Source organism: Triticum urartu, chromosome 7 (genome assembly GCF_003073215.2).
Source record: "Triticum urartu cultivar G1812 chromosome 7, Tu2.1, whole genome shotgun sequence".
NCBI lineage: Eukaryota > Viridiplantae > Streptophyta > Magnoliopsida > Poales > Poaceae > Triticum > Triticum urartu.
The window spans coordinates 28,719,518-28,791,606 of NC_053028.1; the positions used below are offsets into that span (position 1 = coordinate 28,719,518).

General features: G+C 44.3%; 1 protein-coding gene across 1 annotated transcript in view; it reads right to left on the bottom strand.

Moving 5' to 3' along the window:
* Positions 1-1,356, bottom strand: part of LOC125520614 (nucleolar protein 10) — a 6,886-nt gene extending 5,530 nt beyond the window's left edge. The window contains exons 1-4 of the mRNA XM_048685574.1: positions 1,069-1,356; positions 848-946; positions 281-372; positions 33-133 (exon numbers count right to left, since the gene is read on the bottom strand). Coding sequence (XP_048541531.1) covers positions 33-133; positions 281-372; positions 848-946; positions 1,069-1,216 — 440 coding nt within the window. The 5' untranslated portion in view covers positions 1,217-1,356. The remainder of the gene's footprint in view (positions 1-32; positions 134-280; positions 373-847; positions 947-1,068) is intronic.
* Positions 1,357-72,089: the final 70,733 nt, after the last annotated feature.

The following is a 72,089-nucleotide window of genomic DNA, read 5'->3' on the forward strand; positions in this document are numbered from 1 at the left end:
TAAAGAAATATTAGATGACAGAACAAACTAACCTTGGAATTCTCACGCTATAATGGCTTCCGTACTTCGCATGCAAGCATACAGAACGATCAGCACACAGGAACGCAAGTTTTGAGTAGTCATCACCAAGGACCTAAAGAAAGATACAATCAAGTTTGTTACGTCGAAAACATTAAAGCAGCTAAATAACGCGTGACCTGTGTTTTCAAGAATAGAATATTAAAGAAGACTGCCCAGCAGTTGAGAAGACATATGTTTCACTATATTAAACTATAAGTACCTCGAAATCAATAATTTCTGAGATCATGTGCCTCTCAAACTTCATTGACAATTCCTTCAACTCAAAGACTTTCATTTGTGGGGGGTAAATACCTGGAAAATACAAGGCATGAGAATTACATATGGATAATTTTTAAAGCTATAAGTTACAAAGAGTGAACTACATATGGATAATTTCCTTACCACCTTATGACTAGCACGACTATCCAGAGCTGGAATCGCTTTGCGTTCTTAGAAGCAAACAAATTAAACTATTCCGACCCACACCAGCAAGTCTTATATTTCAAGCTCGGTTCGCTCTGCTGGGCTAACTCCTCCAGGTGAAGTGAGGACCAAATCTCAATTGCAGATGGTGGGTTGGGTGCTGAAGGCATGCCGCATAAAGACTACACCTTCACACAATCTATGTTGAGTTGAGTTGGCAAACTAATTCCTTCAACGTTTGTTAGGCTAACGTGGCACTCTATTTATCATCCTTCTGAATTACATTACTTAGCATTTTTTTTCTTCATATCACGGCAACATTGACACCGACTGGAAACAAGGAGTGCTTTGGTTGCGTGTATACCTGAGGCGATGACGTACTGGCCGTCGGGGGTGACCTTGATCCTGGTGGTGGCGGTCTCGAACCTGAGGTCATGGATCAGCTCCAGCCGGCGCTGGTACTCTGAGAGAAATCAAGCAAGCAAGCAGCAACGGCACCATGAGTGAATCGATAAAAAGCAGACAGACAGAGGAGCAAGCAAGGACCAAGGGGGGGATTTCTGAAGTCGGGGGGCGGTGGCTTGCCTGCGTCCTTGCGGAGGGAGCGCTTCTTCTTGGCGAGGACCCATGGGGCGACGTAGTTCTTGCCGGTGACGGAGTAGAGCTTGACGCCGTTGATGGAGGTCGACTTGAGCGTCCCCACCCCGCCGCCGCCGCCGCCCTTGGCGGCCATGCCCACCCTCGAGCGCGCGCGCCTGGCGCTGGCGGCAAGTGGGCGGGGTTTGGGGAGGCTTGGAGGGGGCGGGGGTGCTGGAGGAAGAAGACTGCGGCGACGGCGGGAGAGCGAGCTGTGGGGAGAAAAGGAGGAGGAGATGGGATGGGCTGGGCCTTAGGGTTTAGGTGCGGTTGCGGCGGCTGGGTTTCGCTGGCTCGGCTCGCTGGGCCTAGGGTTTCGACTCTGCTGTTTTTGTTTTTGTTTTTGTTTTTCTTCCGGGCAAGCTCGTGGCTAACAGGATCCTTGCTCACGCATCATAGCCTTCCCCTGAACCTTTCCTATCTCCTCTAACCAGAGTTTTTATCTCGAACACGGATTTGGTCTTTTTTGTCCATTTAGCTCAGCTGTAGGAGCGACTCGTCCGCCTTCGTCTGTGTTTTTACCCAAATTCTTCCATGTGCACGCGCATCATTTGGGCATCTATGTGTTAATTTTTGTGTCTTCTAATGTATGTGGCTGTTAGTATTAAATGCAAACACACTGATTACCCCATTTCAAAAAGAACAGATCCATACACATTTATTTTGGAGTTCTAAATTTTAAAAAGTCATATCTTTCAAACCGCTCGTCGAAATTTAAATCCGTTTTCACTGCTGGAACTCTTGCGACAAGATCTTTGAAAGTCGATCCCCCATGGGTACATTTCGACGAATTTTTTTCGATGTCAACTTTAATGCTATATGGTACAACTTTAGTACTACATCGTGCAACTTTTTCCAAAACTATTTTGTGGATCTGTATGATTCAACTTCCTATGAGATTGCAATCTAGCAACCACGATAACTTTGTTGTGCAACTAGTCTACTGTCCCGACCAACTACCTAGTAGTCGATGTGCAACCCTCGTTCGTTGGCTTGTAATGTAGTCTAATTGCACACACATATGCTCAGTTGGCTTGTAATGTAATCTAGTTGCACATACATTGATGTTTAGTGGCAGGGCTATTGGCACACGCATATGCTCAGTTGGCACGGCAATGTAGTCTAGTTACACACACATTGATGTTTAGTTGGCAGGGCTATTGGCACACGCATATGCTTAGTTGGCATGGCAATGTAGTCTAGTTGCACACACATTGATGTTTAGTTGGCAGGACTATTGGCACACACATATACTCAGTTGGCGCGGCAATGTACTCTAGTTGCACATATATTGATATTTAGTTGGCAGGAAGATTAGTTTGTCGAAACATCCACATGCGGGATCTACTTTTGAAGAGCACGTCGCGAAGGTTTCAACGGTGAAAACGAATCTGAATTCCGACACGCGGTTTAGAAGGTATATTTTTTATAATTTTGAAAACCAAAAATTAATACACGAAGGACAAACATGAGAAACATTAATGCAGCAACATATGGGCATTCATCACGTGAGAAAAGACCATATAAGGGTGATTAATTAGCAGTGTCTTTTTTAGCACTTTTGAATTACAGTAATTTTAGAATCAGGTTTCCTAATTGGGATGAAGGAACAGAAAGTCTTCTGAAAAGCAGGCCGCCCAGAAGCGCTAGTGGGTGCCCGCCGCTCGCTAGATGCGTCCGTGTTTTCATGGCTACTAGTAGTGCATCCAATCGGTCGATGCACCTGGTCCGTTTGGTCGGTTTTTGCCAATTTTTTACAATTTAGACAATCTATGCATATAAATACAAAAAATAAAAGGTCACATAGTTTTTACATCACAATAAATAGCTTACAACCACAACCAAATGAATTTCAAGCTGTCCAAAAATACATTGGAAGAAAAAGAGTCAACAGATCTATTGGTTGACTACGTGAGACCGCATATTGATGGAGTCATGGATCAGGAGGTACTCGGCATTTCGGTTACCGGTCCTTTGGGTTGGGCCAAGGTCTTAAGACTTGGCATGTATCCAAGGTTTTGAGATAATCTCCGTTATCTTTTGGAGTAGTTTGGATTGCTTATCACATGTGTCACATGGTATAGTCTTTATTATCTTTGATCCTAGATACAACCGACTTATTTGTAACCCTAGACATCACCGGTATCTATATAAACCGAGGTGCTAGGGTCGTAGAGGACGGATTCATTCACATACAATCTCGCGGTAGATCATTTGTACTTTGTACACCATGCAAATCACTGCAAACGAAGCAGGACGTAGCGTATTACCTCTTCGAGAGAGTCCAAACCTAGGTAAACACCGCGTCTACTGTTACTAGTAGAATGCCCGTCCGTTGCTATGGGCTAAGAATCATTAAGGTCGTCTCTAAGGTCGAAGCTCATTTCTCCCTCATACGTCCGGGCATGTATGGGTGTCCAGTGGGCTCCCCAAAATTCAACCATCTAGGCAGTTTGAGCTCCCCCAAACCCAGACCATATGTGATGGAGAAATATGGTTGTCCGAACTATCCTCCATGTCATCTCCAGCGTGGGGGCCCAACACAAAACCCCACCCCACGACGCACCCTTCTCTCTTCCTATCACCTTCTCCCTTTCCCGCCCAGTTCCTGACGTAGCGGGACATTTCTTGTTGGAGCGCTCTCCTTAACACTAGATGACTCACACCTAAACTTCACCATGGTGCCCTCTATCCTTCACACCATACTTCCCCACAGACCTCCAAGGACGAATCCCCCGCAACCGCCCCGCTCTGATCCCCTCCCCCAATATTAGTGTCGATCCACCACCGCTTTAAGGGGAGGCGTGCACCGGTTCCACCACCACAAGTGCAAAGGCCCATGTGTAACACCCACGATGCGGCTATATCTCCCACGTGTCGAAGCACGACTTAGAGGCATAACCGCATTGTAGGCATGTCGCAAGAGGGGTAATCTTTACACATCCCATGTACTGAATAAGAAAGAGATACAGAGTTGGCTTACAATCGCCACTTCACACAATACATAAGAATAGCATTACATCAACCAGATACAATCAAGGTCCGACTACGGAACCAAAATAAAAGAAGACTACCCCTAATGCAAAAGATCCCTGATCGCCCCGACTGGGCTCCACTACTGATCAACTGAAAACGAAACAACACAACGAACACGATCTTCATCGAGCTCCTCCTTGAGCTCGGTTGCATCACCTACACTGGTATCATCGGCACCTGCAACTGTTTTGGAAGTATCTGTGAGTCACGAGGACTCAGTAATCTCACACCCGCGAGATCAAGACTATTTAAGCTTATGGGTAGGAAAAGGTAGTGAGGTGGAGCTGCAGCAAGCACTAGCATATATGGTGGCTAACTTACACAAATGAGAGCGAGAAGAGAAGGCAAAGCACGTTCGAGAATCTATGATCAAGAAGTGATCCTAGACTACTTACGTTCAAGCATAACTCCAACACCATGTTCACTTCCCGGACTCCGCCGGAAAGAGACCATCACGGCTACACACGCGGTTGATGCATTTTAGTTAAGTTAAGTGTCAAGTTTTCTACAACCGGACATTAACAAATTCCCATCTGCCCATAACTGCGGGCATGACTTTCAAAAGTTCATAACCCTGCAAGGGTGTCCCAACTTAGCCCATCACAAGCTCTCACGGTCAACGAAGGATATTCCTTCTCCCAGGAAGACCCGATCAGGCTCGGAATCCCGGTTACAAGACATTTCGACAATGGTAAAACAAGACCAGCAAAGCCTCCCGATGCACCGACATCCTGATAGGAGCTGCACATATCTCGTTCTCAGGGCAACACCGGATAGGTCAACCTACGAGTAAAACCAACCCTCAAGTTTCCCCGAGGTGGCCCCGCAGGCTGCCCATTTCGGACCAACACTTAGAGAAGCACTGGCCCGGGGGGTTAAAATAAAGATGACCCTTGAGTCTGCAGAACCCAAGGGAAGGTGATAGGTTGTTAGTGCAAATGGTAAAACCAAGGTTGGGCCTTGCTGGAGGAGTTTTATTCAAAGCGAACTGTCAAGGGGTTCCCATTATAACCCAACCGCGTAAGGAACGCAAAATCAAGGAACATAACAGCGGTATGACGGAAACTAGGGCGGCAAGAGTGGAACAAAACACCAGGCATAAGGCCGAGCCTTCCATCCTTTACCAAGTATATAGATGCATTAATTAAATAAGAGATATTGTGATATCCCAACAAAATATCCATGTTCCAACATGGAACAAACTCCATCTTCACCTGCAACTAGCAACGCTATAAGAGGGGCTGAGCAAAGCGGTAACATAGCCAAACAACGGTTTGCTAGGACAAGGTGGGTTAGAGGTTTGACATGGCAATATGTGAGGCATGATATAGCAAGTGGTAGGTATCGCAGCATAGGCATAGCAATAGAGCGAGCAACTAGCAAGCAAAGATAGAAGTGATTTCGAGGGTATGGTCATCTTGCTTGAGATCCAGCAAGGAAGAAGAACGAGTCCATGAAGAAGACAAACGGACGTAGTCGAACGAATCCTCACAAACGCAACGTTATCGGAACCAACCCGAAAAAGCAACACCGGAAAGAAGCAAACAACATAGTAAACAACCATCACATAAACATGGCATGATGCACAACCAAGTATGATGCATGTACGGTTTAAATATGCATGGCATGGAAAAGTGCAACAAACAACACTACAAATTAAGTGAAGCTCAATATGCAACGAGTTGCATATTGACGAAGCACCACATTCGTTTATTTAGTTCGATCTCGTTTATGTACCCAACAATATTAAATGTTGATTAACATGGCAAGAGGTGAAGCAAAGTAAAACTACCTATCTAGGCAAGTTTAAATGAGGCCGGAACAATACGCAACAAGTCCGGAAAATACTCATGTGCATATTTATGGATTTGGTACTGTTCTGCCCTAAACCATATTTTAGAGTTATTAAACATGTAAACTAATGCCACCATGTTAAACTAGGAATTTTTCTACCCCATTTACATATAAAGTTTGTTTAAATCCGAGCTACGGTTGATTAGTTATGAATTAAATCATTTTAACATGACAAATAAGCAAAACTTAAACAAACAACATTTTTAACATTTTTAACATGCATGAAAGTGGCATATTATTAATCTACACAAAATTCTAAGCATTTTTCATATAAAGTTTGTTTTAAACTGATGCATGGTTGTGAAGTTAGGATATGCATGAAGTTTAGGGGCTATACTGTAAAACGGCATTCTCTGGAATATTAGGAAATTCACTGAAAGGAAAAAAACAACACTGGGCCGAATCTGGGACAAGCCCAACAGTGCACAGGGGCTGGAGGGGCCTGCTTACATCGGGCCACTGGGCCAGAAGCGGAGAAGCGGCTGGGCTTCGGGAGGCTGGGTCGGTTCGCTGGGTCTGGCTGGAGCGATGGGCCGGCCCACGCGCGGCCAACGGGCAGGTGCGGATCGGGGACCTCCCGATCGAGCGAGGCGGCGGCAACTCCAGTGCTCCGGCGAGCAGGTGGCGGCGGGGCCGAGCGAAGGGCGTCGGAGGACGACGGATCCGGAGGTGGCGGCTCCATTTCCGGGCAAAACCAGCGACGGGAGGCGAGGGCGGCGCCGAGAGAGCTTCGCTCCGGTGAACTCCCATGGCGGCGGTGGTTCCTGTAGGGCGGCGGCACTGGTGAGGAGCAGAGAGAGGGAGAAACGGAGGGAGAAGAAAGGAGAAGGGGCGCGGTGGCATTGGCCTGCTGGATCTGGCGCCGTCGGGCGACTCCGGTGGTGGGGCTGGACGGAGAGAGGAGCCAGGCCTCCTCCCGATGCTACAAGCACAGTGTTGCGGGCACTGCAGCAAAGCGACAGCGGCGCGGTGCGGGCGTCTCGGGCCCAGATCGGCCCGGGACGGGCCGTGGATGGGCTCCGGCGGGCCTGGCGCGGTGGGGGTGGCTGAAGGGCGACGTGGCCTCTCGTGAGTGGCTGCACGCGGTGGCGCAGGCGGCGGTTGGCGAGCGGGGCGGCGCCAAGTGGCCGAGATGGGTTCAGCCGGCGCTGAAAACGAGGAAGGAGAGGGGGGTTTCCAAAACTGGTGGTCTAGGCCTTCCTTATATAGCAGGGAGGCTAGGGTTTGGATCTAGGGGGTGATTTGGAGCCCTCCGATTGCGATCGGATGGTTCCAGACGCGCGGAGGATTAGGTTAGGCCTAGGTGGGGCTAGAGGGCTGTGCGGATGGGTTGGACTGAGAGGAAAGAGGATGAATGCAGCCCAGCGTCTATTTCCGGAGATCGAAAACGTCCGACGATAGACCGGCTATACTGCCGCTATAGTTTAACGGTTGGGCTATCAAACGAACTCCGAATGCGATGAAACTTGGCAGGCGACCTACTAACAACATAACAACACCGCACGCCAACTTTCATCCCATTCTGAGAACATTTTTCCGGCCACTTATAAAATAATATTTCGGAGGTGTCACGGGCGCGTGCAAGTGTGTCTGGGCTCAGAACGGACAGCGGAGAGAACGGGGGAACCCGGACGATGCAAGTTTCAAAAACATGATGATGCAATGCACATGATGCAATGACAAGATGCACACGCAAGCGAATGACATGGCAACGACGGCGAATAACTGGAAGACACCTGGCGCATCGGTCTCCGGGCGTCACAACACTCCACCACTACGAGAGGATCTCGTCCCGAGATCTAGGATGGCACCGGAGGGAAACAGAAGAGGAAGAGAAGAAGTAAAACTAAGTTGCTTCTTTGACAAATGAGTGAAACCAAAGAACCTTGAGAGGTTAAACAATTGAAAGACAGAATAGACCGAAGATGAACAAAGTTGAAAACCTCCGTTAGAAAAGAGGAACAAGGAACATTGCGAAAAACCTTGAGGTTGAAGGGCAAGATATATATTGAAACCGCTCCGGTTAAAACAAGATAGAGAAGGATTAAGAATGATATAATTTGGACAGCACTCCGGTTGAGAATGGAGGCAAAACTTAACAGAATGGGAAGAACTTGAGAAGAGGGTACAACACTCCGGTTAAAAGGATAAGCACGAGAAGAACATGGTCCTGACAATCCGAGATGACGAGTGAAGAGAGCAACATCACAATGCCTCCAAAACAAATGAATGGAAAACTAGATGGTTGGAAAGAAAAAGAACGGAGAAGACGAATGACAACTCTCGCAAATAAAATCAAAAGAGCATGCTTACGACGAAAAAGTTGAACGGAGTTGTTGGAAAATCAACAACGAAAAGAGTAAGCTTGTTGTGGGCTTATGGAAAACATCTCGAAAACTTGAGGTGAAATTCTGCCACTAACGGAAACAATAGATTGAATTGACATCAACAAGGAGATGAGAAGCTTATCTCACCAGAAGGATAAATGAAGAACTTGGGTCATTTATAAGTACCATAAATAGCAACGATCCTTAGGGAAAGCTTTAGGTGAAATATAACCCGAGATAACTCCAATGAAGAGATTGATGGGTTTAAATATCTCATTCCTGACAAATTTTTAATCATGAAACATGAAGGGAAATTGTCAAGAAAGACACAACACCATCTCAAAAGATAAGTTAGAAAGAATTGCACTTTGAAATGCAAGATAAAGAGTACTTGAGCTCCTCTGAAAAGAATCTCGATGAACACTTCGAGAAGGAATTAAATCCTTGATGAACCACCATGTTGAGTCTCCATGAAGAACTCCGGAAATAAAAGGATGATCAAAAGGAAGTGAATGATGAAAAGAATAAGATTTGAAGCCTTGCAATTATAGGATGGAGCTTTGCGATGAGATAAAGTGGAAACTTGGAACTCCGGAAGAAAAGATAAAGCATCTCGAACCGAGAATGTGATATGATGAACCACTCCGGAAAGCAGAAAATAGAATGCTTGGATGAAACAAGAATAAGAATTATGTTATGCGTATCCTTCACCAATTTAGATTGATGACAAGCAATGTATTTGGCATACTACTTATTCTCATAGAAAGGATTAAGATGGAAATAGCGCAAACTTGGGAAAATCTTCAACGAACCACCAGTAGGATTGGAAAGAACGAATGAATTGATATGATAACCATGGGAGAGAATCTTGAGCAAACCACCGGTAGGATTGAAACAACGAATAAATTGATATGAAAAAGAAGGAAGAAGAATCTTGAATAGCCACCATAAGAATTGAAAATGAAAGAAGTAAAGATAAAGAATCACCGGGAAGAATTAGAGAACAAATGAAAATACTTGAGAGAATTTAGATACATAAGAACGAAGAGATCACGAGCTGATTAGAGAATATTTGAATGAAGCACCGGTAAGATTTAGAGAATGAGAGCTGAAAGCTGGAATGAATAAATCTGAGATGATGGGCTCCGGAGAATCAAACTGAAAAGACTCTTGAATTGCTCCGGAAGGGTGAAAAGCATTCTCACAATCAAAAACAATTATGAGAGGATGGCATCAAGCTAGAATCACGAATCTTCGAGAGAATGGACAAGATTGAGAGAGAAATCTTCTTCGGGCTTCAAATCCGAGAATGACGACGATAAACACCACCACGAATTGTTGAGATACTCCGGGATGACGAATAGGAAGGTTGAGCCAACAGTGAAAAGAATTTGAAAGATCTTGGAGAAGGCATTTGACTGATGATAATTCATTCTTACGTCAAACTTGGAGAAGAATCTGTGAGTACCCCGGGAAAAATAGAAGAGTCAGGTAAGATCCTGGAAAAAGACCTGTGGGTTAGGGACCACTCAAGAGAAACACCGTTGAAATGATTTGAAGAGAGATTGCACCGGTTGAGTTAAATGGCTTGAATGAGATAACAACCTCGAAATAACTTGAACGGATCGGGAATGGAAACGTGAATCTTCCGAGATATCTTCGGCACTCCGGAACAATTGAATAGCAAGCGGGGAATGATTATGAGGTGCACCGGCATGGGAAAAGCATTAGAAACGAGGAGAAGGGATATGATCAACACCAAAAACTAGATTTGAATCTACCAGAGAAGATAAAAGAAACGAAGAATGATGAACTTGAAGCTCCGTTAGTATCTTCATGAGAATCACCGGATAAGAACATTGACGGAAAAGAATGGAGAGATCTTGCATCCATAAGATGGATACTTGATTAAGAAAGCCGAGTCCTAAAAAAAAAAGGGGGGGGGGGGGGGGAAAAACAAAGGCAGCTTGGGACGAATGAAACAAACACCGTTGAGAATACTTAGAGTTGATCTTGCGGATGTTGAAAAAGATCGGATCCACTTGAAGAGAAACATGCCGGTTGAAAAGGATTGACATGACAATCTCGATTATCATGAAGGATTGGTACTCCCATAGGAATACGAGAACACCACTTGGAAGAGGTATGGAATCAACATTTGACTTCGAAGCAACTTGAATACCACAACTCAAAACATAACAAAGGATTGGCTTGCAGAATAAGCCGGAACAAACATATGATAGAGATTTCGTCCGAAGTTTTCATGGTGGCGCCCACACGGGCTCGACCGTACAGCACCATCATGTACAAGGCAGTGCACATGACATACGAAGCGTCCCCGAGTCAGCATACCCAAGGACTCTTTAAGACACAGCGAGACCACTATAAAACCAACCGTGGATAGGCGGACCACTAGACGTCGAACCCCAATTTCATATCATACATCTGTCGGAAAGGTATCCTAAGAGCTACTTGAATTCCCACTTATAAACTCCCGAAACTTTCCAGTTATGCAATCAGGTGTTGGGGATACAGGGGAAGCATAATATCTCACCCAAAACTAGCAAATCCTACATCCAAATGTATCCATCCTTCAACACATAACCAAGAAACCTTCGGAAATCATTTACCTCAACCTTTGAAAAGCATCGGTTATACGAGTTATGGCGATGCTCCCGAACTCCCGCCCTAGTACTGGGTGGCGTCGAGGTTATCTCACCAACAACTGCATAAAGGAGATTTTCGATGTCGGCGAAACTCAGGTATTCCAGAACTGCAACGATAAAATTGTGACGACCACACCTCGGAGCTCAACTCCCCGGGACACTGCCACAACCCCTAAATGTCAGGAGGCACCAAGAACAATGTTCTCGTCACAAAACCATCAAAACGATTCCAAGATACCCGCGTGATCCTAAAAAAATTCGTGAAATTTGAGAATAGAAGAGTCAAAACTCTACGTCAGCATGCCTCACCAGAGCGACGAAGGGACTGGGAAGTAAAAATAATCCTACTCTCCGATATATATAATCCTATAAGACTCAAAACATTTTTCTAGACTCAACAACGCCAGCGATTCGATCAAGCAGGGGGCTCCTAAGTCGGGGAAGGCTCTAATACCAACTTGTAACACCCACGATGTGGCTATATCTCCCACGTGTCGGAGCACGACTTAGAGGCATAACCACATTGTAGGCATGTCGCAAGAGGGGTAATTTTTACACATCCCATGTACTGAATAAGAAAGAGATACATAGTTGGCTTACAATCGCCACTTCACACAATACATAAGAATAGCATTACATCAACCAGATACAATCAAGGTCAGACTACGGAACCAAAATAAAAGAAGACTACCCCTAATGCAAAAGATCCCTGATCGCCCCGACTGGGCTCCACTACTGATCAAATGGAAACGAAACAACACAACGAACACGATCTTCATCGAGCTCCTCCTTGAGCTCGGTTGCGTCACCTTCACTGGTATCATCGGCACCTGCAACTGTTTGGAAGTATCTGTGAGTCACGAGGACTCAGCAATCTCACACCCGAAAGATCAAGACTATTTAAGCTTATGGGTAGGAAAAGGTAGTGAGGTGGAGCTGCAGCAAGCACTAGCATATATGGTGGCTAACTTATGCAAATGAGAGCGAGAAGAGAAGGCAAAGCACGTTCGAGAATCTATGATCAAGAAGTGATCCTAGACTACTTATGTTCAAACATAACTCCAACACCGTGTTCACTTCCCGGACTCCGCCGGAAAGAGACCATCACGGCTACACACGCGATTGATGCATCTTAATTAAGTTAAGTGTCAAGTTTTCTACAACCGGACATTAACAAATTCCCATCTGCCCATAACCGCGGGTACGGCTTTCGAAAGTTCATAACCCTGCAAGGGTGTCCCAACTTAGCCCATCACAAGCTCTCACGGTCAACGAAGGATATTCCTTCTCCCAGGAAGACCCAATCAGGCTCGGAATCCCGGTTACAAGACACTTCGACAATGGTAAAACAAGACCAGCAAAGCCGCCCGATGCGCCGACATCCTGATAGGGGCTGCACATATCTCGTTCTCAGGGCAACACCGGATAGGTCAACCTACGAGTAAAACCAACCCTCAAGTTTCCCCGAGGTGGCCCCGCAGGCTGCCCATTTCGGACCAACACTTATAGAAGCACTGGCCCGGGGGGTTAAAATAAATATGACACTTGAGTCTGCAGAACCCAAGGGAAGGTGATAGGTTGTTAGTGCAAATGGTAAAACCAAGGTTGGGCCTTGCTGGAGGAGTTTTATTCAAAGCGAATTGCTAAGGGGTTCCCATTATAACCCAACCGCGTAAGGAACGCAAAATCAAGGAACATAACACCGGTATGACGGAAACTAGGGCGGCAAGAGTGGAACAAAACACCAGGCATAAGGCCAAGCCTTCCACCCTTTACCAAGTATATAGATGCATTAATTAAATAAGAGATATTGTGATATCCCAACAAAATATCCATGTTCCAACATGGAACAAACTCCATCTTCACCTACAACTAGCAACACTATAAGAGGGGCTGAGCAAAGCGGTAACATAGCCAAACAACGGTTTGCTAGGACAAGGTGGGTTAGAGGTTTGACATGGCAATATGGGAGGCATGATATAACAAGTGGTAGGTACCACAGCATAGACATAGCAATAGAGCAAGCAACTAGCAAGAAAAGATAGGAGTGATTTCGAGGGTATGGTCATCTTGCCTGAGATCCCGCAAGGAAGAAGAACGAGTCCATGAAGAAGACAAACGGACGTAGTCGAACGAATCCTCACAAACGCGACGTTATTGGAACTAACCCGAAGAAGCAACACCGGAAAGAAGCAAACAACATAGTAAACAACCATCACATAAACATGGCATGATGCACAACCAAGTATGATGCATGTCCGGTTTAAATATGCATGGCATGGCAAAGTGCAACAAACAACACTACAAATTAAGTGAAGCTCAATATGCAACGAGTTGCATATTGACGAAGCACCACATTCGTTTATTTAGTTCGATCTCGTTTATGTACCCAACAATATTAAATGTTGATTAACATGGCAAGAGGTGAAGCAAAGTAAAACTACCTATCTAGGCAAGTTTAAATGAGGCCGGAACAATAAGCAACAAGTCCGGAAAATACTCATGTGCATATTTATGGATTTGGTACCGTTCTGCCCTAAACCATATTTTAGAGTTATTAAACATGCAAACTAATGCCACCATGTTAAACTAGGCATTTTTCTACCCCATTTACATATAAAGTTTGTTTAAATCCGAGCTACGGTTGATTAGTTATAAATTAAATCATTTTAACATGACAATTAAGCAAAACTTAAACAAACATCATTTTAAACATTTTTAATATGCATGAAAGTGGCATATTATTAATCTACACAAAATTCTAAGCATTTTTCATATAAAGTTTGTTTTAAACCGATGCACGGTTGTGAAGTTGGGATATGCATGAAGTTTAGGGGCTATACTGTACAACGGCGTTCTCTAGAATATTAGGAAATTCACTGAAAGGAAAAAAACAACACTGGACCGAATCTGGGACAAGCCCAACAGTGCATAGGGGCTGGACGGGGCTGTTCACATCGGGCCACTGGGCCAGAAGCGGAGAAGCGGCTGGGCTTCGGGAGGCTGGGTCGGTTCGCTGGGTCTGGCTGGAGCGATGGGCCGGCCCACGCACGGTCAACGGGCAGGTGTGGATCGGGGACCTCCTGATCGAGCGAGGCGGCGGCAACTCCGGTGCTCCGGCGAGCAGGTGGCGGCGGGGCCAAGCGAAGGGCGTCGGAGGACGACGGATCCGGAGGTGGCGGCTCCGTTTCCAGGCGAAACCAGCGACGGGAGGCGAGGGCGGCGCCGAGAGAGCTCCGCTCCGGCGAACTCCCACGGCGGTGGTGGTTCCTGTTGGGCGGCGGCACTGGTGAGGAGCAGAGAGAGAGGGAGAAACGGAGGGAGAAGAAAGGAGAAGGGGCGCGGTGGCATTGGCCTGCTGGATCTGGCGCCGTTGGGCGACTCCGGTGGCCTGCCGGCCGGTGGCGGGGCTGGACGGAGAGAGGAGCTCGGCCTCCTCCCGATGCTGCGAGCACAGTGCTGCGGGCACTGCAGCGAAGCGACGGAGGCGCGGTGAGGGCGTCTCGGGCCCAGATCGGCCCGGGCCAGGCCGCGGATGGGCTCCGGCGGGCCTGGCGCGGGGGGGGGTGGCTGAAGGGCGACGTGGCCTCTCGTGAGTGGCTGCACGCGGTGGCGCAGGCGGCGGTTCGCGAGCAGGGCGGCGCCAAGTGGCCGAGATGGGTTCAGCCGGCACTGAAAACGAGGAAGGAGAGGGGGGTTTCCAAAACTGGTGGTCTAGGCCTTCCTTATATAGCAGGGAGGCTAGGGTTTGGGTCTAGGGGGTGATTTGGAGCCCTCCGATTGCGATCGGATGGTTCCGGACGCGCGGAGGATTAGGTTAGGCCTAGGTGGGGCTAGAGGGCTGTGTAGATGGGTTGGACTGAGAGGAAAGAGGATGAATGCAGCCCGGCGTCTGTTTCCGGAGATCGAAAACGTCCGACGATAGACCGGCTATACTGCCGCTATAGTTTAACGGTTGGGCTATCAAACGAACTCCGAATGCGATGAAACTTGGCAGGCGACCTACTAACAACATAACAACACCGCACGCCAACTTTCATCCCATTCCGAGAACATTTTTCCGGCCACTTATAAAATAATATTTCGGAGGTGTCACAGGCGCGTGCAAGTGTGTGTGGGCTCAGAACGGACAGCGGAGAGAACGGGGGAACCCGAACGATGCAAGTTTCAAAAACATGATGATACAATGCACATGATGCAATGACAAGATGCACACGCAAGCGAATGACATGGCAACGACGACGAATAACTGGAAGACACCTGGCGCATCGGTCTCGGGGCGTCACACCATGCAATTTAAGACTTTGGCCCAAACAATCTTGACACCTTCTCGCATCACTCTTGCAGCCACCACATCTCCTTCAATTTTTTCTCCATTCCAAGTGCCTCCTTCTCAAATGCACAAACCTTAACAAGACAAGGCATTGTATTTGTCCTCCCAAGTTCTCATCCTTCTTACCGATCAAATTGTCTCTGACCAAGTGCCTCCTCGAATGCACAACCTTGAACAATACAAGGCATTGTATTTGTCCTCCCTTGTTTTCATTCTTCTTACTTCTCAATTTGTCTCCACTACACATTGTGTTATCTCTTCTTATCTTCCGATAAATCATATTATTGAGATAGTAAACCATACAATAAGAACAAATGACATTGGTAACAAAGTGTGTCCACGACTGCAATCAGTTTCATAGGATGGTCGTGCGTTGCAACGGAAGCATACACATTCTCATGTTCTAGTGGCTCAACACTAATTGTGTATTACAAACGGTCTTATGCACACCAGGAGACAATGCTGACCTCTTTTTACAACATCTCTCCCTCCCTCTACAGCCCGTTCTTCAAAGTTGCAGCCACTATACGAAATGAATCTCTCCCTATCTTAGTTTCGATAGTTCATTCTTCGAAGTAACACACCCTCTCCCTCTCCCTCGCTCCCTCAGTAATAGAAAGTTACTCTCTCTCTCCCTCTCTCTCTCCTAGTTTCAACAACTTGTTCTTCGAAGTTGCAGCCACTATTCTACGAAATGAATCAAAAGGCCCATTCCACTTTGCATGCATGTCATGAAAAATGAGATTTGGGTTTGTCAAAATTATCACATGAAAAATTGGGAAAGAAAATCATCAACTCGCCATATGAGATCAATGGACTTCTTGTTGGCAGCTATAATTAGAGTCGTGGTGCAATTAGTAAAACAAATGAGAAGCTAATGTTATATACACTCTCATTATGGCCTTTTCAGTATGGGCGCAATAGCTTTGGAAAGCAAATAGTGACAACTCAGCAACACGAAGTTACTCTCATTAGAAAGGTAGTCACATATTAACCGAGAATCAAATTATTTTCTCCTTCTTGAACATGCACTAAAAGCAAAAGCATGTCATTGTGTATAGAATAACAAATATATACTTCCAAACAATAGTCTTCTAGTTTGGTCAACCATGTGCAACAATCAGTATAACTATATTGCTACAAAAATGGGCTAAAGATAAAAAACAAAGAAAATTTACATGGAAAGGGAGATCAACAACAAAATTACTATATGCAGACCTACATAGAAAGGAGGGTAAGTATAAGTTCAAAAGTGCTACTGCATCCAAGGAAGATCATATCCCATAGCAAGCTGCACTCTTCTACTAATTCGTACAGAAAAGAACACAAGCTATCATGCTAGCTATCACCCAAGATGTCAGCATTACTCATTTCCTTAGTATATTATGAACATCATAATTTAATCTGAAGATACATGATACTTTTGAGTAGACATTAAAGCATGGGTTTTAATTGCTTTTCAGCATAGAAAATAAATAATAACAGAATTAACCCATGGTGACGAGGCAGCGAAAAGTGTTTGCTCCGAGATTGAATCTGGTGCTAAGACGATGGCGTCTGTGGGATCCTCGGGCTAGTCTAACACCCAACCTGAAAAAAGCAAGCTCGCCATGAGAATCCATGGCATACTACGGATTACCAAACCTGATGTTTGGCATGTGGGAAAGTTTTCAACCTGGCCGAGATGACCGGTTGAATCTATGTGCAGCATGATGCTGCCGAAGGTGAAGAGCTGGCCGGAGACAAAGGCACTCCCACAACCATTGTATTCATTGATTCTAAGATGAGCCATCAGGCCTTTGTGACGGCACAACGGGACCTGTATGGGCCATCAATGTTAGTGCTAAAATCGGCGGATCTCGGGTAGGGAGGCCCGAGTTGCTGATCTTGGCACGATGGTGAATAGGAAGTAAAGGGGACACAATTTTATCCAGGTTCGAGCCCTTTCTAAGAGATAAAACCGTACATCATGCTTGTATTGTATTGATTGTGGATGTGGTACAAAGTACAGATGATCTACCTTGAGATCATATGAGTGGGTTCTAACCTCTGAGTCTTGGAAAATGTGTCTCTGCAGACTAAACCCCTCAGCTTATATAGGCACCGCGGGTATATATATAGGGTTTACACATGGTCGGTCACAATCTAGGGATAAACATGCCGAGCATTCAAATACGTCTTGAAGTGTACGCCAAGTCTTCGGAAGATTCATCTTGTATACGCCGATGGCTAGGGCATGTGTGGCCCATTCTTTAGTTGTGGATGGGTCCTCGGCCCGACACATGATTAGAAGGTCGACATGGTGTGCACCCACTAGTCTAGGACACCGTTACCAGCCACCTATCAAGGCAATGAACGTAAGTCGATGAATCATGGCGAAAATAACTTGACGATATTCACGTGTGTCCTCAAGGGCGTTTTAATCACTGTAAAAGTTACCACTGTCTTGTCCGTTGCATAATTAAGGTTTTGGCTACTTGCCGCACCTTGCTACCTTGTTACTTATTACCTTGCTACAGATTATCTTACTATCAAATTACCTATCAAAATTATCTTACATAACTCGCAGAGAAATTCTTGCTAAAAACCGTCTATTAATTCCTTCCGCTCCTAATTGGGTTCGACACTCTTACTTATCAAAGGGATTATGATTAATCTCCTATACGTGGGTGTCATCAGTTCACTACTGGAATGCTTTACAAGCCGAACTCTTAGCTCGCATGGAGGTGCTAGCATATGTGTTACAGCGGAAGGATCGTCTCATTTTAATTCAGTTAGACTGCTTGACGGCTTTTAAGCTATCTACCGCTATAGGCCACGACCGAACACGATACATAAGTCTAATTCAGGAAGTGAAGAACCTCGCTTCTCAAAGAGAGACTCATTTCATGAAGAATATGTTTAGTCACAACCCTGCTTGTCATCCCAGGACTAGTCTTCGCACATCATGTTGGCTTCATAGTAGTCCTGTAGATGTCCCTTATAATGAAGGGCTTGTTGTAAAATGATGACCCACAAGTATAGGGGATCTATCGTAGTCTTTCGATAAGTAAAAGTGTCGAACCCAATGAGGAGCAGAAGGAAATGACAAGCGGTTTTCATTAAGGTATTCTCTGCAAGCACTGAAATTATCGGTAACGGATAGTTTGTGATAAGGTAATTCATAACGGGTAACAAGTAACAAAAGTAAGCAATGTGCAGCAAGGTGGACCAATCCTTTTTGTAGCAAAGGACATGCCTGGACAAACTCTTATATAAAGGAAAGCGCTTCCCAGGACACATGTGAATTATCATCAAGCTAGTTTTCATCATGCTCATATGATTCGTGTTCGTTACTTTGATAATTTGATATGTGGGTGGACCGGTGCTTGGGTACTGCCCTTCCTTGGACAAGCATCCCACTTATGATTAACCCCTCTCGCAAGCATCCGCAACTACGAAAGAAGAATTAAGGTAAACCTAACCATATCATGAAACATGTGGATCCAAATCAGCCCCTTACGAAGCAACACATAAATTCGGGTTTAAGCTTCTGTCACTCTAGCAACCCATCATCTACTTATTACTTCCCAATGCCTTCCCCTAGGCCCAAACAACGGTGAAGTGTCATGTAGTCGACGTTCACATAACACCACTAGAGGAAAGACAACATACATCTCATCAAAATATCGAACGAATACCAAATTCACATGACTACTTATAACAAGACTTCTCCCATGTCCTCAGGAACAAACGTAACTACTCACAAATCATATTAATGTTCATAATCAGAGGGGTATTAATATGCATAAAGGATCTGAACATATAATCTTCCACCGTATAAACCAACTATCATCAATTACAAGGAATAATCAACACTACTAGCAACCCACAAGTACCAATCTGAGGTTTTGAGACAAAGATCGGATACAAGAGATGAACTAAGGTTTGGGAGGAGATGGTGTTGGTGAAGATGTTGATGGAGATTGACCCCCTCCCGATGAGAGGATCGATGGTGATGACGATGGTGACGATTTCCCCCTCCCGGAGGGATGTTTCCCGACAGAACAGCTCTGCCGAAGCCCTAGATTGGTTCTGCACAGGTTCCGCCTCGAGACGGTGGCGCTTCGTCCCGAAAGCTTCCTCCTGATTTTTTCTAGGTCAAAAGACACCTTATACCAGAAGATGGGCATCAGGGGGGCTTCCAGGTGGCCCACGAGGCAGGGGGCGCGCCCTCCACCCTCGTGGACAGGGAGTGGTCCCCCTCTAGTGCTTTCTTCACCCAATATTTTTAATATATTCCAAAACTAACTTTTGTGGAGTTTCAGGACTTTTGGAGTTCTGCAGAATAGGTCTCTAATATTTGCTCCTTTTCCAGCCCAGAATTCCAACTGCCGGCATTCTCCCTCTTCATGTAAACCTTGTAAAATAAGAGAGAAAAGGCATAAGTATTGTGACATAATGTAAAGTAATAGCCCATAATTCAATAAATATCTATATAAAAGCATGATGCAAAATGGACGTATCAACTCCCCCAAGCCTAGACCTCGCTTGTCCTTAAGCGGAAGCCGATATCGAAAAATATGTCCACATGTTTAGAGATAGAGGTGTCGATAAAATAAAATACGGACATGAGGGCATTATGATCATTCTTAGAATATCAACATATATATACTGTCATATGATTTCTTATGCTGGAGTACCAATCTATTCACAATGTAAAGTATGAATCAGAAACTTCATTGAAAACTAACAAACTATGATCTCAGTCAATGAAGCAATTGCAATTTATCATAACATCAGAAAGAGTCAATATAAGAGCTTTTCAACACGTCCACATACTCAACTATCATCTAGTCTTTCACAATTGCTAACACTCACGCAATACTTATGGGTATGAAGTTTTAATCAGACACAAAGAAAGATAGGGGCTTATAGTTCTGCCTCCCAACCTTTTACCTCAAGGGTAACATCAACAATAATGCTTTATGAAAACCCCACATCCAATTGGATATATATATCAGGATCTTTCCAACACATAGTGCTTGCCAAAGGATAAAGTGTAAAAAGGAAAGGTGAAGATCACCATGACTCTTGTATAAGGTACAATGCAAAAATAAAAGATAGGCCCTTCGCAGAGGGAAGCAGAGGTTGTCATGTGCTTTTATGGTTGGATGCAGAAAATCTTAATGTGAAAGAACGTCACTTTATATTGCCACGTGTGATAGGGACCTTTATTATGCAGTTCATCGCTTTTATTTCTTCCATATCACAAGCTCATATAAAGCTTATTTTCTCCACATTTATAGATCATACATATTTAGAGAGAATTTTTTTTATTGCTTTCAACAATGACAACTTACTTGAAGGATCTTACTCAATCCATAGGTAGATATGGTGGACTCTCATGGCAAAACTGGGTTTAAGGATATTTGGAAGCACAAGTAGCTAGTATCTCTACTTGGTGCAAAGAATTTGGCTAGCATGAGGGGGAAAGGCAAGCTCAATATGTTGGATGATCCATGACAATATAATTTATTTCGGATATAAGAAAACATAACACATTGCGTTGTCTTCCTTGTCCAACATCAACTTTTTAGCATGTCATATTTTAATGAGTGCTCACAATCATAAAAGATGTCCAAGATAGTATATTCATATGTGAAAACCTCTCTTTCTTTATTACTTCCTATTAATTGCAACGATGACCAAAACTATGTTTGTCAACTCTCAACAACTTCTATTCATCATACTCTTTATATGTGAAGTCATTACTCTCCATAAGATCAATTATGATCTTTTTATTTCTTTTTATTCTTTCCTTTTTTATTACATCAAGACCATAGCAAGATAGCAAAGCCCTCGACTCAAAACTAATCTTTATTATATATAGCTCACGGACTCGATTACATAGATAAGGATCAACACAAAAACTCAAAGCTAGATCATATTAAACATTATTCTACTAGATCAAGATATAACCAAAAGGACCGAACTAATAAAAACGGTAAAGATAAAAGTGTGATGGCGATACGATACCGGGGCGCCTCCCCCAAGTTTGGCAGTTGCCAAGGGGAGTGCCCATACCCATGTGTTTATGTCTCTTTCTTCGGAGGTGGTGATGATGGAGTTGTTGATGATGTAGGCTTGTCGTCCATCTTCCAAGGCATAGGCTCACCATCATAGAAGGATGATCGAGTCTTCGGGATCCTCAAATCTGCAGCCAAACTCATCCTCTTGAATCTATATTCATACTCACAGTTTTGGTTTTGCAGGTCATAGATCTGGGCCTGGAGGTGCTCGATTTTCTCGTGAAGATTGAAGATGGTCTCCCCAATGTTCTTGGCATCCAACTTGTGGTTGTTGGTGAACTCCGCGATCACCATGTGGTTGGCGTTGAGTCCGCGTTCCACCATCCCCTGGCACTTGAAAACTTGTTGCTCCATTGCTTCGAGTCTTGTCTCCACGCTTCCGGTCCTCCTTGGTCCCTCAACATCGCTAATGTGCAGCACCCCCTCACGCATCTCAATGGTTTGAGGGTGATGCAACACCTCTGCGAGGTAGGGGTTGATGACCTTCTCGAAAAACTTGTCCTTGGGGGCGCTTGAAGACGTCATGGTGATCTAGATATGTTAGAAAAACAGCTCGAAACAAAAGCAGGAAATATTTGCATGGTACGGTGGTCAAAACCTTCAGGAGATTATATAATGAATTTTTACCGACCAAAAGAAGTACCGTGCAAGAAAACAGAGTCCGGAGGGCACACGAGGTGCCCATGAGGTAGGGGGGCGCACCCTCCACCCTCGTGGACGCCTCGTGTCCTTCCCTGACTACTTATTATTTTCCAATTTTCTTAAATATTCCAACAGAGAAAAATTGCTATTAGAACTGTTTTGGAGTCGGTTTACTTACCGTACCACATACCTATTCCTTTTCGGAGTCTGAAACGTTCTGGAAAGTGTCTCTTATGTATTCCTCCGGGGTTACGGTTTCAATAACATTAGTTTCAACATTTATGGGATTACTTGAGATATAATGTTTGATTCTTTGACCGTTCACCACCTTTGGATTTGTGCCTTCTAAGTTGTTGATTTTTATGGCACCGGAACGATAGACCTCCTCGATAACGTAAGGACCTTCCCATTTAGAGAGAAGTTTTCCTGCAAAAAATCTTAAACAAGAGTTGTATAACAAAACATAATCACCTACATTAAACTCATGCTTTTGTAGCCTTTTGTCATGCCATCTTTTAACTTTTTCTTTAAACAGTTTGGCATTGTCATAGGCCTGGGTTCTCCACTCATCAAGTGAGCTAGTGTCAAATAGTCTCTTCTCACCGGCAAGTTCGAAGTCATAATTGAGCTCTTTAATGGCCCAATATGCCTTATGTTCTAGTTCGAGAGGTAAGTCACATGTTTTTCCATAAACCATTTTATATGGAGACATACCCATAGGATTTTTATATGCAGTTCTATAGGCCCATAATGCATCATCAAGTTTCTTGGACCAATTCTTTCTAGATCTATTAACAGTCTTTTGCAAAATTAATTTAATCTCCCTATTACTCAGTTCTACTTGACCACTAGACTGTGGGTGGTATGGAGATGCAATTCTATGATTAACATCATACTTAGCAATTATTTTACGAAAAACGCCAAGAATAAAATGTGAACCGCCATCAGTCATTAAGTATCTAGGGACTCCAAACGTCGGTAAAATAACTTCTTTAAGCATCTTAATAGAGGTGTTATGATCAGCACTACTAGTTGGAATAGCTTCTACCCACTTAGTAACGTAATCAACAGCAACTAAAATATGTGTATACCCATTAGAGGAAGGAAATGCTCCATATAATCAAAGCCCCAAAGATCAAATGGTTCAATAACAAGTGAATAATTCATAGGCATTTCTTGACGTCTACTAATATTACCGATTCTTTGACATTCATCACAAGACAAGACAAACTTACGGGCATCTTTGAAAAGAGTAGGCCAATAAAAACCGAATTGCAATACCTTATGTGCAGTTCTATCTCCATCATGGCATCCTCCATAAGCCTTAGAGTGACACTTGTGTAGGATTTATTCCTGTTCATGCTCAGGTACACAACGTCTAATAGCACCATCTACTCCTTCTTTATAAAGGTGTGGGTCATCCCAGAAGTAATGTCTTAAATCATAGAAGAACTTTTTCTTTTGCTGGTATGTGAAACTTTAATGTCCTTGGGACACGACATCTTTTCAATAGCATCAACTTTAGCTTTATAAACTTCAATACCTCTTTCAGAAATTTTATGCCCCAAGACAATACCTTCATTAACCATAAAGTGGCACTTCTCCCAATTCAAGACAAGATTAGTTTCTTGACATCTCTGCAAAACTCGATCAAGGTTGCTTAAGCAATTATCAAATGAAGTTCCATACACGGAGAAATCATCCATGAAAACCTCAACAATCTTTTCACAAAAGTCAGAGAATATAGTTGTCATACATCTTTGAAAGGTAGCAGGTGCATTACATAAACCAAAAGGCATACGTCTATAAGCAAAGGTACCGAAAGGGCAAGTAAAAGTGGTCTTATCCTGATCCTCTTTTGACACAGGTATTTGAGAGAAACCAGAATAACCATCTAGAAAGCAAAAATGTGTATGTTTGGATAATCTTTCTAGCATTTGATCAATAAAAGGTAAAGGGTGATGATCCTTTCCAGTAGCTTTATTTAATTTGCGGAAATCAATTACCATTCTATAACCTATAACAATTCTTTGTGGGATCAATTCATCTTTATCATTAGGAACAATAGTAATACCTCTCTTTTTAGGGACACAATGGACAGGACTTACCCACTGACTATCAGCCACAGGATAAATTATACCTGCCTCCAGAAGCTTTAGTATTTCATTTCTTACCACTTCTTCCATCCTAGAATTTAACCGTCGTTGGTGATCTACAACCGGTTTAGCGTCTTTTTCCAATTTTATTTTGTGCTGGCATAGAGTGGGACTAATGCCCTTATGATCATCAAGAGTATATCCAATAGCAGCGCGGTGCTTCTTCAGAGTTTTCAATAATTTCTCTTCTTCTTGCTCTGAAAGGTTAGCACTAATAATAACAAGATATATCTTCTTTTCATCAAGATAAGCATATTTAAGAGTATCAGGTAATGGTTTAAGCTCAAACATGGGATCACCCTTAGGTGGAGGAGGATCCCCTAGAATTTCAGCAGGCAAGTTGTGTTTCAAAATAGGTCCCTGTTTAAAGAATACTTCATCTATTTCCCTTCTTTCATTCATGAACATATCATTTTCATGGTCTAGCAAATATTGTTCTAAAGGATCATTAGGAGGCACGACAATAGAAGCAAGACCAATAATTTCATCTTTACTAGGCAATTCTTTATAGTGGGGTTGTCTACGAAATTTAGCAAAATTAAAATCATGAGACATATCCCCTAAACCAACAGTAACAATATCCTTTTCGCAATCTATCCTAGCATTAACATTATTCAAGAAGGGTCTACCAAATATAATGGGACAAAAGTCATCTTGTGGGGAACCAAGAAGAAGAAAATCAGTAGGACATTTAACTGTTACCACACAAGACTTCAACATCTCTAACAATCCCAACTGATGAAATAGTATCTCTAATGGCAAGCTTAATTGTAACATCAATATCTTCTATCTCAGTAGGTGCAATATCATGCATAATTTCTTTGTATAAGGAATGAGGTATTGCACTCGCACCCATAACACATAAGCCATGATAACAATGATCTCCTATTTTAACAGAAACAACGGGCATGCCGACAACAGGTCTATGTTTATTTTTAGTACCGGGTCTAGCAATTCTAGCAGCTTCATTACAGAAGTAAATAACATGCCCATCAATATTATCGACCAAGAGGTCCTTAACCATAGCAATAACAGGTTCAACTTTAATTAGCTCAGAGGGTGTAGAAGTTTTAACATTACTCTTACGAACCACAGTTGAAGCTTTAGCATGATCCTTTATTCTAATAGGGAAAAGTGGTTTCTCAATATAAGCGGTAGGAACAATAGGATCACATTATAAGCGATAGTCTTTTCTTCAACTTTAATAGGTTCAGCTACTTTTACTTCAATGGGAGGATGATATTTAAACCACTTCTCCTTAGGGGTATCAACATGAGTAGCAAATGATTCACAGAAATAAGCTACTATCTCAGAGTCAAGCCCATATTTAGTGCTAAATTCACGAAAAGCATTGGTATCCATAAAAGATTTAACACAATCAAACTTAGGTGTTATACCTGACTCCTTACCTTCGCCAAGTTCCCAATCTTCGGAGTTGTGTTTAATTCTTTCCAATAAATCCCATTTGAATTCAATAGTCTTCATCATAAAAGAACCAGTACAAGAAGTATCGAGCATGGATCGATTATTGAGAAAAAGCCGAGCATAAAATTTTTGAATAATAATTTCTCTTGAGAGCTCATGATTGGGGCATGAATATAACATTGACTTAAGCCTTCCCAAGCTTGAGCGATACTTTCTCCTTCGCGAGGCTAAAGATTATATATATAATTACGATCACAATGAACCAGATGCAGAGGATAAAACTTCTGATGAAATTCCAATTTCAATCGGTTGTAGTTCGATGATCCAATATCATCACATAGCCTAAACCATGTCAATTCCTTTCCCTTCAAAGATAAATGGAAGACCTTCTTCTTGATAACATCCTCGGGCATACCTGCAAGCTTAAATAATCCACAAACTTCATCCACAGATTAGGTGCATATCGGGATGTAATGTTCCATCTCCTGTAAAAGGATTAGCTAGCAGTTTCACTATCATACCCGAAGGAATTTCAAAGTAAACATTTTCAGTAGGTTGAGGAGCAACTCTTTTCTCTACTGGTCAGGGTGAAGATACCCCGAACAAGCCCCTCAAAGGATTATTTTCCATAGTAACAAGTGACAGTAAATTTCAGCACACTATATAAAATTTTCCTTACCAAATTCCACCTACCAAAGGCACTTCATTCCCCGGCAACGGCGCCAGAAAAGAGTCTTGATGACCAACAAGTATAGGGGATCTATTGTAGTCCTTTCGATAAGTAAGAGTGTCAAAACCAACGAGGAGCGGAAGGAAATGACAAGCGGTTTTTAGTAAGGTATTCTCTGCAAGCACAGAAATTATCAGTAACAGATAGTTTTGTGATAAGGTAATTCGTAACGGGTAATAAGTAACAAAAGTAAGCAAGGTGCACCAAGGTGGCCCAATCCTTTTTGTAGCAAAGGACAAGCCTGGACAAACTCTTATATAAAGGAAAGCGCTCCCGAGGACACATGGGAATTATCGTCAAGCTACTTTTCATCATGCTCATATGATTCACGTTCGTTACTTTGATAATTTGATATGTGGGTAGACCGATGCTTGGGTACTGCCCTTCCTTGGACAAGCATCCCACTTATGATTAACCCCTCTCGCAAGCATCCGCAACTACGAAAGAAGAATTAAGGTAAACCTAACCATATCAAGAAACATGTGGATCCAAATCAGCCCCTTACGAAGCAACGCACAAACTGGGGTTTAAGCTTCTCTCACTCTAGAAACCCATCATCTATTTATTACTTCCCAATGCCTTCCCCTATGCCCAAACAACGGTGAAGTGTCATGTAGTCGACGTTCACATAACACCACTAGAGGAAAGACAACATACATCTCATCAAAATATCGAACGAATACCAAATTCACATGACTACTTATAACAAGACTTCTCCCATGTCCTCAGGAACAAATGTAACTACTCACAAATCATATTCATGTTCATAATCAGAGGGGTATTAATATGCATAAAGGATATGAACATATAATCTTCCACCGTATAAACCAACTAGCATCAACTACAAGGAGTAATCAACAGTACTAGCAACCCACAAGTACCAATATGAGGTTTTGAGACAAAGATCGGATACAAGAGATGAACTAGGGTTTGAGAGGAGATGGTGCTGGTGAAGATGTTGATGGAGATTGACCCCCTCCCGATAAGAGGATCAATGGTGATGACGATGGTGATGATTTCCCCCTCTCGGAGGGATGTTTCCCCGGCAGAACAACTCTGCCGGAGCCCTAGATTGGTTCTGCCCAGGTTCCGCCTCAAGACGGTGGCGCTTCTCCTGAAAGCTTCCTCCTGATTTTCTCCAAGGCAAAAGACACCTTATACCAGAAGATGGGCATCGGGGGGCTTCCAGGTGGCCCACGAGGCAGGAGGCGCGCCCACGGGGGTAGGGCGCGCCCTCCACCCTCGTGGACAAGGAGTAGCCCCCTCTGGTGCTTTCTTCGCCCAATATTTTTAATATATTCCAAAACTGACTTTCGTGAAGTTTTAGGACTTTTGGAGTTGTGCAGAATAGGTCTCTAATAATCGCTCCTTTTCCAGCCCAGAATTCCAACTGCCGGCATTCTCCCTCTTCATGTGAACCTTGTAAAATAAGAGAGAAAAGGCATAAGTATTGTGACATAATGTGAAGTAATAGCCCATAATGCAATAAATATCGCTATAAAAGCATGATGCAAAATGGACGTATCATAAAACTACTTTCCCTGATCCATATCAGCCCTTTGTTTCGTAATGAAAAGAAAATGCTTTTTTTAAGAGAGGCCATCATGGGTTACATCATCCGTTAGTTTACCAAGGAGAAAACTAGGGGGATCACCATCGCAAATAGTAGAAAGTTTATTATGAAAACTAAATTGAGCTAGTTCATGGACAACACTATTAGCCTCTCTAAAACATTGCATAAAATTGAAATTTGCTATATCCGTGGTCAAGTCCAAGATTTCCAAATATATTGTTGTTGCAACATCTCATTAATGATCATGTCTAGTGCAAAAATTGACTACCTCCAAAGAATTTGATTCCACTTCAATAGCATGAAATCCCTCATTGCCACAGCTTCTGATGCAACAACATTAGAAGCTATAGGGTAGTATATGCATGAGGCGGTAATGAAATTACCCCTGACTAGTTGAGTGCCCGTGCATTGCTATGAAACAATAAACTTATGTTGTTCACCATTATTGCTAGCCGCTGACTCTGGTTCAACCTTGTCAGTTGTCTCGCCACCATCGTTATAAATCCCTTGTTCCTCATCGTCGTCAACCAACGGAGGAGGGGTTTCCTGTCGCCCTAGCAACCGCTCCACTAAAAGCGTTCATCGCATAAAATGTCGCCTTATACTTTCTTGTCCAATACAATGTACCACTAAAACAAAATACATGTGCCTCATACTTGAATTTCAGCTGAACATGAACGAGTCAATATAAATTTATATCCTCATGCTCTTGATCAAAACTCATACAAGTTGAAGGATATTAGACCCCAAATAAATGCTCGAAGTTATCAAGGAACTATAAATTTAGGCAGAGATAATTATATACACGTGCAACGCTATGAAACATCACAAAAATATAACAAAAAATCTAATAGAGCATCTTACCTACATTCTCCCTCTTCAATCATGCATAATATTTCCTTCTTTCTTTCTCTATGTTTGCTCGGGTTTTTCATTTGAGGGTTCCTCTATGTTTGCTCATGGTCAGCTCCGCAATATCTGCTCCGGTGGATTTCAGGCTAATCTATATAAGCGGCATTTTCTCAGTTGTTGTTTATGACCTTTCCCATTAGTTGTGATCTGGATCTACAAGGTAACAACTTTTTGAAGGGGAACGTAGTAATTTAAAAAAAATTCTACGCACACGCAAGATCATGGTGATGCATAGCAACGAGAGGGAAGAGTATCGTCCACGTACCCTCGTAGACCGTAGGCGGAAGCGTTATGAGAACGCAGTTGATGTAGTCGAACGTCTTCACGATCCGACCGATCCAAGTACCGAACGCACGACACCTCCGAGTTCAGCACACGTTCAGCTCGATGACGTCCCACGAACTCTGATCCAGCAGAGCTTCACGGGAGAGTTCGTCAGCACGATGGCGTGATGACGGTGATGATGTTGCTACTGACGCAGGGGCTTCGCCTAAGCACCGCTATGATATGATCGAGGTGGATTATGGTGGAGGGGGGCACAGCACATGGCTAAGGGATCAATGATCAACTTGTGTGTCTATGGGGTGCCCCCTGGCCACGTATATAAAGGAGTGGAGGAGGGGAGGGGCTGGCCCTCTCTATGGCGCGCCCTAGGGGAGTCCTACTCCCACCGGGAGTAGGATTCCCCCTTTCCTACACTAGTAGAAAACAGGGCTTTCATTCGGGCCAAATAAGCCCATTAGTCCCGGTTCAGTCACGAACCGGGTCTAATGTGAGCATTGGTCCTGGTTCATGCAGCTAAAGGCATTAGTCCCGGTTCAAATGAGCCCTTTAGTCCCGGTTTGAGACACGAACCGGGACTAAAGGACACGAACCGGGACTAAAGGGTGCGATGCCCTTTAGTCCCGGTTCGTATCTCAAACCAGGACTAAAGGGTGTTCGTGTGTCAAACCGGGACTAAAGGTCCCATTTTCAAATTCTACACCCCCCGCCCCCGTGGATCGCCTTTTCAGTTTTGTAAAAAGCAAAATAAAATGATAAAAACTTCAAGAAATAAAATTCTTTGAGGTGTAGTTATATTACTACATCTACTAGTTAGGAAAATTAAAAAACATAAATTTGGACATATTTTGCTAAAAAATGTCATGAAAAAGTAAAACGGCTATAACTTTTGCATACAATGTCGAAAAAACCGTATAATATATCAAAATGTTCAGCATGAAAATCCGCATCCGATTTTGACCGCCTACGGCCTGTTTGCAAAATTTTAGAATCCTCAAATTCTAAAAGGAAAAAAATTATGCTCAAATTTCATTTTCTTTGTTTGAATTTTGGTTAAATTAGGTCAAACTTTGGTCAAACTACTTATTCTAGAAGTATTAGTGTTACTAAATAATTATTCAAGAATATTAGTGTTACTAAATAATTATTACCGTTTTTTTGAATTTTGATCAAACTGTGGTTAAACTACTTATTCAAGAAATATTAGTGTTACTACATAATTATTCAAGAATACTAGTGTTACTAAATAATTATTTCAATTTTTTGAATTTTGGTGAAATCTGGTCAAACTATGGTCAAACTACTTATTTAAGAAATATTAGTGTTACTAAATAATTATTGTTTTTAGAATAATAGTTTCAAACTCAAATAGTGAAACATGTGACTTCATACTCAATCTAAACTCCCGTGGGTTAATAGGATTGACATCTTACTATTGTCAGGAAAACAACAAGTGCAGACTTGGAAACGAGGGGGAATAGAACCCGGAAGTTAAGCGTGCTCAGGCTGGAATAGTGAGAGGATGGGTGACCGGCCGGGAAGTTAAATGATTTGGAATGATGAGGGGTGATTAGAGATTAGAGGTTAAATAGAGCAGTGATGAGGGGTGATTAGAGATTAAATTGAAAAATAATAAAGAAATTTGAAAATTGAATTTTAAAAAAAATCATTTTTTTTCGTAAAAATACCTTTAGTACCGGTTGGTGTTACCAACCGGGACTAAAGGTGGAGCTCCAGACAGCGGCCACGTGGACGGCCTTTAGTCCCGGTTCGTGTAAGAACCGGGACTAAAGGGGAAGGCTTTAGTAACGACCCTTTTTCTACCAGTGCTAGTAGAACTAGGAGCCCTTCCAAGTAGTAGGAGTAGGACAGAAGGAAACTGAAAAGATAAGAGAAGGAAGGAGGGGGTGCCGCCCCTCCCCCTAGTCCAATTTGGACTAAGCCTTGGGGGGCGCGCAGCCTCCTTTCTCTCTTTCCCCTAAAGCCCAATAAGGCCCATATACTCCCCGGCGAATTCTCGTAACTCTCTGGTACTCTGAAAAATACCCGAATCACTCGGAACCTTTCCGATGTCCGAATATAGTCGTCCAATATATCGACCTTTATGTCTCGATCATTTCGAGACTCCTCGTAATGTCCCCGATCTCATTTGGGACTCTGAACTACCTTCGGTACATCAAAACACATAAACTCGTATTACCGATCGTCACCGAACGTTAAGCGTGCGGACCCTACGGGTTTGAGAACTATGTAGACATGACCGAGACACGTCTCCGGTCAATAACCAATAGCGGAACCTGGATGCTCATATTGGCTCCTACATATTCTACGAAGATCTTTATCGGTCAAACTGCATAACAACATACGTTGTTCCCTTTGTCATCGGTATGTTACTTGCCCGAGATTCGGTCGTCGGTATCTCAATACCTAGTTCAATCTCATTACCGGCAAGTATCTTTACTCGTTTCGTAATACATCATCCTGCAACTAACTCACTAGTTACAATGCTTGCAAGGCTTATAGTGATGTGCATTACCGAGTGGGCCCAGAGATACCTCTCCGACAATCGGAGTGACAAATCCTAATCTCGAAATACGCCAACTCAACAAGTACCTTCGGAGACACCTATAGAGCACCTTTATAATCACCCAGTTACGTTGTGACGTTTGGTAGCACACAAAGTGTTCCTCTGGTAAACGGGAGTTGCATAATCTCATAGTCATAGGAACATGTATAAGTCATGAAGAAAGCAATAGCAACATACTAAATGATCAAGTGCTAAGCTAACGAAATGGGCCAAGTCAATCACATCATTCTCCTAATGATGTGATCCCATTAATCAAATGACAACTCATGCCTATGGCTAGGAAACATAACCATCTTTGATCAACGAGCTAGTCAAGTAGAGGCATACTAGTGACACTCTGTTTGTCTATGTATTCACACATGTACTAAGTTTCCGGTTAATACAATTCTAGCATGAATAATAAACATTTATCATGATATAAGGTAATAAATAATAACTTTATTATTGCCTCAAGGGCATATTTCCTTCATTCTCCCACTTGCATTAGAGTCAATAATCTAGTTCACATCTTTATGTGATTAGTTCACATCTCCATGTGACTAATACCCAAAGGGTTTACTAAAGTCAATAATCTAGTTCACATCGCTATGTGATTAACACCCAAAGAGTGATCATGTTTTGCTCGTGAGAGAAGTTTAGTCTACGGGTCTGCAACATTCAGATCCGTATGTATTTTGCAAATTTCTATGTCAACAATGCTCTGCACGGAGCTACTCTAGCTAGTTGCTCCCACTTTCAATATGTATCTAGATCGAGACTTAGAGTCATCCAGATTGGTGTCAAAGCTTGCATGGACGTAACTCTTTACGACGAACCTTTTGTCACCTCCATAATCGAGAAACATATCCTTATTTCGCTAAGGATAAGTTTGACCGCTATCCGGTGACCTACTATTGTACTCCCTTGCCAAACTCAGTGTAGGGTATACAATAGATCTGGTACACAGCATGGCATACTTTATAGAACCTATGGCCGCGGCATAGGGAATGACTTTCATTCTCTTTCTATCTTCTATTGTGGTCGGGCTTTGAGTCTTACTCAATTTCACACCTTGTAACACAGGCAAGAACTCTTTCTTTGACTGTTCCATTTTGAACTACTTCAAAAACTTGTCAAGGTATATGCTCATTGAAAAACTTATCAAGCGTATTTGATCTATCTCTATAGATCTTGATGCTCAATATGTAAGCAGCTTCATCGAGGGTCTTTCTTTGAAAAACTCTTTTCAAACACTCCTTTATGCTTTCCAGGAAATTCTACATTATTTCCGATCAACAATATGTCATTCACATATACTTATCAGAAATGCAGTAGTGCTCCCACTCACTTTCTTGTAAATACAGGTTCACCGCAAGTCTGTATAAAACCATATGCTTTGATCACTTTATCAAAGCATATATTCCAACTTTGAGATGCTTGCACCAGTCTATAGAAGGATCGCTGGAGCTTGCTCACTTTGTTAGCACCTTTAGGATCGACAAAACCTTCTGGTTGCATCATATACAACTCTTCTTTTAAGAAATCCATTAAGGAATACACTTTTGACATCCATTTGCCAGATTTCATAAAATGCAGCAACTGCTAAAATGATCCGGATAGACTTTTAAGCATCGCTACGACTTAGAAAATCTCATTGTAGTCAACACCTTGAACTTGTCGAAAACATTTTGCGACAATTCGAGCTTTGTAGATAGTAACACTACTATCAGCGCCCGTCTTCCTCTTGAAGATCCATTTATTCTTAATGACTCACCGGTCACCAGGAAAGTCAATCAAAGTCCATACTTTGTACCCATACATGGATCCCGTCTCAGATTTCATGGCCTCAAGCCATTTCGTGGAAACTGGGCTCATCATCGCTTCCTCATAGTTCGTAGGTTCATCATGGTCTAGTAACATGATTTCCAGAATAGGATTACTGTACCACTCTAGTGCGAATCTCACTTTGGTTGACCTACAAGGCTCGGTAGTAACTTGATCTGAAGTTACATGATCATCATCATTAGCTTCCTTACTAATTGGTGTAGGAGTCACATGAACAGATTTCTGTGATGAACTACTTTCCAATAAGGGAGCAGGTACAGTTACCTCATCAAGCTCTACTTTCCTCCCGCTCATTTCTTTTGAGAGAAACTTCTTCTCTAGAAAGGATCCACTCTTAGCAACAAAGATATTGCCTTTCGGATCTGTGATAGAAGGTGTACCCAACAATTTCTTTTGGGTATCCTATGAAGACACACTTCTCCGATTTAGGTTTGTGCTTATCAGGCTGAAACTTTTTCACATAAGCATCACAACCCCAAACTTTAAGAAATGACAGCTTAGGTTTCTAGCCAAACCATAGTTCATACGGTTGATACGTCTCCGTCGTATCTACTTTTCCAAACACTTTTGCCCTTGTTTTGGACTCTAACTTGCATGATTTGAATGGAACTAACCCGTACTGACGTTGTTTTCAGTAGAATTACCATGGTGTTATTTATGTGCAGAAACAAAAGTTCTCGGAATGACCTGAAACTTCACGGAACATCTTTTTTGGAAATAATAAAAAATCCTTGCAAAAGATGAAGACAAGGGGGCCCACACCCTAGCCACGAGGGTGGGGGCGCGCCTGCCCCCCTAGGGCGTGCCCCCCTACCTCGTGGGCCCCCTGGAGCTCCTCCGGCCTCAACTCCAACTCTATGTATTTGGTTTCGAAGAGAAAAAATAAGAGAGAAGGATTCATCGTGTTTTACGATACGGAGCCGCCGCCAAGCCCTAAAACCTCCCAGGAGGGCTGATCTGGAGTCCGTTCGGGGCTCCGAAGAGGGGAATCCGTCGCCATCGTCATCATCAACCCATCCTCCATCACCAATTTCATGATGCTCACCGCCGTGCGTGAGTAATTCCATCGTAGGCTTGATGGACAGTGATGAGTTGGATGAGATTTATCATGTAATCGAGTTAGTTTTGTTAGGGTTTGATCCCTAGTATCCACTATGTTCTGAGATTGATGTTGCTATGACTTTGCTATGCTTAATGCTTGTCACTAGGGCCCGAGTGCCATGATTTCATATCTGAACCTATTATGTTTTCATCAATATATGAGAGTTCTTGATCCTATCTTGCAAGTCTATAGTCACCTATTATGTGTTATGATCCGTTAACCCCGAAGTGACAATAATCGGGATACTTACCAGTGATGACCGTAGTTTGAGGAGTTCATGTATTCACTATGTGTTAATGCTTTGGTCCGATACTCTATTAAAAGGAGGCCTTAATATCCCTTAGTTTCCGTTAGGACCCCGCAGCCACGGGAGGGTAGGACAAAAGATGTCATGCAAGTTCTTTTCCATAAGCACGTATGACTATATTCAGAATACATGCCTACATTACATTGATGAATTAGAGCTAGTTCTGTGTCACCCTAAGTTATGACTGTTACATGATGAACCGCATCCGGCATAATTCTCTATCACCGATCCATTGCCTACGAGCTTTCCATATATTATTCTTCGCTTATTTACTTTCCCGTTGCTATTGTTACAATCACTACAAAATACCAAAAACATTACTTTTGCTATCATTACCTTTTGCTACCGTTACCACTACTATCATATTACTTTGCTACTAAATACTTTTCTGCAGATATTAAGTTTCCAGGTGTGGTTGAATTGACAACTCAGCTGCTAATACTTGAGAATATTCTTTGGCTCCCCTTGTGTCGAATCAATAAATTTGGGTTGAATACTCTACCCTCGAAAACTGTTGCGATCCCCTATACTTGTGGGTTATCAAGACTATTTTCTGGCGCCGTTGCCGGGGAGCATAGCTCTATTATTTGAGTCACTTGGGATTTATATATGCTTATCATTATGAAGAACTTGAGAGATCCAAAAACCAAGATTTATCCCTCAACTACGAGGGGAGGTAAGGAACTGCCATCTAGCTCTGCACTTGATTCACCTTCTGTTTTGAGTAAGCTTGCCACACCTAAACCTGCTTCTGCTATTCGTTCTGATATGTCGCATGTTACTGATGATTCCACTTCTATTATGCATGATACTTATGATGAAACTACTTCTACACTTGATACTACTGTGCCACTTGGTGAATTTCTTAATGAACAACTTGCTAGGGTTAGAGAGAATGAAATTATTGAAACTAATTATATTGAAGATAGTGATGATGAAGACTCTCCCCCTAATACTTATGAATTGCCTGTTGTTCCTGAGGGTTATATTCTGGATGAAGAATCTACTAGAGCTATTCTTGCTTGTAATAATAGAAGTGATCTTAAGAAATTATTAGCTAAATGGAAGCGGCAATCTCTTAATGCTAGAATGAAACCTCACCCTACTTTTTCTACTTCACCTATCTGTGTTATTGATAAGGATTATGAATTCTCTGTTGATCCTGATATAATTACTTTGGTTGAATCTGATCCTTTTCATGGCTATGAATCTGAAACTGTTGTGGCACATCTTACTAAATTAAATGATATAGCCACCCTGTTCACTAATGATGAGAGAACTCGCTACTTTTATATCCTTAAAATATTTCCGTTCTCATTAAAGGGTGATGCTAAGATATGGTTTAATTCTCTTGATCCTGGTTGTGTGCGTAGTCCCCAGGATATGATTTATTACTTCTCTGCTAAATATTTCCCTGCTCATAAGAAACAAGCTGCTTTGAGGGATATATATAATTTTGTGCAAATTGAAGAAGAGAGTCTCCCGCAAGCTTGGGGGAGGCTTCTCTAATTACTTAATGCTTTTCCTGATCATCCTCTTAAGAAAAATGAAATACTTGATATCTTTTATAATGGACTAACCGATGCTTCTAGAGATTACTTGGATAGTTGTGCTGGTTCTGTTTTCAGGGAAAGAACACCGGATGAAGCTGAAATTCAATTGAATAATATGTTGACAAATGAAAATAATTGGACACTTCCTGAGCCTATTCCAAAACCAACTCCGAAGAAGAGAGGTGTTCTATTTCTCAGTCCTGAAGATATGCAAGAGGCAAAGAAATCTATGAAAGAAAAAGGTATTAAAGTTGAAGATGTTAAGAATTTACCTCCTATTGAAGAAATACACGGTCTTAATTTACCGCCTATTGAAGAAACATATGATCTTAATCCATTACCTATTGAAGAAATTCATGGTCTTGATAACCCAACACAGGTAGTAAAGGTAAATTCTCTCTATAGATATGACAAAGCTGAAATCCCATTTACCAAGTTTGCTAGTCCATGCTTATATGAGTTTGATAAATTTATGGTTAAGCATGAAGATTTTAATGCTTACTTTGGTAGACAATTGAAATACAATTCAAATATGCTTGAACACTTGTGTGATTGTATGGCTAATGTTAAAGGTGAACTTAAGCTTATTAGTAAACATGCTTCTATGGTTACCACTCAAGTAGAACAAGTACTTAAAGCTCAAAATGATTTGCTCAATGAATTGAACAGTAAGAAAAATGATAATGTTGTTAGAGTTATGACTAGAGGTGGTAGAATGACTCAGGAACCTTTGTATCCTGAAGGCCACCCTAAGAGAATTGAGCAAGATTCTCAGAGAAATAATATAGATGCACCTAGTCCTTCTAAAAAGAAGAAAAAGAAAAATGATAGGACTTTGCATGCTTCTAGTGAACCTGTTATTGATACACCTGAGAAACCAAATGATATTTCTATTTCTGATGCTGAAACACAATCTAGTAATGAGCCTGAAACTAGTGATAATGTTAATAATAATGTTCATGATGATGCTCAACCTAGTAATGATAATGATGTAGAAATTGAACCTGCTGTTGATCTTGATAACCCACAATCAAAGAATCAATGTTATGATAAGAAAGACTTTGTTGCTAGGAAACACGGAAAGGAAAGAGAGCCTTGGGTTCAGAAACCCATGCCTTTTCCTCCCAAACCATCCAAGAAAAAGGATGATGAGGATTTTGAGCGCTTGGCTGAAATGATTAGACCTATCTTTTTGCGCATGCGATTAATTGATATGCTCAAAATGAATCCTTATGCTAAGTATATGAAAGATATTGTTACAAATAAAAGAAAGATACCGGAAGCTGAAATTTCCACCATGCTTGCTAATTATACTTTTAAGGGTGGAATACTAAAGAAACTTGGAGATCCAGGAGTACCCACTATACCATGCTCCATTAAAAGAAACTATGTTAAAACTGCTTTATGTGATCTTGGAGATGGTGTTAGTGTTATGCCTCTCTCTTTATATCATAGACTTGATTTGAATAAGTTGACACCTACTGAAATATCTTTGCAAATGGCTGATAAATCAACTGCTATACCCGTCGGTATTTGTGAGGATGTGCTTGTTGTGGTTGCAAACCTTACTATTTTAACGGACTTTGTTATTCTTGATATTCCCGAGGACGATAGTATGTCTATTATTCTTGGAAGACCCTTTTTGAACTGCAGGGGCTGTTATTGATTGCACCAAAGGCAATGTCACTTTTCATGTTAATGGTAATGAGCATACGGTACACTTTCCGAGGAAACAACCTCAAGTCCACAGTATCAATTCTATTGGAGAAATTCCATCGACTATTTTTGGAGGTTTTGAATTTCCTCTTCCTACTGTCAAGAAGAAATATGATATTCTTATTATTGGGGATGTGAATATCCCCGTTGAGGTAACATAGTGTTATTCGAAATTTCTCCGGTTCCATGTTATTCAGAATGAGTTCGTTAACAAGACTTGATCAACCTTGTTAGTGGATTCCTTTTGATGAGCATGAGATGGATGAAACTAGAAGGCACAACCTTCTGTACCCTACTTTTACTTTCTGTTATTTATTTTAAATAAAATAAAAATAGTATTTTCTGTCTGTTATCTGAATTATCCGTGCAATATAAAAATACCCCAAAAATTAAAGTTCCCCAAATGCCCTGAAATTTAAATATGATTTTTTCTGGAATATTTGAGAATATTTGGCACTGAGAACACAGCAGGAGGAGCTGGCACCTGGCCACGAGGGTCAGGGGCGTGCCCTACGCCCTTGGGCGCGCCCCTTGTCTTGTGGGCCCACGGTGGCCCTCCTCCACCTATTCCTGCACTCACATAGTACATCTTCCTCCCACAAACACGAATATCCAGCTCAAACCCGAGTCCAAGCTCATTTTGCTGCCATTTTCGATCTCCTTGCTCAAAGCACCTCTCACAAAACTTCTTGGGGAGATTGTTCCTTGGTATGTGACTCCTCCATTGGTCCAATTAGTTTTTGTTCTAGTGCTTTATTCATTGCAAATTTGTGCTGCCTAGGTGACCATGTTCTTGAGATTGCATGTCAAATTTATATGGTTCCAAGTAGTTTTGATGCATGATATAGGCTCTAGGCACTTGTATGAGTAGTTGCTACCAATATTATTGAGTTTGGCTTACTTTTATTTTGAAGTTACTAAAAATTTTCAGAAATTTTTCAGAGAAAGAAATATGCTTAGGAAAATGTACCAAGGTGGTTCTTCAAGAAAGCAAGGGCCCAGCCTTGCAATGCGTGATGCTGATGAAGAGCCACCAAGAGACGCTCCAGTGCGTCCTTGTGAATGGCCTTCTGAAAACTTTATGGATCGAGCGGGAATTAAGGAGGAATTTAACGCATATTTGCGTAATGCTGATCTTGTGAGCTTCGAGGAAGAAAAGTGCCGCCAGTACCACTATCTCACCAGTACCTTTGTGAGGAGGTTTGAATTTTCATCTTCACGTAATTCTCCAACTGTCTTGTTTGATCTCTATGAAAAATCTTATACTATGGACTTAGAGGATTTTACCACTGCTTGCAAACTTCCACAATGGGGTAGTGCTAGTGAACCCCGCAAATCTGAATTTAGAAATTTTCTTACTAGCATAACTGTGGGGGAATCTAGAGATATAAAACAAGCTACCATAGGGAGCATTCACTTTCCTGCTATACATTATTTTGCTCTCTTCATAGGTAGGTGCAAAAATGGTAAATATGAAGCATGTCACATGTGTGTCCCTGACCTTAGTATTCTTAGGAGTGCTGTGTTAGGAGATAAATCTTATAATTTGGGAGCCATTGTTGCACGTAAGTTGCATAATAATAGATTTAATGGAGATTTCTTCGGTGGAATTTATGCAACCCGCTTAGCTGATTTTCTCGGTGTAACCATACGTGAGGATGATATTGAAATGCCTCCTGCTTACCTAGATTTTAATGCTATGGTTCACCACCAGTTTGTTGAGAGGAGTGAATCACCTCTCCAGTATCGACTAATTTTTGATAGATGGCGTGATGTCCGTATTACTCTCCCTGCTCCTGCCTTCTTTGATTATCAAGCAAAAGGAAGATATGTTATTACCAGAGAGGAGGCAGATGAGTACGAGAGGAGGGCGGGGGCCGCTCGTCGCCATGCCGCAGCTCAGGAGGCGATAGCCGCTGCATCTCAGTACGACCCCAACTATTACTATGGATATCCGCCAGGCCAGCCGTGGCCATAGACCAATTTAGGCCAAAAGCCTAAGCTTGGGGGAGTACGTATTTCTCACCGACATTACATTCATGTTCACACACTTATTGCTAGATGTCGGTGCTCATACTTTTTCATTGTATCATCCATGATAGTTTATTTCCTTTTTATGCTTTCTTCTTGTGTGCTTGATAAACCTTAAGAAAAACAAAAAAATTAGCTGTAGCTTTTAGCTAGTTTCAATTTCCCTACTTGTAGTAGTAATTAAAAGAAAACCCAAAAATATTTCCTGTTCTTGTTTTGCTTGTTGGGAGCTTTCCCGTGTAAATAGTTTTATTTCTTTTCTTTAGGGGTCGATAGGAGAAGACCATGATTAAATTATTGAAGTGGCTCTTATATGCATTATTGTTGATCTGACAAAAGAGCCCATATTGCCTTGTCTTCTCCTGTTTATTGAATGTTTGCAGATTCCAGCTTAGTCCAATGCACGCGCACTATTATTATTATTCACATTGTTTGGTCGTGCAAGTGAAAGGCAATTATGACGATATATGATGGACTGACTGAGATGAGAAAAGCTGGTATGAACTCAACCTCTTTTGTTTTTGTAAATATGATTAGTTCATCGTTCCTGATTCAGCCTATTATGAATAAACATGTTTGCAATGACAACTAGAGATCATAGTTTCTTGTGCCATGCTTGATTAGCTACGAGCTTATATTGGTTTACCTTGCGTTCCAACATGCTATTAAAATGGTTATGATGTGGTATGATAGGGTGGTATCCTCCTCTGAATGATTTAAGTGACTTGACTTGGCGCATGTTCACGCATGTAGTTGAAACAAAATCAACATAGCCTTCACGATATTTATGTTCATGGTGGATTATATCCTACTCATGCTTGCATTCGGTGTTGATTAATTTTAATGCATGTTGATGACTTTTGTCGTTCTCTAGCTGGTCGCTTCCCAGTCTTTTGCAAGCCTTCACCTCTACTAAGCGGGAATATTGCTTGTGCATCCAACTCCATAAACCTCAAAGTTATTTCATATGAGTCCACCATACCTACCTATATACGGTACCTACCTGCCGTTCCAAGTAAATTTGTATGTGCCTAACTCTAAACCTTCAAATAAATATCATGTTTTGTATGCTCGAATAGCTCATGCATGAACTAGGGCTGTCCGTATCTTCCATGTTAGGCGGGTTATTCTCAAGAGGAGTGGACTCCGCTCCTCACTCACAAGAAAATGGCTGGTCACCGGGATGCCCAGTCCCATGCTTTATGCAAACTAAATCAAAATAATTGCAAATAAAACTCCCCCTGGGACTCTTGTTAGTTGGAGGCACTCGTTGTTTCGAGCAAGCCATGGATTGATGCTTGTTGGTGGAGGGGGAGTATAAACTTTACCATTCTATTTGGGAACCGCCTATAATATGTGTAGCATGGAAGATATCGCCATCTCCTGGTTGTTATGTTGACAATGAAAGGATATCGCTCAAAATATTATTCATCTCTATTTTAAAACCGAGCTCTGGCACCTCTACAAATCCCTGCTTCCCTCTGCGAAGGGCCTATCTATTTACTTTTATGCCGAGTCATCATCCTCTTATTAAAAAGCACCAGTTGGAGAGCACCGCTGTCATTTGCATTCATTACTGTTAGTTTAGATTGAGTATGACTTGACTGGATCTCTTTTACCATGAATTATAATCTCTAGTCAATCCTTGATCTTTAAAGGTGCTATGCATTTATGTTTTGCGGTCTCAGAAAGGGCTAGCGAGATACCATCCTGTTATATCATATTATGATTGTTTTGAGAAAGTGTTGTCATCCGAGATTTATTATTATTGCTCGCTAGTTGATTATGCCATTGATATGAGTAAACATGAGACCTATGCGTTATTGTGAATATAGTTAGTTCATAATATTTTCTGAAAACTTGAATGTTGGCTTCACATATTTATAACAACAAGAACAAACAGAGTTTGTAAAAGTTTTTCTTTATCACTTTCAGTTTGTCAACTGAATTGCTTGAGGACAAGCAAAGGTTTAAGCTTGGGGGAGTTGATACGTCTCCGTCGTATCTACTTTTCCAAATACTTTTGCCCTTGTTTTGGACTCTAACTTGCATGATTTGAATGGAACTAACCCGGACTGACGCTGTTTTCAGCAGAATTACTATGGTGTTATTTATGTGCAGAAACAAAAGTTCTCGGAATGACCTAAAACTTCACGGAACATCTTTTCAGAAATAATAAAAAATCCTTGCAAAAGATGAAGACCAGGGGGCCCACACCCTAGCCACGAGGGTGGGGGCGCGCCTGCCCCCCTAGGGCGCGCCCCCCTACCTCGTGGTCCCCCTGGAGCTCCTCCGACCTCAACTCCAACTCTATATATTTGGTTTCGGAGAGAAAAAAATAAGAGAGAAGGATTCATCGCGTTTTACGATACGGAGCCACTGCCAAGCCCTAAAACCTCTCGGGAGGGCTGATCTGGAGCCCGTTTGGGGCTCCGGAGAGGGGAATCCGTCGCCATCATCATCATCAACCATCCTCCATCACCAATTTCATGATACTCACCGCCGTGCGTGAGTAATTCCATCGTAGGCTTGCTGGACGGTGATGGGTTGGATAAGATTTATCATGTAATCGAGTTAGTTTTATTAGGGTTTGATCCCTAGTATCCACTATGTTCTGATATTGATGTTGCTATGACTTTGCTATGCTTAATGCTTGTCACTAGGGCCCGAGTGCCATGATTTCAGATCTGAACCTATTATGATTTCATCAATATATGAGAGTTCTTGATCCTATCTTGCAAGTCTATAGTCACCTATTATGTGTTATGACCCGTTAACTCCAAAGTGACAATAATCGGGATACTTACCGGTGATGACCGTAGTTTGAGGAGTTCATGTATTCACTATGTGTTAATGCTTTGGTCTGGTACTCTATTAAAAGGAGGCCTTAATATCACTTAGTTTCCGTTAGGACCCCGCCACCACGGGAGGGTAGGTGTGACGCCTGAATAATCAAGCTACAGTAAACCTCTGCTAATGGTGCCACGTCACCTCGGTTATTGTTGATAAACCCGCATTGATTCGAAACCGTTCCAAATTCAAATTCAAAAATCAAGTCAAACGATAAAGGTTTTCAAATATTAAAACTAAAATGTTCGGGATGTGCCAAATAATGCATAGGTAATTATGGTGTAGAAACCACACTTTTTATAAAAGGTTTGAATGCTCTAAAATGATTTAAGCGGTAACTAAAACATTACTTAAATGCCTTTGGTATTTTATAAAATACTAAACTATTTTAATTTGGGTTAAAACCTTGTGTGGTAGAGGGTTATTTTGAAACGTTATTTTAGGAACTATTATCATATTATACTAACTAAAAATAATAAGGAACTAAAATAAAAACAGAAAAGAAATAGAAAAGAATGGCAAAATAAAACGAAATAAAAAGAAAACCCCCCTGGCCAACTGGGCCTCGGCCCAGCCAGTGGCCTACTAGGCTGGCCCAATTGGCCCAGCCGGCCCCACCTTATCCCCTCACCCCCGCAAACCCTAACCCAGACGACCCCCACTCCTCCCACTCTTCCCCCTGATTGGATCGGGGGCTCGAACCGCCCCGACCCCGTCGCCTCGGCGCCGCGCCGGCGCCTGCCCGAAGCTGTCCGTCGCCGCCCGAAGACCACCCCGTCGCCGGACTTCCCATCACCGCGCGCCCACGTCGTCCCGCACCCGGCGCGCCCACGACCATGCCTCGGTGCTCGATGTCGCCGCCGCCCCTATAGCCACCTCGCCGGACGTCATCGCCGCCTCCTCCCCCGCGTCGAACCGTCCCCGTCGTCCACCCCACGCCCCGTTGCCCAGTCCCCTACACCGCCGGTGAGGCCCCGGCCTCTCCCCTCTTTCCTCTCCCTGTGTCGGACGTCGTTGTGCCTGCCGTCCCGTGCACGCGCTCACGTGGCCGCGCCCGCTTGCTCCGGCCCACCCCTGCCTCCCTCACTCTGCTCCACCTCCGGCCACGGCCAAGCCCGCACCTGCAGCTCCGCTTGGCCCCGCTTGGCCTGCCTCCCCTGCGTCTCTTCTCGCGTCGTCTACCCGCCGCGTGCGCCCCCTGCCCGCAGATGCCCGCGCCACCACCTCCTTCCGCTCGCCGCAGCGCACTCGCCAGCTGCCCCGACCGTGTGCCGCCTCGGCCCCGCGCTGCTGCTGCCCTTCCCCTGCCCATGTTGCTCGGCCGCCGCCCCGCAACAGCTGCGCGCTCGCCGCGCACCACGCGCTGCCCTACCACCGCACTCCATAGTAGCTCTCGCGCCCGGCTGCGCCACTGCGCGCGCGCACACACCCGCAGCCGCATGCCGCCGCGCCTCCCCCTGCATGCTCTCTGCCGCCTCGCTGCTTTCCGCATGACGCCGCGCCAGGTGTTGCTCGCGCCCCTGCCGGCGCTACTCTCCTCCGTGCCGCGCCTGGCCGCCGGCGCCCCACCGCGCCTAGCAAGTCCAGCCCCGCGGCTGGCCTGGGCGAGCGCCGTAACGGGCGCCCACGCGCTTGCGTCCATCGCCCACACCCGCTAGGCCCTAGGGGCCTATGACAAACGGGCCCCGCCCGAGAACGAATATATAAAATAATAATAATAATATATAAATAAATAAATAATAATTAAATTAATTAATTAATTAATTAATTATCTTAATTAATTCTGATTAAATTGACTAATTATGATTAATTAACCTAATGACTAATTAACCTAATTAACTACTGTTAATTAACTAAACAGTCTATGACGGGTGGGACCCACCTGTCAGGTTGACCAGATCAACTGCTGACGTCATGCTGATATCAGCAAACACTATTCTGGAGAATTTTAAATTAAAATAATTAAATAAATCCTAAAAATGATTTAAATCTTTTAAAAATTAATATAAAATAAACCGTAGCTCGGATGGAAAAACTTTGTACATGAAAATTGCTCAAAACGACGAGACGAATCCGGTCTCGCAGGCCGTTCGTCCGACACGCATCCCTAGCATAGCGAACACGCAACTTTCCCCCTCCGGTTCGTCTGTCCGAAAACGCTAAACACCGGGGATATTTTCCTGGATGTTTCCCCCTTCACCGGTACCACCTCATACCGCATTAGGGCACACCTAGCATCACGCTTTGTCATGTCATGCATCGTCATGCATCTGTTTGCTTAATATTTATTGTTTCTCCCCCCTCTTCTCTCGCTAGACACCGAGATCGACGCCGCTGCTACCTAGTACGACTACGGTGTTGACGACCCCTCTCTCTTGCCAGAGCAACCAGGCAAGCCCCCCCACTTGATCACCAGATATTGCGTACTCTTTTCTCTACTGCTTGCATTAGAGTAGTGTAGCATGTTACTGCTTTCCGTTAATCCTACTCTGATGCATAGCCTGTCATTGTTGCTACAACTGTTGATACCTTACCTGCAATCCTAAATGCTTAGTATAGGATGCTAGATTATCATCAGTGGCCCTACATTCTTGTCAGTCTGCCATGCTATACTATCGGGCCGTGATCACGTCGGGTGTTGATCATGGGTAAATACATACATATATACATTCTATACAGGTGGTGACTAAAGTCGGGTCGGCTCATTGAGTACCCGCAAGTGATTCTGATGTGGGGGCTGAAGGGGCAGGTGGCTCCATCCAGGTAGTGGTGGGCCTGAGTTCCCGACGGCCCCCAACTGTTACTTTGAGGCGGAGCGACAGGGCAGGTTGAGACCACCTAGGAGAGAGGTGGGCCTGGCCCTGGTCGGCATCCGCGGTTATTTCTAAATAACACGCTTAACAAGATCTTGGTATTTGGCACTGGCCTATACGCACTAACCAACTACGCGAGAACAGTTATGGGCACTCGACGTCGTGGTATCAGCCGAAGCCTTCGTGACGTTAGCAACTGAGCAGCGCGCGCCGGGTTGGACCGCGTAACGCAACTTCCTTTGTAATGGAGGTTGCTAGGTCAGCTCTCCGGCCGCCTACGCAACGTGCAGGTGTGCAATGGGCGATGGGCCCAGACCCCTGCGCGCATAGGATTTAAACCGGCATGCTGAACTCTCTGTTGTGCCTAGGTAGGGCTACGACGTGTTGATCTTCCGAGACCGGGCATGACCCAGGAAAATGTGTCCGGACAAAGGGGATCGAGCGTGTTGGGAAATGTGGTGAACCCCTACAGGAAGTTACACTAGTAGAAAACGGGCCATTAGCACCGGTTCGTAAGGCCCTTTAGTGCCGGTTTCCGAACCGGCACTAACATTTCGGCACTAAAGGCCCCCCCTTTAGTACCGGTTCAGCACGAACCGGTGCTAAAGGGCAACCACGTGGCACGAGCCAGCTCCAGGGGCCGGGAGCCCTTTAGTACCGGTTGGTAACACCAACCGGTACTAAAATGTTTGGGGGATTTTTGGTTTTATGATTTCTTTTTCATTTAATTTTGTGTTTTCCATTTTAATTCTTTTTCGTTTGCTGGTATTTTACGGTACTACACATTGTACACGTTATGCATATATATATATAAATAGAATTTCTAGTAGAACCAATCATATATATATCATCAATGTCTCACAAACCACCATATTAATTTACACATACACACATGTATAGCTATATACAATCTCTCCTACATATGCATGTTGCCTTCGGAGCCAGTGGCATTAGCCTAATTGGTGCCTTCGGAGCACGATGAAAATTGGAAGTGGTTCATGACATGTTCGATGGGGGCGGTAGCGGGTAATAGTATTCTCCCTTCGGATTTATGACCTGGTCGAGCAAAAATCCCGCTATTTCCTCTTGAAGTGCTTCTACGCGCTCCGTTTCTAGGAGCTTGTCCCGCACCTCTTTGAACTGTTAAGAAGGAGATCAATATGCATGTGTATTAGTTGTGTGACTAGATATCGATAATGGTGTAAAAATTGTGAATAGTGTTCTGACAAGCGTACCCATTCCTGTCTTTGAGATCTGCTCCTTTCGGACGCCATCATGCGACTGTTCTCGCAAATGCAGTATGCACACAGATTAGTCCCCTATGCCTGCTTCAGGGCCTTTATTACGAGAATGGAATTTAATTTGATCAGATAATAATTAATCAAGCATGATAATTAAAGAGATGGCAGCTAGCTAGCTAGTACTACTTAATTACTTACCTTGGATCGAAACCATTTCAGCTGTGGTTTCCATTCGCCTTCCGTGACGCTGATGAACCTTGCCCAAGCCCTGCCCGCCGACAAAGAAAATGAATAAAGGGGTTATTAAATAGTTCATATCATGAAATGACGAACTAAATAGGCCGAGATATATAGTTAATAATGATTGAAATTACCTGTTGACTATCCCATACAAGATGTTGTAGTCACTATTTGCTTTGAGTAGCGAGTCCAGTATTTCAACTGTTCCGGCGTCAACTTTAATGATACACAAGATCCAGTGAAATCTGCATGCACACACGTTTGCATGTCTTAATTAAGCGGGCATATGTAAGCAAAAACATGTAGCTAGCTAGTAGGCAAAAACAGAGAATTTGTAGTACAAGAAAGTGTGACTCACTCGAAGTTGTAAGGAAGTAGTATATCTTCATTGTATTTGAGGCCCTTCAAGAACTCTAGCATGCTGTCCTCTAGCTGCTTTTCATAATACTTGCTCATTTTCCATGTGTATTGATTAACGGTGTTTGGGTCAATGAACCCAATGCCATAGCGTCCACCTTTTCTCATTTCATACATCTTCATCCTGCATAATACCACAGAAAAGAATATAGTGAGGATAATTACAGGTAATGATTGATCAAAAGGATCACTACAGCTAGCTTGAGACTTAAATTAATTACAGAAAGAAATCACTTACAGACAATAGCAACTGACGATAGGTTTGTCGAGTGCGTCTTGATTGTATAACTGAAACAGTTCAGAATACTCAACGGCCACAGCTTTCTCATGGTAGTAATGATCCTTCTTGACATACACCATGAGGGACTCTCGATCGGATCTCTTGGTAATGTCCATGTACCATTGATGCAATTCATACATTCTCGTTGGGAGCTTCTTGACATCTTCTGGCTTGACCAAAGGTTGGCCCCGGACATATTTCCGTTTTATTTCCTCCTCTGTAATCACAGGCATGTCCTCGATCTCGAGGAGTTGTCCAACAGTGATCTTGAGTTCTTCAGCCTGCATTATATGCTCCTGGGTTATTACCACATCGCCCACCTCGGGAACGTAAACTGTTTGGCCACAATAATATTGGGCGCGTGTACTGTCACGTGTTGTCGGCACAACAAGCGGGGGGGTCGATTGCGCCGCCTATTCTCCCAGCTGGGCAACGGTTTTCCCGCATTTTTCGACAGCTGCTTGTTGTTTGCTCGAGCTCGAGCTCGCCTCCTTCTGTAGACGTTGTCGATGTAACTTCTTGATGTGGCGCTCATAGTCTGTGTCAACAGGCTTAGGAGCTGGTGGTTGAGCCATACGAATGAAGTGGTCAACTACTTCCACAGGCACTTTCTCCCTTGGCGGCGGTGGCGGTTTCGATCCAAAATGGGCGTCGACTTCTGCCCGCACTATGGCATTGGTTTGCTCCTCGGTCCTATCGTAAGCCCTCACAGGAAGAGGAGTAGTGAGGTTTGGACCATATTTATATCGCTTGCCTCCGCCTGTACTTCCTATACTATGACCTCGACTGGTACCGCTACGCACCAGAGCTGCGGGGTGTCTCTTCTGCGATTGCTGAGGCGGCGGAGACGGCTGACGGGGCTGAGTTGGATGAGGAGGAGTGGCCTGAAGCTGTGCCGGACTTGGAGGAGGAGTGGCTTGACACTTTGCCAGACTTGGAGGAGGAGGAGTGGCCTCACGCGTTGGTGGACTTGGAGGAGCGGGAGTCTGCTGACTCGATGGCGGACTTCGACGAGGAGTCGGGTGACGCAGTGTCGGTGGCCTTCGAAAAATGATGCAATCCTTTCTCCATAGGATGATACGATGTTTGGCATCTCCGAGTGTGTGCTCCTCATCACCTCCGGGAATGTCAAGCTCTAGCCCCGAATATTGGTCCACCACCTCATCAACCAAGACACGAGCATAGCCCGCTGGAATCGGGTTGCAATGGAAGGTTGCCTCGGGGGAATTTGAAAAAGCAATGGCGTCCGCCACCTTCATGGATATGTTCTTCATTTTGAAGTGTAGCTCGCAGTTAGTGTTCTCCGTGATGTCATCCATGGGGTATCTATCCAGCACTACTGCGTCGCCCGGGGCGGAACCCACGCTGCTTCTCGGCATGGATGGGGCGGTGGTATCCAATGCTGGATCATCCGCTAGCTGCTGCAGCTGCCGAGACCCCCTTTGCTGGCTAAGTGAGTCGATCTGCTCCTGCTGCCGCTGGAATTTAGCTGCCAATTCCGCTTGACTTGCTTCTAGGCATTGAAGGCGTTCATAGTCGAGCTTCCTTTGCTCCTCCTCCATCTTCCTCTTCTTCTCCTCCGCAATCTTCTTTCTCGCACGGGTTCTGTAGTCGGCGTTCCAGTCCAAAAACCCCTCATACCACAGAATAGCGCCCTTGCCTCGTGTTCTTCCCGGGTGTTCAGGATTTCCCAGGGCACGCGTAAGCTCGTCGTTCTCTCTGTTGGGCTGGAACACCCCCGATCGAGCCTCTTCTATTGCAACAAGTAGCGCATCGTCGGCTCCGTTCAGACATGCCTTCGTCGAAACATTGCCTGTCTTCGGGTCCAACTCCCCCCCATGCGCATAGAACCAAGTCCTGCACCTGGGGGGCCAGCTCTTACTAACCGGAGTGACACCTGCATCCTCCATCTCTTTCTCAGACTTATCCCACTTAGGCATTCTCACCGCGTAGCCACCTGGCCCCAGCTTATGGAACTTATCCTTTTTTTCGGCATTGGCCTTGTTTATTCTCGACCGTTCCTTAGCTAATTCTGAATCCTTGAATTTCACAAAATCGTCCCAATGAGCACTTTGATTCTCTAGTATCCCCTCGAATACTGGAGTCTTCCTTCCTCCCTTGACGTACTTCTCCCACATCATTCTCTTGTGGTTCTTGAATGCAACCGCCATCTTCCTAAAAGCAGCGTCCTTGACTTTCCGCACGTCTGCTTCTGTGAAATTATCTGGTAAGGTGAAATGTTCCATGAGAGTATCCCAAAGCAGATTTTTTTGCTTCTCGTCGACAAAAGTAACATCTGGACGTGGATTTGCTGGCTCTCTCCATTCTTGAAGGGAGATCGGGAGTTGGTCCTTCACAATAACTCCGCACTGACGAACGAACTTGTTCGCAATCTTCTTAGGCGCTAATGGTTCGCCATTAGGTCTGATTGCCTCGATATTGTACTTTACGCCCTCCTTCAACTTTTTGTTCGGGCCTCATTTCGTCCTTTTGCCTGAAGATTTGCTCGATCCGGATGGCTGAAAGAAGAAAGATCGATTCGTTAATATATCTTCAACTCATTTAAAACATGCAATGATCACCAGATTCCTGCTTATATAAATATATATACCTCGCCGGTGTTTGTTGTTTCAGGATCAACATGTTCTTCGTCGTAGTTCATGACTTTATCTTCTCGGTCGTCGCGATCGAATATCATATCACCCTCTCCGGTGTTGTTTAGAAATTCGGAGCCGTCAAAATCTTCTTCATTCTGCTCATCATCTGGCCCGCGTATGATATCGAGCATGGTCTGTTCTCTATCTCTGTCGGTATTGTCCGCCATAGCTTTTATTTAACTATGCCAAAAGAAATATAAAACAATTTAGTATAATCTCGAATAATAGATATAATCTCGAATACATCGTCTTGAATAATAGATATAATCTCGAATACATCATCTCGAATAATAGATATAATATTGAATACATCACTAGCTAGCTAGCTAGCAAGCTAATAAAGATCGAATAGTACAGAGTAATCTAGGCCACTCGCGGTTCCTGAGGTGCGAGCGGTGGACACCCAAAGAGAAGGAACCATCACTGGATCATAGCTCGGGTGATCTCCCCAAAGAACCTGCCAGGTATTGGAGAACCTGACGTCCATAGCAGCCATGTAGCGATGGACGTGCTCGTCCTCCTCCCTGACACGGCGACGTACCACCTCCAGCGGGGCCGGCTCCCTCCGCACCAAAAGTGGCCCACGTGAATGCCACCAAAGGAGATGAGGGTCGACGACGGGACCCGGGGCCGGGTTCCTCACCAAGCGTCGCGCCCCTGAAGGTAGCACCTCCCAGTGCCAACCCGGCGGAGCCCAGTCCCGGACATGGGTCCTCTGAAGCAGGACGTCGTCGCGGATGTGTCGACGGCGAGGATGCGGGCCGGGCATCGTCGACAACAAAATACTATATGCCGCAAAAGTAAAGTAACATTTTTTAAATGATGGATTGTGATGATTTCATATATGCAAATTCTAAATTTTATAACTAAAAATATAAGAAACTAAAAAAACATCGATCATCGTCCAACAATTTGAAATTAATCTAATTCATCTAGCTAGCTAAAACTAACATTTCTATATAACAAACATTTCTATAACATCTGACATTATATATATTATAACTAACATTTCTACATACTATTTGACATTAATCTAGTCTAATTAATTAATTCATCTAAAACTTTGTATGAAAAACAGAAAAACAGAAAAAACTAAAAGTTAAAAACAGAAAAATTGTGTGTGTGTGCGCGTCTAGTGTGTGTGTGTAGTGTGTGTGTGTGTGCATGTAGTGTGTGTGTGCGCGCGCGCGTGTGTGTGCGCACGGTCGGCGCCGGCGCCAGCGCCGGTGTGCGCTACGATCGAGGGGAGGGGGGGGGGGGGGGGGGGGGAGGGGCTCACAGCGCGCGCGGGCAAGGTCGAGGCGACGGCGACGGCGAGGGTGAGGTTGATCCAAAGGCGATGGCGACGGCGAAGCGAGGGGATCGGCGACCGGGACGGCGACGGGGGTGCCGCGGAGTCGACGAGGACGACGCGACGAGGACGGGGGCGTCGCGGAGTCGACGGGGATGGTGCGACGGGGGCGGCGACGGCGCGGGACGGGGCGGCGGCAGAGAGAAGTGGGAGATGAGAAACTGAAAATTTTCGAAGTGTTTCTTATATAGGGGACACCTTTAGTACCGGTTGGAGCCACCAACCGGTACTAAAGGCCTGTTTTGGCTAGGCCAAGCGGGGGGGGGGGGGGGGCCCCCCCCTTTGTGGGGGGGGGGGGGGTGGGGGGGGGGGGGGGGGGGGGGGGGGGGGGGGGGCTCACAGCGCGCGCGGGCAAGGTCGAGGCGACGGCGACGGCGAGGGTGAGGTTGATCCAAAGGCGATGGCGACGGCGAAGCGAGGGGATCGGCGACCGGGACGGCGACGGGGGTGCCGCGGAGTCGACGAGGACGACGCGACGAGGACGGGGGCGTCGCGGAGTCGACGGGGATGGTGCGACGGGGGCGGCGACGGCGCGGGACGGGGCGGCGGCAGAGAGAAGTGGGAGATGAGAAACTGAAAATTTTCGAAGTGTTTCTTATATAGGGGACACCTTTAGTACCGGTTGGAGCCACCAACCGGTACTAAAGGCCTGTTTTGGCTAGGCCAAGCGGGGGGGGGGGGGGGGGGGGGGGGGGGGAGCACCCCCCTTTAGTACCGGTTCCTGGCTCCAACCGGTACTAAAGGCCCCCCCTTTAGTACCGGTTGGTGCCACGACCCGGTACTAAAGGGGGTGCGCTGCCAGGCGAGGGGCGTAGAAGTTTTGTGCCACCTCGCTAGCCGAAGGGCGATCACACCTGCTTATAAGCCCCGCCGCCGCTGCTGTCTCGAGCTCCTCTCTAATGCAGGCCTTCTGGGCCTACCTCTGCTACTCTGCCCTGTGGGGCCTATTGGGCTTGCGGGCCTGCATCCTGGCCCAACAACAGGTTGGGTTTCTAGTCGTATGCAGGCCGCTGTGGCCCGGTAGGTGGGCTTTTTCATTTAGTTTTTTCTTTTCTGCTTTATTTATTTTGTTTTATTTATTTTTAGTTGTTTTTTTTCTGTATTTAGAGTTTCTTTGTGAATATTTTTGATAGTTTTTAGAAACTTTCAGTTAGTGCCGGTAGTTTTTAAATTTGAATAGTTTAAATTTTGAATTATTTGAAATATGTGTGAATCACTAGTTTGTGAATAACTTAACTTTAAAAATACATTTTCTAGTGATTCTTTTTTATTATGTTTAATATTAGTGTGTTTTATCATTATATTCAATTTGGTAATGCTTAAGTTATTTAAAAATGAAATGCCTTTGTAACGGATGAGTTTTCGTCCGAAACCCTGATACTTCGAAACAGATTGTCCATTTTGTACACGAAGTGTATCCAGTTTTTGCGGTAACCCTCTCTACTTTTTTGCACATGCTATGTGGGTGAAATTATGATACCATGCCAACTTTCATCCTTTTCTGAGTTGATTTGAAATGCTTTTCAATTTCAGGGTCATTTAGCTGAAAAAATCAATAAATGCATGAAAGAATTTGCTTGCACATAAAATTTCTTCGCGTTTCAAATGCCAAAACACATAACTAGCTACCCTAACTATTACAGAGATTCCCTCCTGGGTGTGAAACACAGAAGAAAGTGATGATAGCTAAGCCGATCACATCCCAGATTTTTGGGTGTGAAACTTTTTCTTTGCGTGTGTCCCTTTGCGTCGTAGCCATGGAAAATCTTCATCATTTAACGGGATGCTCGGGTCAATATTCACTGTGAATGGAGCAATTTCATCAAACTTTTCATAATCTTCTGACTTGTCTGTCTTGTCATCCACTCCCACGATGTTTCTCTTCCCAGAAAGAACTATGTGCCGCTTTGACTCATCGTACGATGCATTCGCTTCCTTATCTTTTCTTTTTCTTGGCTTGGTAGACATGTCCTTCACATAGAAAACCTGTGCCACATCATTGGCTAGGACGAATGGTTTGTCTGCATACGCAAGATTGTTGAGATCCATTGTTGTCATTCCGTACTGCGGGTCTTCCGTTACCCGCCTCATGTCATATTGACCCATTTGCACCGAAACAAAGGGACCTTCAAACCACGTCGATAGTCAAGTTCCCATATGTCCTGTATATAACCATAATATGTTTCCTTTCCCGTCTTGGTTTCTGCATCAAAGCGGACACCACTGTTTTGGTTGGTGCTCTTCTTATCTTGGGCGATCGTGTAAAATGTATTACCATTTATCTCGTACCCTTTGAAAGTCATTATATTCGAAGATGGTAACTGGGACAGCAAGTACAGGTCATCTTCAATAGAGGTGTCATGCATGGTACGTGCTTGCAACCAGCTGGCGGAACTCCTGGTTTGTTCACGTGTAATCCAGTCATCAGACCGCTCCGGGTGTTTGGAGCGTAGCAAATTCTTGTGATCCTCTAACATGCGCTGCAACTTCTTCTTCTCCAAATCACTTGCGCAGTTTCTCTTTGCATCGGCAATGGCCCGACCTAGATCATCAACGGGCTCATCTGATGCCTCTTCTTCAGCTTCTTCCCACATTGCCGGCTCAGCTTCTTCCCGCATTACCGGCTCAGCTTCTTCCCCCATTGTTGTATCATCATATTCAGGGAACCCATGGCCAGGATAGCTGTCGTCGTCCTCTTCTTCTTCATTATCTTCCATCATAACCCCTCTTTCTCCGTGCTTGGTCCAAACATTATAATGGGGCATGAAACCGGTCTTAAACAGGTGGACGTGAATGGTTCTTGACGTAGAGTAATTGTGACCATTCTTACAGCGAGCACATGGACAAGGCATAAAACCATCCGCCCGCTTGTTTGCCTCAGCTGCAAGCAGAAAAGTACGCACGCCCTCAACGAACTGGGGAGAGCATCGGTCATCGTACATCCATTGCCGGCTCATCTTCATTACACAACACCGAATAGACCAAATTAATACAAGTTCATACATAAAGTTCATACAACACATAAATGCAACAAACAAATAACTCTCTAGCTAAAGCATTTAAATGCAACAACAAATACGATCAAGATCGCAACTAAGGTAACAATGGATCCAACAGCATAATGATACCAAGCCTCACTATCGATGGCATATTTTCTAATCTTTCTAATCTTCAAGCGCATTTTCTCCATCTTGATCTTGTGATCATCGACGACATCGGCAACATGCAACTCCAATTCCATCTTCTCCCCCTCAATTCTTTTCAATTTTTCTTTCAAGTACTCGTTTTCTCTTTCAACTAAATTTAACCTCTCGGCAATAGGGTCGGTTGGAATTTCAGGTTCAGATACCTCCTAGAAAAAATTTCTATGTCAACTTGATGGGCATAATTTGTCATAAACACGAAATGCAACTAGTTTTAAAAGAGAATATACATACCACATCCGAATCATAACAAGGACTAGGGCCGACGGGGACGGATATCAAAACCATGGCACTATATGTATAACAAACAACGTACGGGTAAGATAATTATACGAGTAACTATATATCCAAATCACAAACATCAATTTTTATATAAAATTTCATGAACAAGAGGCTCACCACAAGGTGGTGCCGGCGACGGGACAGTGCGGGCGATCGACGATGGCTACGATGGAGATTTAGAAGGCACTAAGTAAACCACACCTACATATGCAAACTAAGTGTTATTTTTGACCTCAAATTGCATATAAATCAAATACTAGCACATATATATATATATCCTCCCAAATTACTAAACTCACAAATTAATCACTATATAAACCAATGCAAGAGCTAATCTAGCAATGAGAGATGAAAGGACAAAGTTGCTAACCTTTGTGATCATTTGAATGGATGAGGGCCTTCAAATCTTGACAAATTTTGGGCAAATTTTGTGATGAACTCGAGAGGAAGAAGGGAAGAACAGAGGAGAGGGCCGGAGAGGGGAAAGGGGGAAGAACAGAGTGCTGGTGGACGAAGGGTTTATATAGGACGACCTTTAGTACCGGTTCGTGGCACGAACCGGTACTAAAGGTGCTGGAGGGGCCCCACTCTGGCAACATCCTGCCACCACTCTCATTAGTACCGGTTCGTGGCACGAACAGGTGCTAAAGGTTAGCCATGAACCGGTACTAATGAAAGCGGCCCAGCTAGCCGTTGGAACCGGCACTAATGTATACATTAGTGCCCGCTCAAATACAAACCGGCACTAATGTGCTTCACGATTGACCCTTTTTCTACTAGTGTTAATCTATTCGAATAGCCGTGTCCCTCGGTAAAAGGACGACCCAGAGATGTACCTTGACCTTATGACAACTAGAACTGGATACTTAATAAAACACACCCTTCCAAGTGCCAGATACAACCGGTGATTGCTCTCTCACAGGGCGACGAGGGGAGGATCATCGGTTAGGATTATGCTATGCGATGCTACTTGGTGAACTTACCACCTACTCTCTTCTTCTGCTGCAAGATGGAGGTTACCAGAAGCGTAGTCTTCGAAAGGACTAGCTATCCCCCTCTTATTCCGGCATTCTGTAGTTCAGTCCACATATGATACCCCTTTTCCATTTGATACCAATGCATACATATGTAGTGTAGCTACTTGCTTGCGAGTACTTTGGATGAGTACTCACGGTTGCTTTGCTTCCCCCTTTTTCCCTTTTTATACCCGATTGTTGCGACCAGACGATGGAGCCCAGGAGCCAGACGCCACCGTTGACGACGACTCCTACTACACTGGAGGTGCCTACTACTATGTGCAGGCCGCTGACGACGACCAGGAGTAGTTTAGGAGGATCCCAGGCAGGAGGCATGCGCCTCTTTTGATCTGTATCCCAGTTTGTGCTAGCCTTCTTAAGGCAAACTTGTTTAACTTATCTCTGTACTAAGATATTGTTGCTTCCGCTGACTCGTCTATGATCGAGCTCTTGTATTCAAGCCCTCGAGGCCCCTGGCTTTAATATGATGCTTGTATGACATATTTTATTTGTAGAGTTATGTTGTAATATCTCCCCATGAGTCCCTGATCTTGATCATACACGTTTGCGTGTATGATTAGTGTATGATTGAATCGGGGGCATCACAAGTTGGTATCAGAGCCGACTGCCTATAGGAATCCCCCTTCCACACTCCTTGGCCGAAGTTGAGTCTAGTCCTTGCAAAACTTTTACTAACATGGTTGTGTGGCTTACGGGCCCACGTCACCATTGGGTGGTATTAGGATCTTTTATTACTCGACTTATACTCTGGGACTCTGATCTCTCTTCTATTCGGATTACATACATTTGCTAAACTCTAACATTAGGTTCTCGTAACAACTTTCTCCTGGAGAGACCCTTATTACAGATGGTCGTCTGCTGCACTAGAAGAATCCGAAGTTACTCTCCGTTGTTCTCTCGAGACTTTATGGAGTCGCTTTTGCAATTCCCTACCACCGAAACATCCCTATGGATAAATACTTGCACCTGTCGTCTGTCGTTCTTACTTTATTTCCAATCGATCTTGTTATTACAAGATACCCCGAGAATACTTGTGCCTACTGCCTTGCAGTTCCTTGCCACCTGAATACCCATACGAATAATTTCTCGCACTTATCGAGGATTTACTCATTCCCAGTTGATTCATGTATTTCACAATAGTCTTGAAAATACCATTCGATCTTCCAAAAATCTTCGCCAGCCTATTGCTCTGGAAATCCTTGCTGCTTTCATTATGGTTAATCCCATAAGTCTAGTAATCTTATTGGCATCCTTTGACACTATCATTTTGAGTCCATTGATTCTATATGTGTGCGAATGCACGCAATCATCAGTTGATCCTTATAAATTATCTTTCCGTCTCAGACGTCTCTCGAACTTGAGCTGGTTCTCGGCCAATCAGATTGCCATTGATTGTACCCCTAAGTCTATTCAACTTATCCATCCTTGATCAGAGCGTTTGCTCCTAATCCCTTGATTTGAAAATGATAATTCCTTTGTTATTTAAAACATTGAATTATTCAGATGTTCTATAAACCGATGCATTTGCATTCTTTCTTCCTCTGATTGGGTATCGATACTCACATCAGCTCCATTGTGGATCGCCATATCCACTGTTGGATTATTATCCAACAGTGTCCTTCATAATTAATCACCTTGTGAGTTCTTTCTCCGATACATAATGCCTTTGGTAAATTGTATCCTCTCCTTTTGTCAACCATGTTCTATTTTTGAGCTGGTGATATTTACTCTTGAAGCTTGTGGTATATGTTTCTAAGATGTCCCGATGGGTTGAACCTACACCTTCTCTAAATCTGTGTGAACCCGAAAGTTTTCATGAGTCATACTCTACTGTTGTTATGTCAGATAAAATTTCAACACAACTTTGTTGAAGGCGAGAAGTGAATGAAAGGTTATGCATTAGAGAAGTGGGAGTCGACCTTGAACTTTGTGTTCATGCCCATGGACACGATGTAGATCCTATCATGGAAGCTTCTTGTAATAATAACTATTTCCTTGATAAGTATCATCTGGTATCTGTGAATTGACCCTTTTGAACCGTGGATCTGACCATGATTGTTCTCCTTTGATTCTATTTCTTGGACAAGTTAAAGTACTTGTCTCCTACAGATCAGTACGCCTGCCCAACCTCTATTTTGTTCTACCTTCGAGTATTACCCCCTGGTATCTCGAGGATATCAACCCATTGCACTTCATCTTATGAATTTCTGATGAAGTAGTACCTTTCCCGATCATAATCACTCCACGGGTTCGGGGTTGTCGTCAATCGAGAATGTCGATTAGTGAATCGAATCTGCACTACAATTCAGTACCTTCTAGTACTTTGTTGTTGAGGAGTTTAATACTCCATCACATCATTCCTAGTCGATCGGCTATATTCATTATCGTGCCGATTTTAACTGTGCTACATGGTCCTTAACCCCGGAGCACAACTTTCGATGATGAGCTAAGCTTACGCCGATCTTCCTCGTCATACCAATTCGCCTTGAACAACAAGCTTGATTTCGAGTTTGTGTCGTATCCGTGGTTCCAATAACCTTTCGCTTCATCATTCCTTTGACTTGATGTCATCGCCGATCGATTACATCTTCAGGTAATCTCTCGACCAATGTGTCGTGATCATCATCAACATATTGAGCTCTTTCAAGATGCCCGTGGAATTCATGATGAGCAATACCATCCTTGCCCCTCGATGATGTGTGTTATCATCGACAACATTCTTGCCTTCCTAGAACACAAACTTGTTCATGTTATGAATGCAACTTGCTATCCAGATTGTATGATGTTCCACCTTGAAGTATTAATGTCCTTTATGACAAGGATGTTGTGAGGACTGCTCCTCCTCTTAAGAATTCTTGGTATAGTGATGCTTCTCACCATCACCATTCTTTCTTGGTCCTCTTGTTGATTCCAACTGGTGTACCAACAAGTGAACAGTGCTGTTTGGATTCTGCCCTTCTAGCAACCCTATTGCTTTGAAGTTAATGGTCGACCATTCATTCTTAAACTATTGATTATTGAATCACCATTCTCACATTGGTCGTGCAACCCAATCCATATTTCGGGCGCACCTTTCAACCAATGTTTAATTGTGTATGTTTTCCTCGAGCATACCTCATTATATCATTTGATCTGACAAATGTTATCTCCCTGTTCTCATAATTGTGGAAATCCATCTTTTTGGAAATCTCAATGAATGGTTGCTAGGTCCATCAGCCTCATCCTCTCCTTGGATTACTAATGAACTCTTGTTTCAGAACTCGCTTCCACAGTTCATTTCCCAAGAATATTGCGATGTCTTCTCGTCAAATTGTGTCGCACCCTTTTATAATTAGGCATCCTGAGTCCGAGGCATCCTGATCCCAATCAGATCTGAATCTCGGTCAGATATGATGGTTGGAACATATATCCAAAAATTATAACATTGGTCTTTATATGACCCGGTAAGGTGATGTCATGCCTAGCACACCTGTCGGGAGGACCTATTGTTATAGATTCCTTTTTAGCAAGGTTAGCCATTCTTCCATGAGGAAATCGTAAGACGTATTCTACAAGTTATTCCTGATGGATCCTTTGTGTATCCAAGGTCTGACATTTGCTTGAAGACCCTGTCAATGCTATCTCAAAGCCTGTCTGTGGTACTCCGATCTTCAATAAGAACATTTGAAGCCCAATGCTAAATGTTTTCTTGCTCAATTATCCAAACCCCGTTGTATGGGTAATGTCATGAAATTTCTCTCCCCTTACCTAAAGAGTTTTCTACATTATATCCTGTCACGGATATCATGCTCTGCTTGTCCTTGGGAAGGATATATCCCTAAAATATGTGTTTAAACACATTTTCCTTTCCATTGTTCTGTTTACTCTGATAATCATACTTTCCTTTCCATTGGTTTGCTTAACCCTTCTTGTGATCTATATTATATAAGCAGTGGTATTCTTCTACTTATGTAAAACACCTTGGTGTACAACCGTGTCAGTAAGACCCTGTTGCTTTTGTTGATAGCATTCCGGTAACCACCGATGGACGAGAACTTTGCCTATTGGTCCGCCTCCTTCAACGAGGAGGAAAATGGTTCTCTTCGTCCCTCGCCCTAGGTACCGATGTTGTTGCCGACCTAACCGACAGACTATCCTCTAACATGCCTTGCTTTCATGATCGTGCAAGACGTCATCGCCCTTCCTGCTTTTAACCCACATGGTGGGCCCATAACCCACAGTTCCACATGATCGAAACCTAAGTCTCCTATACACCCCCGGTTTCCAAAGTTAATTCCTCGCGCGTGGCCTCGTACATAATTCACGAACCACCTTCCTACAGATCTATTCTGGTATCACACGCAATACTTATTCTCGTTGCCCTGAAACCCTTTCACCTTCTGAGTAGGCATCGAACGATTGCCTGGCCGCTTGAAACTCCTTATTGTACCTTCCTACTTTCCTGTCGAAATTTTCAAAGTTTCAATTCAAGAGTTACTTTCCGCCATCTTCATTGACGTTATCTACCAGATAGCAACCTTGTAAAGGTCCGTTCTTCTTAAGTTACCCCTTATCCTTTTCGTACGTGCGATGAAGATCCCGAGGGAAGGATGACGACTTCATCATGATGGCTTGAAACAGAGGAATGAAGACATCAATGTAATAGATTGTCCTCTTCGAGAAGAGCAAGCCAGAATGAGAAGACCCGCTGGCTTTGTTACCAAACCTTTCCCCCTTTCACTACCTCTTAAATCTCCGGACGAGATTTCTTGTAGTGGAGGAGAATTGTGACGCCCGGATAATCAAGCTACAGTAAACCTCTGCTAACGGTGCCACGTCACCTCGGTTACTGTTGATAAACCCGCGTTGATTCGAAACCGTTCCAAATTCAAATTCAAAAATCAAGTCAAACAATAAAGGTTTTCAAATATCAAAACTAAAATGTTCGGGATGTGCCAAATAATGCATAGGTAATTATGGTGTAGAAACCACACTTTTTATAAAAGGTTTGAATGCTCTAAAATGATTTAAGCGGTAACTAAAACATTACTTAAATGCCTTTGGTATTTTATAAAATACTAAACTATTTTAATTTGAGTTAAAACCTTTTGTGGCAGAGGGTTATATTAAAACGTTATTTTAGGAACTATTATCATATTATACTAACTAAAAATAATGTGGAACTAAAATTAAAACAGAAAAGAAATAGAAAAGAATGGGAAAATAAAACAAAATAAAAAGAAAACCCCCAGGCCAACTGGGCCTCGGCCCAGCCAGTGGCCTGCCAGGCCGGCCCAACTGGCCCAACCGGCCACACCTTATCCCCTCACCCCCGCAAACCCTAACCCCCACGACCCTCCACTCCTCCCACTCTTCCCCCCGATTGGATCGGGGGCTCGAACCGCCCCGACCCCGTCGCCTCGACACCGCGCCGGCGCCCGCCCGAAGCCGTCCGTCGCCGCCCGAAGACGACCCCGTCGCCGGATTCCCCATCACCGCGCGCCCGCGCCGTCCCGCACCCGGCGCGCCCACGACCACGCCTCGGTGCTCGAAGTCGCCGCCGCCCCGATCGCCACCTCGCTGGACGTCATCGCCGCCTCCTCCCTCGCGTCGAACCGTCCCCGTCGTCCTCCCCACGCCCCGCTGCCGAGTCCCCTACACCGCCGGTGAGGCCCTGGCCTCTCCCCTCTTTCCTCTCCCTGTGTCGGACGTCGTCGTGCCCACCGTCCCGTGCACGCGCTCACGTGGCCGCGCCCCCTTGCTCCGGCCCACCCCTGCCTCCCTCGCTCTGCTCCACCTCCGTCCGCGGCCAAGCCCGCACCTGCAGCTCCGCTTGGCCCCACTTGGCCTGCCTCCCCTGCGTCTCACCTCGCGTCGTCCGCCCGCCGCGCGCGCCCCCCTGCCCCGACCATGTGCCGCCTCGGCTCCGCGCTGCTGCTGCCCTTCCCCCTGCTCATGCTGCTCTGCCGCCACCCCGCACCAGCTGCGCGCTCGCCGCGCACCACGCGCTGCTCGACCACGCGCTCGCCTCGGCTCTCGCGCCCGGCTGTGCCACTGCGCACGCACACACCCGCAGCCGCACGCCGCCGCGCCTCCCCCCCGCATGCTCTCTGCCGCCTTGTTGCTTTCCGCGCGACGCCGCGCCAGGTGTTGCCCGCGCCCCTGGTGGCGCTGTTCTCCTACTACTACTACTATCGCCCACGCGCTTGCGTCCATCGCCCACACCCGCTAGGCCCCAGGGGCCTATGACAAACGGGCCCCGCCCTAGAACGAATATATATAAAATAATAATAATAAAATATATAAATAAATAAATAAATAGTAATTAAAATAAATAAATAATTAATTAACTTAATTAATTCTGATTAAATTAACTAATTATGATTAATTAACATAATGACTAATTAACCTAATTAACTACTGTTAATTAACTAAACAGTCTATGACGGGTGGGACCCACCTGTCAGGTTGACCAGGTCAACTGTTGACGTCATGCTGAAATCAGCAAACACTATTCTGGATAATGTTAAATTAAAATAATTAAATAAATCCTAAAAATGATTTAAATCTTTTAAAAATTATTATAAAATAAACCGTAGCTCGGATGGAAAAACTTTGTACATGAAAGTTGCTTAGAACGACGAGACGAATCCGGATACGCGGCCCGTTCGTCCGCCACGCATCCCTAGCATAGCGAACATGCAACTTTCCCCCTCCGGTTCGTCTATCCGAAAACGCTAAACACCAGGGATATGTTCCCGGATGTTTCCCCCCTTCACCGGTACCCCCTCATACCGCGTTAGGGCACACCTAGCATCACGCTTTGTCATGTCATGCATCGTCATGCATCTGTTTGCTTAATATTTATTGTTTCTTCCCCCCTCTTCTCTTGCTAGACACCGAGACCGACGCCGCTGCTACCCAGTACGACTACGGTGTTGACGACCCCTCTCTCTTGCCAGAGCAACCAGGCAAGCCCCCCCTTGATCACCAGATATCGCCTACTCTTTTCTCTACTGCTTGCATTAGACTAGTGTAGCATGTTACTGCTTTCCGTTAATCCTACTCTGATGCATAGCCAATTATTGTTGCTACAACTATTGATACCTTACGTGCAATCCTAAATGCTTAGTATAGGATGCTAGATTATCATAAGTGGCCCTACATTCTTGTCAGTCTGCCATGCTATACTATCGGGTCGTGATCACGTCGGGTGTTGATCACGGGTAAATACATACATATATACATTCTATACAGGTGGTGACTAAAGTCGGGTCGGCTCGTTGAGTACCCACAAGTGATTCTGATGTGGGGGCTGAAGGGGCAGGTGGCTCCATCCTGGTAGCGGTGGGCCTGAGTTCCCGACGGCCTCCGACTGTTACTTTGAGGCGGAGCGACAGGGCAGGTTGAGACCACCTAGGAGAGAGGTGGGCCCGGCCCTGGTCGGCGTCCGCGGTTATTCTAAATAACACGCTTAACGAGATCTTGGTATTTGATCTGAGTCTGGCCACTTGCCTATACACACTAACCAACTACGCGGGAATAGTTATGGGCACTCGACGTTGTGGTATCAGTCGAAGCCTTCGTGACGTCAGCGACTGAGCGGCGCACGCCGGGTTGGACCGCATAATACAACTTCCTTTGTAATGGAGGTTGCTAGGTTTGCTCTTGTAACGCCCTCGATGCGGCTATAGCTCCCACGTGTCGAGGCACGACTTAGAGACATAACCGCATTGAAAGCAATGTCGCAAGTTAGGCAATCATCACAACATCCCATGTAATATAGATAATAAAAGGGGAGATACATAGTTGGCTTACACTCGCCACGTCACACAAAGTACATAAATAGCATTACAACATTCAAACACTCATGGCCCGACTACGGCGCCAAAATAAAAGATAAACCCAACATGCGACACGGTCCCGATCACCCCAATTGGGCACCACTACTGATCATCAGGGAAAGACACGTAGTATTGGCGTGAGTCCTCGCCGAACTCCCACTTGAGCTCAAGCGCGTCATCTGGAGCGGAATCATCAGGCCCTGCATCTGGTTTGGAAGTAATCTGTGAGCCACAGGGACTCAGCAATCTCGCACCCTCGCGATCAAGACTATTTAAGCTTATAGGTAAGGCAAGGTAAATATGTGGAGCTGCAGCAAGCGACTAGCATATATGGTAGCTATCCTGTTCGCAAAAGAGAGCGAGAAGAGGGGGCAAAGCGCGCGCGAACAACTAAAGGGGCATCCTGCGGCAAGCATTACTCCAACACCGTGTTCACTTCCCGGACTCCGCCGAGAAGAGACCATCACGGTAACTCACGCTGTTGATTCATTTTAAATAAGTTAAGGTTCAAGTTATCTACAACCGGACATTAACAAATTCCCATCTGCCCATAACCACGGGCATGGCTTTTGAATGTTCAAATCCCTGCAGGGGAGTCCCAACTTAGCCCATGACAAGCTCTCACGGTCAACGAAGGAATAGACCTTCTCCCGAGACATTCCGATCAGACTCGGTATCCCGGTTCTACAAGACACTTCGACAAGTTAAAACAAATCCAGCAACACCGCCCGAATGTGCCGAGCTGCACATATCTCGTTCTCAGGGCACACTCAGATAGGTCAAGCTATGAGTAAAACCAGCCCTCGAGTTTCCCCGAGGTGGCCCCGCAGGCTGCCTGGTTCAGACCAACACTCAAAGGAGCACTGGCCCGGGGGGTTTAAATAAGATGACCCTCGGGCTCCGGAAACCCAAGGGAAAAAGAGGCTAGGTGGCAAATGGTAAAACCAAGGTTGGGCATTGCTGGAAAAGCTTTAATCAAGGCGAACTATCAAGGGGTTCCCATTATCACCCAACTGCGGGAGGAACGCAAAAATCCGGGAACATAACACCGATATGACGGAAACTAGGGCGGCAAGAGTGGAACAAAACACTAGGAGAGAGGCCGAGCCTTCCACCCTTTACCAAGTATATAGATGCATTAAGATAACATGGCAATATAATGATATCCCAACAAGTAAAATAATGTTCCAACAAGGAACGGTCTCCAATCATCACCTGCAACTAGCAACGCTATAAGAGGGCTGAGCAAAGCGGTAACATAGCCAATCAACGGTTTGCTAGGACATGGTGGGTTAGAGGTTTGACATGGCAATTAGGGAGGCATTATAAGCAAGTGGTAGGCATCGTAGCATAGGCATAGCAAAAGAGCGAGCATCTAGCAAAGCAAAGATAGTAGTGATTTCGAGGGTATGATCATCTTGCCTGCGAAGTTGTCAGAGTTGACTGGATCCTCGAAAGCAAACTCAACGGGCTCCTCGTTAGTGAACTCGTCTCCCGGCTCTACCCAAACAAGACAAACAAGCAACAACGACACAATCAACCACGTGCAAGGCTCAAACAATATGATGCAACATGGTATGCTATGCGGGATGCAATATGCGATGCATATGCAAGATTTGACAAGTAATGCATGAACCTGGCCTCAACATGGAAATCCAAGTATGCCACTGGAAAGATGAGATGAAATCGCTTGAAAACGATATAAAGAATGCCGGAATCAGAGTTACGGTTTGGAAATGGCAAGCAATTCAAATATGACCACGTTCTGCGATTTACAACAAGTAGCCATCTAAATGCAACAATATGAACATTCTACAGCACCCAAACATGGCATAAAAATACATGGCAGGGATCCACTCAAGATGCTTAACAAAAGACTAGCACTGAGCTACGGCCAAATCATCCATTAACAGATTCAAACAAGCATGGCAAAAATGCATTTGGTAAACAGATTTCAGACTTAGTGAAATTAACACTTGTCTGGAATTTCAGATCAGATAGCACACTTTGGAGCATGAAAACAATATGCTACAGGACCTGAACATGGCAAAGTAAAGCATGGCATGGAGCTACTCAAATAGCTTAACAAAAGTCCCTTAGTGACCTTGAGCCAAAAGGGATCAGAAAATACATTTGCAAGCATGTGAACATGGCAAAAACATAATCAGTTCTCAGACTTTGTGAAAACTGGAGCATGCTGAAACATATATCAAGTAGGCATGTTTACGAGCTTGATGCACTCACTACAGAGCAAGTCATGACAATCTAAGCATACACCCATCAATAATACACAAAATACAAGCTAGACATGACAAGATCAATAGCATAGCATGCACAGAACAACTACAACATCCTCGGCAAAATTGCTAACAAGTAGACAATCTGCCCAGATTTATGAAATGACAAAAGTAGAGCTCGATTGACTCAAGCTAGGGTGCTCCAAAATTGCAAACAAAGACATGGATGGATAGAGCACTACAAGATTAACAAAACATCCTTACTGATCATCCTCAAAAGAGGCATGGATCACTAGGAAACAACATGAACATATGTCAATATGAGATAAACAGCTCAAGGGCTTAGTGGAAATGCTAAGTCCCTGAAATCAGCATTAACGAATGCCCCACTTTGCAAGCTTGTGCTAGTCACCACACACATCACAAAAATAAATGGATTGCACCTCTGGATAGATGGCAAAACATAAAACAAAACTCATGAAGAGCTTAGGGGCATATCATGCACACAATAATCATGGCAAAAATGACAAATAGCTAATTGGAGCAGCAGATCTGACAATTATCTCAAATAGCATTCTTCTAAGAGCATTTCGGGCATCAAGATGAACTCAAATGAAAATGATGCAATGAGATGAAATGATGTGCTCTCTGAGATGAACATTTATGCAAATGCAATGCACATGATGACATGATATGAGATGCATGACAACGACAACAACACACGAAGACAAAAACCCAAACCCGAGAAAATAAAATAACTTAATGCCAGAAACGGCAAGAGTTGGAGTACAAATTGGGAAAATCATATCCAGGGTGTTACAACACTCCACCACTACGAAAGGATCTCGTCCCGAGATCTAGGACTGAAAGAACGCCGGGTATTCAGAATGGAGGTGATCCTCGCGTTCCCAGGTAGCTTCACGGTCGGAATGGTGTGACCACTTGACTTTGAGGAATTTGATTGACTTGTTGCGAGTCTTGCATTCAGTCTCTTCAAGAATAGCCACGGGGTGCTCACGGTAAGAGAGATCTTCTTGGAGTTCAATGTCCTCGAAGTTGACGGTGCGGTCAGGAGTCTTGAAGCACTTTCGGAGCTGAGAAACATGGAACACGTCATGAACATTTGCAAAGTTTGAAGTAAGCTCAAGTTGATAGGCGAGATCGCCTCTCTTGCTGACAATCTTGAAAGGTCCCACGTATCTGGGGGCAAGCTTCCCTTTGATACCGAAGCGACAAGTACCTTTCATTGGAGAGACGCGGAGGTAAACATGATCTCCGATCTCGAAAGCCAAATCATGGTGCTTACTATCATAGTAGCTCTTCTGGCGGGATTGGGCTGCTTTGAGGTTATCTCGAATGACTTTGCACATTTCCTCTGCCTCTGTGATTAAGTCATTTCCGAGAAACTGACGTTCACCGGTTTCGGACCAGTTGAGAGGGGTACGGCACTTCCTGCCATACAGAATTTCAAATGGGGCCTTGCCCGAACTTGCTTGAAAACTGTTGTTGTAGGAGAATTCAGCATAAGGAAGGCAATCCTCCCACTTCATCCCGAAGGAGATCACACAAGCCCTGAGCATATCTTCGAGAATCTGATTGACACGCTCGACTTGACCGCTAGTTTGAGGATGGAAAGCTGTGCTGAAGCGGATGTTGGTGCCCATGGCCTTCTGAAAAGAATCCCAAAACTTTGAGGTAAAGATGCTTCCACGGTCTGAAGATATCACTTGTGGAATACCGTGCAGAGAGACAATTCGAGAGGTATAGAGTTCCGCCAATTGAGCTGCAGTGATTGACTCTTTGATAGGCAGAAAGTGAGCCACTTTGGTGAGTTTGTCGATGACAACGAATATAGCATCATTGCCACGCTTGGACTTTGGAAACCCAGTCATGAAGTCCATTTCAATGTGGTCAAACTTCCATTCTCGAATGGCAAGAGGTTGGAGGAGACCAGCTGGCCTTTGGTGTTCTGCCTTCACTCTTCTGCAGACATCACACTCATTCACGAACTGAGCAATCTCGCGCTTCATTCGAGTCCACCAATAAGCCTGCTTGAGGTCCTGATACATCTTCATGCTCCCAGGGTGGATGGAGAGGAGAGAATTGTGAGCCTCGTTCATGATCACTTTATGAAGGTCACCTTTGGGCACAACAATACGATCCTCGAAGAAGAGAGTGTCCTTGTCATCAAGGCGGTAGCACTTGTACTTTGGTTGACTCTTGGCAATCCCAATCTTCACCTTCTTCACCATAGCATCAAGCAGTTGGGCTTCGCGAATCTGGTCTTCCAAGGTAGGAGAGATTGAAGGTTGGCGAGGAAACCTTGAGGAACAACTTGCAGATTAAGCTTGCAGAAAGCTTCACAAAGCTCGGGTTGATAAGGCTTGAGAATCAGACTGTTGCAATAAGCCTTCCTGCTCAATGCGTCAGCAATCACATTGGCCTTGCCTGGAGTATACTCGATACTCGGATTATACTCTTGAATCATTTCGACCCATCGAGTTTGCCTGAGGTTGAGATTAGGCTGAGTGAAGATGTACTTGAGACTCTTGTGGTCAGTGAAGATGTCCACTTTTCTTCCCAATAAGAGATGTCTCCAAGTCAAAAGAGCATGCACAACTGCCGCCAACTCGAGATCATGAGTGGGGTAGTTCTTCTCATTGGGCTTCAATTGGCGAGAGGTATAAGCCACAACTTTCTTCTCTTGCATCAACACTGCGCCGAGACCTTGGAGAGAGGCATCACAAAAGACCCCGTACGGTTTGGATTCATCAGGCGGAGTCAGAACTGGAGCAGTGACCAATTTCTCTTTCAAAGTGTTGAAAGCAATGTCACACTCCGGAGACCAAACGTACTTGAAGTGCTTCTGGAGAAGATTTGAGAGAGGCTTCGCGATCTTAGAAAAGTTTTCAACGGATCTTCGACAATAGCTTGCGAGACCGAGGAAGCTACGGAGTTGCTTCACGTTCTGAGGTGGTTCCCAATTCACAATTGCAGACACCTTCTCAGGATTCACCGCAATGCCCTTGGCAGAGATGATATGACCAAGATAAAGAACCTCATCAAGCCAAAATTCACACTTGGAGAACTTGGCGTAGAACTTGTGTTCTCTGAGCTTATCGAGTACCAAACGCAAGTGCTTGGCATGATCTTCCTTGTTCTTCGAAAAGACCAGAATGTCGTCGAGATAGACCAAAACGAAGTCATTGGTGTAGGCGTTGAAGATGAAGTTCATCATGCGAGAGAACGTCGGAGGAGCGTTGACGAGGCCAAAAGACATGACAGTGTATTCATATGAACCAAAGCTTGTCCTGAAAGCCGTCTTGGGAATATCTTGCTCACGGATTCGAATCTGATGATAACCCATACGGAGATCAAGCTTAGAGAATACTTGGGCACCTTTGAGTTGTTCGAACAGCTCGTTGATGTTGGGAAGTGGGTATTTGTTCTTGATGGTCTTCTTGTTCAATGGACGGTAATCAACACAAAGTCGGTCCGTTCCATCCTTCTTCTTCACAAAAAGAACACCACAACCCCACGGAGAAGAACTAGGTCGGATGAGGCCCATTCTCTCTTGAACATCGAGTTGCTTCTTCAGCTCCTTCAACTCTTCAGGTCCGAGCTTGTAAGGACGCTTGCACACAGGTTCCATGCCAGGCTCCAGATCAATGACGAATTCAACTGGCCAGTGCGGAGGCATTCCTGGAAGCTCTTCTGGAAAGACATCTTGATATTCGCAAACGACTGGAATTTGCGAGATAGCATCCAGTTCACCCTTCTCATTGAGAGAAAACAGACGGATGGTATCATCACAAGCGGCAAAGACAATTACATCCTCAGACGAATGAGTCAATTGAATCTGCCTGGCAGCACAATCAAGATGCGCCTTGTGCTTAGAAAGCCAATCCATTCCGAGAATAAGATCAATATCCGAGTTACCAAGAACCATTGGGGAGGAAAGGAACTTGTAGTCGCCCAAGGTGATAGTAACATCTGGCACCTCCAGACTTGCACTCAAACGTTTGCCAGGAGAAACGATATCCATTTGTTTACCCAAATGAGAAGAAACGAATTCATGCTTGGTAAAAAATGGCTTTGACATGAAACAATGCGATGCACCAGTGTCAAAAAGAACTCTTGCAGGAATATCGTTAACAGGAAGGTTACCCATGATGACATCTGACGAGTCCTCTGCCTGAGCTGCATTCATCAAGTTGACCTTGGCGTGCTTGGGGTTATGCTTGACCACAACTGTACTTGCCGATCTCACAGGAGGAGGAGGAGGGAGACGCCTCTGATTGAAGAATTTGTTATCATAGTGACCCTTCTGTTGGCACTTGTTGCACGTGACCTCTAAAAGCGGAAGGTGATACGGAGCACTCGATCTTGGAGCTTGAGACGAAGTCTTGTTCTGAAAGCCAGGGTTGGGTGGGTGGGAAGATCCACTGCCACCTTTGCTCTTCTGAAACGACTGACGAAACGGAGGAGGAAGCCAATACTTCTGTTGCTTGGCCACTTGAGTAGAGGAAGGAGTAGTGTCTCTGACTCGCTTCTTGGAAGCATCACACCTCAGTTGAGCGGCCTCTTGCTTCAATGCCATGTTGTAGAACTCATCGTACCTCAAGGGCTCAAAGAGAACAAGTGCTAGCTGAATTTCTTCTCTGAGACCACCCCGGAACTGGTATATCATGCTCTTATCGTCGGGGACGTCCTGCTTAGCAAAGCGGGCGAGCTTCTGAAACAACTTGTTGTAGTCATAGACAGACAAAGAGCCTTGCTTCAGGTTGCGGAATTCCTCACACTTGCTTTCAACCACGCTCTGAGGAATATGATGAGCTTTGAAGTCTTGACGGAATTCATTCCAGGTAATCGCACGGCCACCTCTGGAATCCTTGTACTGCTGGAACCATTCTGCAGCTTGATCTTTGAGTTGGAAGGAAGCGAACTTGAAAAAGTCCTCAGGCCTGGTGTTACTGCACTCGAAATGCTTATACAGATCCATGAGCCAATCGTCAGCATCAGTTGCCTCAACACAATTGCTGAAAGTCTTTGGCCCGTTAGCAAGGAACTGGTTGAGTGTAGCAAAGTGATTCTGATTGTTGCCTTGGTTGCCTTGGTTCGCTTGATTGCGCTCTTGAAGAATTTGCATGATCAACTGTGTGTTTGCATTGGTCGCGGCCATCACAGCTTGCCATGCCTCCGGGGGAGGTGGAGGTGGTGGCGGATCTTGATTCTGGTTCTGCTTGGTGCTCTTAGCGGGAGCCATCCTGAAGAGGGTGACAACCGTTAGAACATTCACAGATAAAATGAAGCTGAATCAAACGGGTTGAAATTGCAACATATAGTCTTCACATCCGAACAAAATGAACGAATGCATTCCACTTGAAATGGTCACATATCCATAAATTGAGA